This window comes from Leucopleurus acutus (genome assembly GCF_964270905.1).
Source record: "Leucopleurus acutus genome assembly, chromosome: 2".
NCBI lineage: Eukaryota > Metazoa > Chordata > Mammalia > Artiodactyla > Delphinidae > Leucopleurus > Leucopleurus acutus.
In genome coordinates, this window is record NC_139143.1 from 168066358 (window position 1) to 168127129 (window position 60772).

The following is a 60772-nucleotide window of genomic DNA, read 5'->3' on the forward strand; positions in this document are numbered from 1 at the left end:
GGGAAGTGCACACTGATGCTAGCGACTCTCTAGAGTCCTGGGGACTTGTCAGGGCATTGTGGCTTCTCAGATATAGACTCGCAGCCCCTAAAAGGCCTCCAGAACCCCTAAGGACTGGGCCCTGAGTTTGAGCATTCAGAACTGAGGGGGGCTCAGGGTGAAGCCAGAGACAGTGGAGCTTCCAGACCCTGAGGAAACCCGAATGCCACTTTCCCTGCAACCCCATCACATCTGGACCCTGACCCAAATTCCCCTTCCTCCCCCCGCCGGCCTCCTCCTAGGCCTCCTTAGCAGGCATCTAACACTCGGGACTCCATCTGCTCCTCTAGGAAAAAGCAGGGATGAGGGCCGTGGGAAGACATCAGGCAACCTAACACCAGGTAGATCAGTGGGTTGGACCCCACAGGAATATGGGTGTCCCAGCTCCCACTGGCCTCTCCCCACCTGCCCTTGGGGTAAGGATACTGGAATCATTCTCACTCCCTCTCTCTTCTCCAATTCCCAGTCCTGGTGCCCACAGTCTATTCTGCTCCAATTCCACCGCACTGCCCTGAACCAGACCCCCATCGCTACTCATCTTGATTACTCCAGCAGCCCCCTAACTGGTCTTGTGCTTCCTTCCCTGCTTGATTCCTCTAGCCCAGAATTATTCTATAAAGACCACAACCCAGCCATGTAATTCTCCTATTTAAATCTCATCAATGGCTTCTTTACATCACTCGTCCAGCCATGTGGACACCCCTGAGTTCTTCACAAAACCTTCTTCCCACCTTTCAGCACATTGTTCCTTCTGCCTGGAATAGCCTCCTCCCATCCCCCTTACCTCTCAGATCTCCACCAATTGTCACTCCTCAGAGAAGCCTCCTCTGACCACCTGTCCTTCCCCTCCCATAGCACCTGCTTGTCCCACTGTGTACTCATCTCTTCCTTGATCCCTGTTGAGTGCCTGTTTACCCCATTACACTATGGACTCACGGAGGGCAGGGGCTGTGTCATATTCATCCTAACATCCCGGGGCCTAGAATGGAAGCGTTCAGGAGTTGGTAGAATGTTTGCAGATTAGACTGGCTAGTGAATGACTGCTTGATCGGTCTACAGAGAGGCTGAGCACTGTGAGGAGAAGGAATAGCAGAGCCAGCTGCGGGATCTGGGATGGCTTCCCTAAGGAAGCGACACTGGAACTGAGATGAGAAGCAGTTACCCAGACAAGGACATGGCGGTGGGAAATATCCCTGGCACTGGGACTGGTCTGTGCCATGAGTGAATGTGGTGGTGAAGACACAGTGAAGAGGGACACATTCATGTTTTGGAAAGACAATCCTGGCTGCTCTGTGAGAATAGACCACATAAGAGATTGAGAGTAGCAGCAGGGAGATCATTCAGGAGGCTGCGGCAGCCTCCCAGGTGAACGGCGATGGGGCCTTGGACCAGGTGGTAGCGGTGGAGATGGAGAGAAGCAATTGGATTTCAGACATATCCTGGAGAGGACAGGATTTCGTAACTGCTTGAATATGAAAAGGGAGGGACAGGGAAGAGTCTAGAACCAAGCCCAGATTTCCAGTTCAGGCAACCGAGAAAACGGCCAAGCTGGGGAACATGGGAGGAAGGGCCGGTGTGGGGCATGTTTGCTGTGAGGTGAAACATCCAGGCGGACGGGGCCAGGAGATAGGTGTTGGGCAGGGAAGAGAGGCTTGGGCTGAAAGAGAGAAGTGAGTCTCTGACACAGGCGGACACCAAAGGCATGGTAACCCATGAGATCCCCTGGGACAGACTGTAGAAGGCCCAAGAACACCCATGATTAGGCAGTGAGTGAAGGATGAGAAATTTGCCATGTGGCGGCAACCACATGGTTGCAAATAAATAGCAAAGAAATCAAGAGTCCACAGTGTCCAGAAAAACAAGGGCACAAAAGTGTTTCAAATAGGAGGGAGTGTTTGTGTCAAAGTCAGCCACTGCTAAGGGGTCAAATCAGATAAAGACTCACGAGCATCCCTTGGATTTAGCAACAGGGAAGTCAGTGGTGACCTTGACGAGCTGCCCCTGTGGAATGGTGGGGGAGGAAGCCAGACTGCAGGGGTTGGGTGAGGAAGTGGAAACAACGTGTGTACACAACTCTTTCAAGAATGTTGGCTGTGAAGGGGAGCTGGAGAAGGACCTGGGGTCGAAGGAGGGCTTTCTTCTTTTTCAAACATAGGAAAGACTAGAGGCTGTTTGTTTGCTGCTGGGAAGGAGCCATCAGGGAGGGAGAACTTGGAGACAGGTAAAGGAGGAAGGAATGAGAGGAGGGAAATTCCCCAAGGAGGGAAAAGAGGAGGTGGAATCCCCAAATATAGCCACACAATTGGGAGGGGGGCAAGTCAGGGACATACAGGGCTCTGGGGCTCAGAACAGCTGCCCACTCTCCCCAGCAGCCAGTGTGAGTCACTGGGGGGAAATAGCCCAAACAGGCAGTGTGGGAAAGGGAGCGGGGCCAGCATGCTCCTCAGGATCCCCAGAGGGTGGGGGAGCAGGGCCCAGCCTGGGCTCTGAGCCCGGAACCCCATGCTCTGAGCAGGACAAGGGCACAGAGAGGTTGTCTCACCCTTTGTAAGGATGGGCAGAGTAGTAGGAAGCCTGGGTCCTACTACTGGGTTTTCTCTGCCCCTCTCTGAACCTGTTTTCCTTTCTGCAAAAAATGTAGGTTTTTAATTTTTTTTTTTTTGGTGGGAGGGTGGGGGGGGTGGGGCTGGGGGAGGTGTCAGGGACCCTTTCTAGATTCCTTCCAGAAATATATGTGTGTTTGAACTTTGCAAACAGTTTCAGGCCTCCTGAAGCTCCCACAAACTCAGTCCTGGCTTCCAGATAAGAACTCCTGAACTAGAGGTGGCTGAGAAGCCTTCTGCCTCTGATATCTAAGAGTGCCCCAGAGCAAGGGAAAGGCTCTTGTAAGGGCCATGGGGGCAGAGTTGGGAGGCTCTTAAGCCCGGGAGCAGTGAGGCCTTCTGAGGTGTGGTTTCTTCCTGAACACACCATCAGGGGTGGGTAAGCAGAAGCTGGAGGCCCCTGGGTGAAATAAGGAAGGGTTTATCCAAACGGCAGCTGACCTTCCTATCCTGGGCCCCCTCTTGCTGCCTCTGCCTGTCCTTGCCTTTCTGTCCCTGATCCTGGGGGAGGAGGGTCTCAGGGGATCCTCTAGCACTGGTGACCAACCCCCTCCCACTGAAGCAGCTGAAGACAGACCACGGACTAGACCCCGCCAGAGGGGCTGGCGCTGCCCCACCCCGCTCTGCCAGCTGACGCCTCCTGCTAAAAACAGCGGGGCCCGGGGGGACTATGGGCTTTCAGGCCTCCCCCTCCACGTCCCAGCAGGTATTAAAGAGGCCGAAGCCGGGCCAGGAGGACTGGACACTATGCTATTCACCGAGACTGCCCACTTCGCGGCGAATTTTCTTCTGTCCCGGTGAGGGGGCCCGGGGGAGGGTGTCGGCGCGATGAAGGGCCCCGGTCTGGCAGCTGGCGGGGAGGAGTCCAGATCCTTGGGAAGGCCCCGAGGGGGGCCTCCAATTCCCCTCCCCGCCCCTCCACATGGGCCAGGAGTGACCCCGACCCTCGCGCCGCCGCGTCTGACACGAGACGGCCGCCTACTCCCCGCCTGTCGTGCCTCCTGGGGTGACCGCTGCCCGTCTACCCCGCAGGCGCCCCCGGGCCACGCCCCCGCACCGCCTTGACCAGGAGTTGTGTTTCTGGGGCTGCCGGGGCCCGGCCATGCCGGCGCCCGCCGCCCACCGCAGCCTGGGCGACTACTGGCTGAGCCCGCAGCGCCGCCGCCCGCCGGGCGCCGCCTGCCGCTGGCCGGCGCGCAACCTACTGCTGCTGCCGGGTACCACCGGGCTGGCGGACTTACCCTCGGCGCGTAGGCCCAGCTGCTACGGCGCGCGCCCGCGCCTCATGTGAGCGCGCGGGGGCGGGGCGGAAGCCCTGGGAGGGAGGGGCGGTGCCTACGGCAGGGGAGGGGTCTGTGGGAAGGGGCGGATCCCCAGACTCGAGGGTCGGACAGGGGTTGGACAGGCTGGGCTTGACTGTACCTAGGAGCGGGAGGAGTGGGAGGAACTGAGTGGGAAGGGTGGGGCCTGAAGCGGCTGACCACGGAAGGGACAAGGCGAAGCGGGCGTAGACTCAGAGGGGGCGGGGAGCCTTGCCGCCGTCCTGTAGGCCCAGTTTTCCCTCCCTCCTGGTGGAAGCACCGGTGGCAGAATATTAACTACCAATATCTGGGCAAGAGGAAGACACATCTAGTTCCCCTGCGCCCGTGAGAGCCGGTGAGGGGCGGGGCCAGAAGAGGGCGCGACCTCGGAGGGGCGGGTCTAGAGGCGGGGCCTGACGGAGGTTGGGGTGGGGAAAGGGTGATACCCGGGCACGAGGTTAGTCCGCCCTGCCTTACAGGCTCGAGGACCCAGAGGGGTCGAGCCGCAGTGAGAGAGGCCCCGCGGGCCGGGCGTGGGTTTCTTCAGGGTTATTCAGCCCTGCCCTTCTCAAACCACCACAAACATTTTTTGGAAAATTGACATTCGACTATATTAAAATTTCTGTTCATCAAAGGACAACTAAAGGAGTAAAATAGAGTTCCAAAGAGGGCTCTTCAAACATAATGCCAACTTGGTGCCCCGCGCAGGGAGTGTGGGAACCAGAATAGGTCATGCCCTTGGGCACCAACTGGGTTGGTCCCAGGACAGCAGTCACCCCAGCCCCAGGCCTGATGACCAAACTGAATGACCTAAGGGAAGCGGCGTGCTTGAAGGACACTGTCCTGTGTGTGTCTGTGTGTGTTTGATATTTTGGGGCATCTCTGAATGTTTGCATCACCTCTGAGCATGGCTCTTTTTCTCTGTGTGTCTGTCTATCCCTGGTCTCTGTGTCCATTTATTTCTTCAACAAATATTTATCAAGGGCCTATTTTAGAGGGTTGTGCCAGGTTTATACTCGGAGTCATTGAGTTCACATTGGTGAAAAGAACAGTTGAAGTCCCTGTCCTCATGGCACTTACATTCTGGTTGGGAAGACAATAAAAAAGTCAGAGATATGGGGACTTCCCTGGTGGTCCAGTAGGTAAAACTCCGTGCTCCCAATGCAGGGGGCCGAGGTTCGATCCCTGGTCGGGGGACTAGATCCCACATGCATACCGCAGCTAAGAAGTCTGCATGCCGCAACTAAGAATCACGCATGCCGCAACTGGAAGATCCCACATGCCACAATGAATATCCTGCGTGCCACAACTAAGACCAGGCACAGCCAAAATAAATAAATAAATATTTTTTAAAAAAAGAAAAAAAAGAGATAAACAGTGTGCTCTGTTTGAGAAGATCGAGGTGGGCCAGGTGCTACATTATATGGAGTGGGCAAGGACTGTGTCTTGTTCACAGATCTAGAACAGTGCCTGACTCATAACTGGGGCTCACTAAAGATTGCATGAATGAATCGGTTGGCTGAGTGGTCCTGTCTGAGGAGGTAACTCTTAATCAAGGCTTGAAGGATGAGAGATCAGCCACTCCAGACCTGGGAAGAGTGTTCTGGGTGCAGGGAATAGCATGCATATGTCTCGTGGTTGGCCCTTTGCCCCTGGCTGTCTGTCCTGGAATACCCCTTTGGCTATGTCTCTGTTCCTGTCTGTTGTCTCTGTGATCTTGGGAGCCATGGGGCAGGTTTAAACGGGGCCCCTCCAGGCTCTCTGGAAGTGAGGTCACTGCTGAGCTCATTCACTCCACTGGCCCACTCTGGCCTAACCAGCCTAATCTGGACATTCGCCTGGAAGCAATCCCTCCCCTCAGCAGCCTCTGTCCCACGATCTCTGGCTCCTTCCCAGGATAGCATCCTGCAGTCTGGAAGGAAGTCCTTCGTCCTGCGTAACCACAGTCCCTGCTGGGGCAACCGCAGCCCTTTCCTCTCATTCTGCCTCATGGGCCAAGAGGAGGAGATGGGCTGGCCCTGCGGCAGCAGATCCTGCCGGGACAGAGAGCCCAGTAAAGGCCTGACAGAGTGGAGGTGACAACCCCTCTGCAGCCCCAGCGAGATGAACCTCAGAGGGAAAGAGACCATCACTCATCTTAGGAGCCTCTGCCACATCCATTATTTCATTTAATCCTTCAATATCCCTGTTTTGTTTTTTTTGTTTTTTTTTTTTTGTTTTTTTTTGCGGTACGCAGGCCTCTCACTGTTGTGGCCTCTCCTGTTGCGGAGCACAGGCTCTGGACGCTCAGGCTCAGCAGCCGTGGCTCACGGGCCCAGCTGCTCCACGACATGTGGGATCCTCCCGGACCGGGGCACGAACCCGTGTCCCCTGCATCGGCAGGTGGACTCTCAACCACTGCGCCACCAGGGAAGCCCAATATCCCTTTTTTAGATGGAAACTCAGGCAGGTCCAGTGAGGAAAACATGGCAGAACTGGGACCAGAACCCAGGTCTCTTGATAGAATAGTTATAATCCTAACAACTCATATTTATTCCACATTTACTTTCAGCCAGTTATTATGCTAACACTTCGCAGGCCTCATCACAACCCTATGAGGTGGGTACCATTGTTATTCCCATTATTCTCAGATAAGGAGACTGATCAGGGCTCAGAGCCATTAAATGACTTGCCCGAGGACACCCAGCGAGTTCGCAGCAGAGCTGCACAAGAGCCCAGACAGTCTAGGGTGCTCGGCTACACAAACTGTGCCCCAGGTCCCAGAGGAGGGTCACAGATGTCTGTTTTCCAGGGACTTGGGAAGACAGGCTTCAGGTTCATCTCCTCATGGTCCTGAGGCTAACTTGTGCCAAGCCAGGATGAGCAGGAAGATGGCCTGGAACACTGCACAGTCCTGTGTCCCCTCTCAGTGGATGAAGATTGTCCACCTTTGCCCTCTCCCCTGGTATCTCCATGTTTCTGCCCTTCACTGCCCGAATAAAGCAGCTTTCACTGCTCTCTGGCTCTCCCTACTTTGGGGGATGATGATCTCTGTTCTCCCCATCCACACACACTGAGTTAGACTGAACCCACAGGGCTGGGAGGGCCTCTGTAGCCGCCCCTGAATGTCCCACTGCACCCGTGACCACCCCCCCATGGGGTAGACTGAGTGAACCCGACTTGTTCCTCCTCCCCAGACTCTCACAGGCCATAGAAGGAGAGAGGCAGAGACATACGCCAGCTCAGTAAAGTGCCACAGAGGGTGACATTAGTTTGTTTGGGGCACAGTGACTCCTCTGGAAGATCAGGAAAGCCTTTTGGAGGGGTACCTTGAGCTGAATCTTGACAGATGGGCAGGCCCTGGGTAGACCTACAAAGGGAGTAGCAATCCAAGCAGAACTGGCAGCATGGAGAAAGGCTTGATGATTTGCAGCCTGAAATGGTATCATCAAAGCGGTCATCCTGCTGAGAGAACCATGAGACTGGCAGCCAGGAGGGCTCTGCCTAAGATGAAGCTCGCTGGGCCTGGAGCTTCAAAGACCTTGAAGGCCAGGCCAAGGGGGTGGACATTCTCCAAGAGGAAGTAGGGAGCCATGGACAGGTTTAAAGCAAGGGAGGGACATGGTCCCATCATGGCATCTCTAAGCCTAGAGCCCTCCCGGGGTCTCAGAGTCCACTCTGGTGGGCAACAAGTGGTCTCTGGCCCTCAACTAGGTCCAAGGCCCTGAGCACCTGTCCCTGTGTTCCCCTTTACTCACTCTCGCAGGTCCTACCTGGGATTGAGGCTGGGAGTGGATCCCGCTCATGCCTCCCTGCAGGGGTTCGGCAGAGGGTGCCGATGGTTAAAGGAAGGAGTCTTCGGGTGTCCACCCTGACTCATGCACTCTGTGGTCAACAGCAGCCCCCTCCCCCCTCCGTAAGACCCACTTATGACCCCTCCCCTGCCCTTTTGGGAGGGGTCTCAGTCAGATAAATAGGTGACTGCAGGGCAGCTGTCCCCACTCTGCACACCCAGCGGACCCCTAGAGCCGTCTCCCTTCCTCCTCTAGCCCATCTCCCTCCACATGGAACCTCGCCCCCATCTCTGGTGCTCTCCGCTCCCTGAATGTCTCTGCACTTCATCTCCTCTGCCCTCTGCCCTTGCCTAGTTCAGGCCGCTTTTGCCATTGTCTGGACCAGTCTGATCAACTCTTCCCTGGTTTATCTCGCCTCCAACTCTGTCCTTTCTAATCTGTGTCCTGAGCCTGTTTTTCTGTGTCTTGTAGGTCCCTGTGGGACATGCGGGGTGATCTCCAAGGGCAGCCAGAGTTCTGGAGAGACCTGGGCTGGAGATAAAGATTTCATAACAGTCAGCATATAGATTCTTTCATAAATACACATAGAAAAGGATAGAGGAGAGGGACTCCCCCGATGTTCCAGTGGTTAAGACTCCGCACTCCCAATGCAGGGGGCACAGGTTTGACCCCTGGTCAGGGAACTAAGATCCCACATGGCACGGCCGAAAAAAAAAAAAAAAAAAGGGATAGAGGAGAGAGTGACAGAGACAGACAGACACACACACACACACACACACACACACACACACACACACACACACAGGGGGATCTTCTCTTTTTCTCTCCAACACACATTTCATTCCAGACGCATAGATCCTAATGACATTCCAAAGGCACCTCAACTCAAGCTGTCCAAAGCTGACCTCTCCTTTTCCATGGTGCCCCGCTACTCCTCCCTAGGCCTTCTGTGTATGGCTTGGCACCTCCTTCCACCCATTTCCCAAGCCAGACCCTCAGGCACCATCCTCGGTCCTTCCTCCTCACTCCCGACATCCATAGTCCTTTGCTAAGACCTGTCACTTCTGCCCCTGGACCCCTCCTATACCTCTCCCCCTCCGTCTTCCTCCACCTTCAGCAGCATTTGACATGGCAGATCACGCAATCCTTCTGGAAGCCATTTCCTCCCTCAGCCTTCAGGACACCCCTGCTCCTGGTTCTCTTCCCTTCTCTGCCCACGAGCTGAATCCCCCTGCTGGCTCCCCACTCAGAGTGTCAAAGTTGGAGAGCCCCCGGCACTGCCTTCTTGAGCTGCTTCTCTCGGTGGATCCCATCCAGTCCTGTGGCTTCAAATTTGGGAGGCCGGACTTCCCTGGTGTCACAGTGGTTAAGAATCCAACTGCCAATGCAGGGGACACAGGTTAGAGCCCTGGTCCGGGAAGATCCCACATGCCGCGGAGCAGCTAAGCCCGTGTGCCACAACTACTGAGTCTGTGCTCTAGAGACTGCGAGCCACAACTACTGAGCCCATGTACCACAACTGCTGAAGCCTGTGCGCCTAGAGCCCGTGCTCTGCAACAAGAGAAACCACCACGATGAGAAGCCCACTCACTGCAACAAAGAGTAGCCCCCGCTCTCCGCAACTAGAGAAAGCCCGCGCGCAGCAACAAAGACCCAATGCAACCAAAAATAAATAAATAAATAAATTTATTTATTTAAAAAAAAATTGGAGGAGGCCTCCAAGCTCTCCTCTGAAATCCAGGCTCATAGATCGATTAACTGCCCGCCTGATGTCTCCACGGGGACCCTAATAGTCATCTCAAACTTAAGCTCCAAGGCTACACTCGCGGTCCCGAGCACTGAGGACAGAGTCTAGCTCAGGAAATGTTGGTGTTGGCTGACTCTCCCTTCTCTCTTTAGTGCAGGTTCCCCATCATCACTTGCCTGGATTATTTCAACAACCAATCTTGTTTCCCTGCTGCATAGCAGGGAAGAAGGACAAAGCTACATGAATGCAGGAAGGAGAACAGGGTATGGCTTGGGGAAAAGCCCAGAGTGCACTGTGGGGAATCAGACAGGGAGCACCTTAAATATAAGGCACAGACTTTGTGCTGATGGCAGTAGGGAGCCATGGAAAGGTTTAAAGCCAAGGGGGATATGCTTGATTCTACATTTCTGTCACTCTTTCATTCGTTCCTTCACTCATTTACTCCATCAGTCAACAGATATTTATTGAGCACCCTCTACTGGAAAGTGACCCTGAGGCAGAAAACAGCTAGAGGGGCTAGACTTGTGCAGAAAGACAAGTGAGAAAGCTGATGAAATGGCCCAGGTCCAGGTGAGAAGGGCCAGTTATGGAGGTGGAGACAGGGGATGATGAGCTGACGGGGGTGGCCTGGTGATGCAGCCCAGGTTCCGAGTGGTGGGAAACCGAGTGGTGGGAACCCTAAGCCCAAAGGTGTGGAGCAGGTGGTGGGAGAGCCATCCCTTCCTCCTGGGGAATCTGGAAATCCTCAGGAGTGGTTTAAGAGAAGAGTAGAAATTCAGCAAGTAGAGAAGTGGAGAGAGACACTGTAGGCGGAGGGAACAGCCTGTTCAAAGGCCCTGAGGTGGGAGAGGCTCAGCTCTGATGAACTAAAAAGTCAGGAGAGTTGAAGGTCAGTGGGCCAAGGAGCAAGAAGAAGGAGGTGAGGCTGGGAGCCCGATCTCTCGGAGGCACAACATGGAGCATTGAGGGCCAGTCCCTGGGAGGTAAGGCCTCCCTGTGCAGACAGATGGGAGGGAAGGAGGATGTGAGAGCCTGGGAGGGGACGGACAGACAACGTGTGCGTTGGGGGGGGGGGGTCCAGAGTATGTCTTTTCTGGGAATAGTCACCAAAAGGAGGTCCCTGGGGGACACTTCTGGGGTGTGAGAGGAAAGAAAGAAAATCCTCAGGGTTCTGGGGAGAGGCAGATTCCTTTGCCATTTAAGGAATTGACTGAGCCAAATAAATTTCCCTTCTGAACACTTCAGCACCAGCGCCACCACCCGCCCCAGAAGAAAGCTGATGGAGGGGGTGCAAGGTTATCCCAGGGTGGTCCTAGACACCTACCTCCTCTCCCTAGGGCAGGAAGGGAAGAGAAGGGAAGGGAATGGCCCTTGCCCAGCATTTCACGTAATCGCACTTAGGAACACTGTTGAATGTTCCCGCGTGCTCTGCGCCTCAAGTGCTTGGTCCTCAGGGCTTTACGTCACGGTACTAGGTCATTTGTCTCACAATAACCCTGAGGCAGTAGGTATGATCATCATTCCTATTTTACAAATGAGCAGACTGAGGCTCAGATAGGGCCTAAAGCCACACCGCTGGGATATGACGGAGCCAGCTCTTCACCACCACAGTTGCCTCCGCACAGCAGTACCTCACTGAACCCTTTGCCACAACTCAAAGTGGCGCCTGGTGTCCTCGTTTTACAGAGTGGGCGTTGCGAGGCTCAGCAAGGGGAAGGGACTTGCCCAGAGTCACAAAGCTAGAAGGTAGCTGTAGTCTGGATCCAGATCATTTGGGAGAAGAAGCTGAATGGGAGAGGTGATGCGTCAAGGTCTGAGCAGTGTGGAGAGGAAAGGGTGGGACTGGGAACTGGACTAGGAGAGAGTTTCAGTTTTCCTTTTAAAGGGACTTCCCCTAAATGGGGGGTTTTGGTTGGAAAGTTGTTAGCAGTCCACATTCCACTGGTTTGGCCACCTCTTCCCCCAAAGGCACCCAGGATCTGAAAAGAAACTGAAAGTTAGGGAAAGGGGAGGGAGGGAGGAAGGGAGAGGCTGAGAGCAGCCCAGAATAACTGGGTTGAATTTCTGGTGACCTCACTGAGCCTGGGGGAGATAGGCAGGCAAGCTGGGATTACACACCTCTTAGCTATTGGAGAAATTGAGCCCCAGAGATACAGCTCTATTAGATAGTGGCTGGGTCCTGTCCAGTTTGCACAGCCACCCGCAACACACACACACACACACACACACACACACACACAGAGAGAGAGAGAGAGAGAGAGAGAGAGAGAGAGAGAGAGAGAGAGAGAGAGAGAGAGACCAGGGGAAGAGGGAGGGAAAGGGAGAAATGAAAGGTCTGGGTGGCCTTAAATCCTGAAAGGGAATTTCCAGAATCCCTTGTCTCTGTCATGTGGTGACTGGTTGGATGGTGGGTCCCAGTGAAGGGCCCCTGAGGTGCCCCAGTATCCAGACCCAGGTTCAAGGCCCAGGACTGGCAGGAAGGCTGCACACCTGGGTCCTGCTGACAAACAAGCCAGAACCCAGCGTGCCCAGGGTGCTGGGGAGTCAAGTCCCAGGGATCCCAGCCCTGCAGCTGCCTTGCCTCTCCCTGCCGACATCCCTAACTGCTTCTCCCAAATCAGAAGCATCAGGACCCTTTGTGGAGGCCCCGGGTGAACCCAGCACGGCCACGCCCCTCTTAGTCCTGACCTCCTCCTCTTCTGCTCACATAAACACTCCGCCTCCCTGGGCTTGTGTCCTCCTCTGTAAGGGGGAACAATGATGCCACACAGCTCACCGGGTCATGAGGTAACATATGGAAAGCAGTTGGCACAGGGCTTGGTGTACAATAGGCATGTAATCAATGCTGGCAGCTATGATTATTATCACCGTTGGTCATTCCTACCTTTTTAAAAAAAAATACATTTATTTATTTTTTACTTTACTTATTTATTTTTGGCTGCATTGGGTCTTCGTTGCTGCACGCCGGCTTTCTCTAGTTGCAGCGAGCCGGGGCTTCTCATTGCAGTGGCTTCTCTTGCTGTGGAGCACAGGTTCTAGGCGCTCGGGCTTAGTAGTTGTGGCACACGGGCTCAGTAGTTGAGGTGCATGGGCTCAGTTGCTCCGCAGCATGTGGGATCTTCCCAGACCAGGACTCGAACCACTGTCCCCTGCATTGGCAGGCGGATTCTTAACCACTGCGCCACCAGGGAAGTCCCCATTCCTACCTTTTTAAAACTCTCCCGTGTGGTCAAGGATCTCACGATTCTGTCCTCTAGGGTTTTTCCTCCTCCTCCCTGCTGGCTCCCTTCCCAGGGCCCTCTCTTGCTGCTGGCCCCACCAGTGGCAGAGCTCCCACCACCCAGGGACTTCCTGGGTGACCTCATGCACTGCTTGGTTCCAGTCACCCTCTTACTAGCAGCAACCAGAGATCCAGATTTCCTGGGGTCAGTTCTGGCTGAAAACCTTCTATCTGTTATCCCTTTAAGGTCACCAGCCAGACCCTAGCCTTTGGGCCCTGGCCTTTGGCTCAGGAAACATGATCACATGTCTATGTGCTGAAGCATATAGCTGCAGACTTCCTCCTGGATGTCCCCCCCAAATATTCCCTGGGCACCTCCAACTCAGCAAGGCTAGATTCAGCAACGCCCTCCCAAGTTTGTTTTTCCTCTGATGCCCTATATCAGTCATGGATCCATTTTGGCAGGTGTCACCCAAAACAGAAATGTGGGCTACAACATCATCACTCCCATATCCCCACCCCCATCCCTGTACCAGCCAGTCCCCAAATCCTAGGATCCTGTCCCTTAAATCTTGCTCCAGACAAGGCCTCTACCTTCATCCCCACCCCACACAAACCATTTGCTGTTCCCCTTTGTGCCCTCGAAGCCCTTCCTCCATCCCCAGCGCCCCCCCCCCACCTCCCCGCACAGGCCCCTCATCTGACCCTGCTCTGGCTCTTTCTTTTCCTCATAAGGTGTTGCCAGGAAAGCCCTGAGGGCAGGGGCCCTGCGTGACTCACAGCTGACGCTCTGCCATGCAGGAGCAGAAGGAGGAACTCCAGTCTCCATGAATGTGAATCACAGACGCCAAGCTGTCACTGTGCAGATGAGTAAACTGAGGCCCAAGAGGAGAAAGGACTGGCTTACGGTTAAAGCAGGAGGCGGGGGCTTCCCTGGTGACGCAGTGGTTGACAGTCCGCCTGCCGATGCAGGGGACACGGGTTTGTGCCCCGGTCCGGGAGGATCCCACATGCCGCGGAGTGGCTGGGCCCATGAGCTATGGCCGCTGAGCCTGCACGTCCGGAGCCTGTGCTCCACGACGGGAGAGGCCACAACGGTGAGAGGCCCGCGTACCGCAAAAAAAAAAAAAGCAGGAGGCGGACCTGGGGCTGGGAACTGTGCCGTGCCAAGTCACCATTCCTGAGGCCTCCACTGGTACCTGGCCATCCCCTGGTGTCTCCTCCCCTCTCCAGGCCTTGGCATATGCTGGTCCCTCCCCTAGGAAGGCCCATCCTCCATTTCTGACAAGATACTGCCCTCACCCCTCACCTCGCATCTAACCTGATCACCACCACAGGGGCCTCAGAGGCCTCAAAGTGTCCCCACAGCCTTCTCTATGAGGCGGTGCCCTCTCCTGCCCTCCTTCAGCCCCACCCAGTGCTCTCCCGGGGTCCCATTCCCTCTGTCCATGGGGACTAGGAGCATCTCAGGACAGGACCAGCGTCTGAGCCTTTACTGGAGAACTGGGACAGATGGGGGATGTGCGAAACAGTCTAGACTCTGCAGCTTCCGCCATCCAAACTCGAGCCCCCCTGTCTTCCCCACTCCTCCTTCCCCTGCCACTCTGTCCTGGCAAAAGCTCACGTCTCAAAGGTCCTGAGCATCACGACCTGACTGGCTGAGGCACACACAGCCACTCACACAAACACAAAGTAGCCACTATCTTATGCACATAACTCATAGTTACACACCCGATCACAGCCACAGTCACCAACACAACCTCAAGGACAGACAGGCACATACCCAGAAAGACTCAGAAAGTCATCGAGAGTCACCAAGGCTCTCTCTCTCACCCTAAATACACATCGCCAAACAAAGATGCAGACTCACTCAACTACAAAAGTACACACCTGGTCACACACACACACACATACACAGAGTCACAAAGTCTCTCTCACACACAGACAGATACCGAGCAATACACAGTCACACACAGAGAAAAACAGACACACACAGTTGCACACAGGCCCCTGGAGATACAGAACAATGGGCGCATTGTCTGGGCGGGCAGCAGCTGGGGAGGAAGGAGCCGAGTGTGGATGGAGGAGGCCGTGGGGTCTGCTATACCACCCCCACTCACACCCACAGCATCCTAAGCCTCTTCCCTCTTCCAGAAGCCGGATTCGGCTGGGACCTGGATTTGCTGAGGGATTCAGCTCCCAGGTGCCCCCTCCCCAGCCTCCTTCGATGTCTGGTGGGGGACGCTTGGGCTCCCCTGTGGACCAGCCTCCCTCTGGGGCTCTGGGGACACGGATCCTTTAGTCCTGATGCTCCTCTGTCCTCCTGGAATCATCCTGGCGATTTGCCTCTCATCCCCACGGGGCAGCGCCTGGAAATCGGGAGCCTTAGCATCTGCTCCTAACCTCGGACTCCAACTCCTCCAGGACTCACACACCCTCCATCTGAGCTCTGCCAGCCGGTGCGGGCCGCGCCTGGCAGCATTGTGGGCTCCCTATTGTGGCCGAGACAGAGACGTGGGTCACAACGTCCATCCCTTAGTGGCAGTGGGTAGAGAAGTCACCGTCCTGTCAGTGAGTTGCCCTGGGGCATGGTGTCCCTTCCTCTCCCCAAAGCTAGCTCTTCTCGCCTCCCACACTAACCAGGCAGCCCCAGATCTCAACAGAGACTCCTTCCAGGACTTTCCTTACAGCCCCCAGCCCCTTTTTGCAGGTCTCTCCAAACTCTTAGCCTCAGCTACTGGTATCTGCTATGTGCCCTTGGACATGTCACTTTCCCTTTCCGAACCTCAGTGTCCTAGTCTGTAAAATGGGGGGTGCTGATGAAGCCGAGAGTATTCTGTAGTCTCAGAGTGGGGGTGGGGATGGAGGCTACAGGAGTGAGTTGGTATGTAGAAGCCACCTCAGCCCGCCCCGCCCCTCTGTTGTCAGATCTGTAGGAGTTCCTGATTTCTCAGTCCCTGGGGTGTCTCCACACCGCACAGCCTCAGGCCTCCCAGGAGGCCATACTTGTAGGAGGGAGGGAGCAAGGGAGGGACGTGCTGAGCTGTCCCGGACACAGCCTTGCTTTTGCAACACTTTGCTTCCTCCAGCCCCATCCCCTTCCTCCTGGGGGCCGAGGGCAGGCAGCCAGACACACAACCGGGGCCAGCCAGGACTCTGGGATTCCCCCTGGCCTGGGCTAGGGGGAGTGGCAGGAGACTCCAGCTGGAGAGTCTCCAGCCTCCTCCCCCCTGCCCCTGTCCCCGGGCTCCCCTACTCAGGCGGGGCTGACGGCTGGACTGGGCAGCTTGGGGGCTGTCCTGAAGGGGCCATCCATGGCTCCTCCTCCTCAGGAACTGGAGTGTTTCAAGGGTTGTTGAGCGCCCCCCCTTCGGGGAGCCCTGATGTAGGGGAGCAGATGTGAAGGGAGAGCACCGAAGTCAGACAGGTTATGTCCAGGTCTCTGAGCCTCAGGCTCCTCGGCTTTCAAATGGGGATGGAGATGCCCCTCAAGATCACGGCACCACCCCAGATGGGACTTTGTCATGGTCCAGGCTGAGAACAGGAGGGACCAAAGGTGAGCTTATCTGTGGAGGCTTAGTGTGACGGGCCACCAAGAGACTGAGAGGAGGGATGAGGCACGACCTCACCAGTCTGACCAGAGTGACCCTGCGGTGGGTCAAACCTCCCAAGCTGCCCTGGACAGGCAGGCACGTGGGCGGGACCTCGGACCGGTCTCCCGGCCTGAGGGGGCACAAAACCCAGCTGGGGCCCTGCGACTTCCATGACCATATTCTCTGGAGCATAATAACTCTGGACCAGCCGGCTGACGAGTCTGGGCATGTGAGCCCTTCGAAGAGTTCTATGGGGAGACTGACAGGGGCTGCCAATGCGGAACCAAGGCGATGGGGGCCACTCCAGGAGCTGGGGCGTCCACCTGAGAGGTGGGCGGTGAGAGGAAGGGACGACTGCTCTGTCCTCTTTCCTCTAGGAGCCCCCCTCCACCCAGCTCGCCTCTGGGCTCGCCTCTGGGCTCGCCTCAGGCACCCGCCTCTCCCCTTCCCACCCTGGACCCCACCTGCCCCCGGTAGCCGTGCGGGTTGGGGAGACCAGACCGTCAGCGTCGCCCACCGCTCAAGTGGGGCCCGCGACTTGAGCCCGCCTCCGCCCCTCGATTGGGCGCTCATTTAAATGTCCGGCCCCGCCCCGAGCTCCGGGCGCATATATATAGGCGGCTCGGTGGGCGGCGGGCGGCATTCTGGCGCGGAGCGGAGCGGCGGCGGGTGTAGCTAGCGGGTCCGGCGCGGAGCGGGGGTGCAGCTAGGTTTCCCCCCGACACCCCTCCCCCTCAGGCGCGAGCCCCACCCCTCCGCCGGCCAGGCCCACCCGACCGAACTATCCCCTGCGGCGCGAGCCCGGGGCGGCTCCGGGCGCCCCCCAGCAGAACCCCCACCATGGGCAGCCAGAGCTCCAAGGCTCCCCGGGGCGACGTGACCGCCGAGGAGGCAGCAGGCGCTTCCCCCGCTAAGGTCAACGGACAGGTGGGTGCGCTCGGCACGGCCCGACTCGTCCCCCTCCTCTCGTACCTCGCCCCCTCTAGGGCCTCGGGCCGGGGCCGCGCGCTTTGTCCGGCCCGGGACACGCGGCGCCCCCTCCCCCGCCCGGTCCCTTTGTTCTCGGCGCCGCAGCCCCCGCGGGCGAAGCAAGGGGAGGGGCGGGGAGGGGGCGCCGGCCGGGCCCCGCCGCCTTCTTTGTTCGCGGCCTCGGCCCCCGGCGCTGCCCCCTGGCCGCCCGGAGTGCCGCGCGGGGAACAAAGGCGCTGCTGGGCCGCGCCAAGGGGGCGCCCGGGGGCCGCGGGGCGGGGGCCGGAGGGGAGGGCACTCCCCCCGCAGACTCGACCTCGATAGCCCACGGCTTTTTTTAGGGAGGAGCCGCGAGGCGGGGAGAGCCTGAGGTGGGTGGGGGCCGTTTACACAAAGCAGGAGGCTGGGAAAATAGGCCGTCCAGGTGTGGGGAACAGCGCCCCGGGGTGGCTTCCCGCCCAATATCGGCTGCACGACTCGCCCGCCAGCCCGGGATCCGCGGCCGCGGGCGGCCCTGCGCGAAATAGAGAGCGCGCCCCGGGGGAGGTGGGTGGGGGCCCCGGGACCCCAGCGCCTCCTGTCGGCCGCGGCCCCTGCGCGCCTGTGCGGGGCAGGAGGGAGAGGTTTGACGGGATGCCGGCTGTGGGGTGAGGTTACAACCAGGCTCTGGGGGTGCGGCGGAATGAGTCGGGACCCCGTTGCGTGGAAGAGGTCAGAGGCGGGCTGGGGGAGGGGAGTAAGAGCCCCGGCCCTCATTGCTGTCTCCTCTGCCCTGCAGGAGAACGGCCACGTGAAAAGCAATGGAGACTTATCCCCCAAAGGTGAAGGGGAGTCGACCCCCGTGAACGGAACAGAGGAGGCAGCCGGGGCCACTGGTGATGCCATCGAGCCGGCACCCCCTAGCCAGGGCGCTGAGGCCAAGGGGGAGGTCCCCCCCAAGGAGACCCCCAAGAAGAAGAAGAAATTCTCTTTCAAGAAGCCTTTCAAATTGAGTGGCCTGTCCTTCAAGAGAAATCGGAAGGAGGGAGGGGGTGATTCGTCTGCCTCCTCACCCACAGAGGAAGAGCAGGAGCAGGGGGAGATCGGTGCCTGCAGCGAGGAAGGCACTGCCCTGGAAGGGAAGGATGCCGCCACCCCTGAGAGCCAGGAGCCCCAGGCCAAAGGGGCAGAGGCTAGCGCTGCCTCCAAGGGAGGAGACACAGAAGAGGCAGGGCCCCAGGCCGCAGAGCCATCCACTCCCTCGGGGCCGGAGAGTGGCCCTACACCAGCGAGCGAGCAGAATGAGTAGCTGGGTGGGGGCAGGTGGGTGATCTCTAAGCTGCAAAAACTGTGCTGTCCTTGTGAGGTCACTGCCTGGACCTGGTGACCTGGCTGCCTTCCTGTGCCCAGAAAGGAAGGGGCTGTTGCCCCCTAGCCACGTTCCCTCTCCTCCTCTCCCTCCTGTGGATTCTCCCATCATCCATCTGGTCTTCCTCTTAAGGCCAGTCGAAGATGGTCCCTTGCAGTTTCCCAAGTTAGGTTAGTGATGTGAAATGCTCCTGCCCCTGTCCCTGCCTCCTTCCCTGTCCCCACCTGTGCAGAAGGCAGTTGCTGGTTTTCTTCCCCAGTTCTTTTCCAAGTAGGCTTTGTTTACTCCCCAAATCCCTGAGCCAGAGGTGGGGGTGCCTACTCCCACGCCCTGAGTGTCCACCTTCCCCTGTTGTTTGTAGTCTCCTGTGCTGGGCCTAGTGGCCCCTGGGCTGGGGAGGACACTGCCCCTGTCTAGGTTTTTCTAAATGTCTTACTCAAGTTCGAACCTCCAGCTTGTGAATCAACTGTGTCTCTTTTTTGACTTGGTAAGCAAGTATTAAGCTTTGGGGTGGGGGGGAGGTATGTAATGTGAAACAACTTCTTGTTGTCTTTTTTTTTTTTTCCCTCCCATTGTTGTAAATAACTTTTAATGGCCAAACCCCAGATTTGTAATTTTTTTTTTTTCTAACTGCTAAAACCATTCTCTTCCACCTGGTTTTACTGTAACATTTGGAAAAGGAATAAATGTCGTCCCTTTAGTGGTGCTTTTTAATGAGTGGTCTTCTGGGGTAGGGTGAGAAGACTGGTCTACCTCAAACCTTGAGGGGGGACTGAGACAGGTAAGTTTGTGGGGTTCTTTTGTTTTTGAGGGGTTGCCCAGATCCTCATGGACACCAGAAGGGCAGGGAAGTGGAGTCGAAATGAACCCAGGGATACTACTAGGAGACAAGCTCAGGAGGGTGTAGAAATGTACCATTTTATTACAAAGATTCTCACAAAAATGAAAATAGTATCTCAAAAAGGAAACTAGACTACCAATCTTCATCTGCAGAATTGGGGGGAGGACAGAGAGGGCAGGCAGTGTGAGTTTCTTGGCTCACTGGGGGCCAGTGGGAAGGTATGAGAACAGAATCAATCTAAAAATGGCTGATGACAAGAGCCTGAGAACAACAGGGAGTCCCTGAAGACCCAGCCACCCCTTCTAAAATGCTCAATAAGGGCACCTTTTCAAAGCAGGCACTTCAAGATTTTGTCCTATGGCTGCTTTAAGTGTATCCCTTCCACCCAGACCTGGCATCCGTTATGGTTCAAAATTAAAGAGTTTGGGAGGGATGGGTGGCAAGGCAGCTACTAGAAAAGCTCACCTAACACGTGTGCCCTGAGCTCAGGGCCCTGTTTCCTGTCTAGTCCCTGGGGATATTTATATTTAATATATTTTTATATAAATACACAGAGAAATAGAAAATATAAAATCTGAGGGGTTGTGGGATAAAGGTGGGGAACTTGGCAAGAAGCCAGAACTGGAGAGGTCTGTTCAGGCCAACTTGACCTCCTCCTTGACCCTGTGGAGAGAGCAGAGATTGGCATGAGATAACCCACCCTAGAGGCTTTAAGGCAAAAGTGGGTACAATGACTTCCACAGGACCCCGGCTGCCCAGGTGACTGCTAAAGGCTGGGGCTTCCTAGCTCTGCCTAGAACTGCAGAGACAGACAGACTGGTCCCTGAAAGAGGCCTTTGTAAGCTGGACCAGCTGTCCTGGGCCTTCCCTCAGCGTGGTGGGACGAAGGGGCTGGTGCTCCAATGCCAGGGAGATGATAGACAGCTCCTTCCTCACCCTTTGGCTTCTTGCTTCTCCTCCTTGGTTTTCTCCTCTTCTGTGACTTCTAGAACATAAGAGTGCAGGGATGGCCAAGGGCAGCCCCTCTGGAAAGACCCATGGGATCTCCACTTTGAAACCCCTTCCCCAACACAGCTCACTGGACATACAAAAGAGAGAAAAGCCCATCCCAGGCCCTCCCAGCGAGCCCTGCGGAGGACAAACAGGTTGGACCGGTTTCCCAGCCTGCTAGAGCCTGAACCCGGTGGGTGGAGGCAGCCCCCTGGGAAACTGGGGTGAAGCACTGAGAAAAGGTCTTGGGTGGTATGTGAGAGCCATGCTCCCGACCACGGGGAGCCCAGGCATGTCCCCGGCTCTGGAGCCTGGCAGGGCTCAATCAGCCAGTGAAGATGACGAATTGAGTTTCATTCTTTTGTGGGCCCTGCCACTTCTGGGAACCAGTGAAAGGCCCAAGTAGCTAAGGAAGAGCCCTAAGGAGCTGGCAGGGCCTGAGTCAGCTCCCTCCTCCCAGTGCCCTACATAAATTCCTCCTCCAGGGCCTGGGGCTCAAGATCCAAGTCCTGGCCCAACCCAAACCCACCTTTCTTCTCTTCTGGGTCTTTCTCTTTCTCATCTTCTGTTTTGACTCTCTTGGCTTTTTTGAAGTTGGAAGAGTTCTTGCGACCGCCTTCTCCCTCCTCGTCAGAGTCGGAGAACTCTTCCTCACAGGCAATTCGTTTGTCCGAGGAACAAACTGGGAAGTAATGGAAAATATGGGTGGGAGAGCAGATTCTTTATCTCAGGGTCTGCCCAGCGCTTTCTTGCATGTTCCCCCAAAAGACACCAAGGGAAGGGGACTGGACCCTCTAAATTACCCCTACAGGCACAGGTACTTGGGTTTCTCAACAGGTGGGCAGCTTGGGGAGAATGTGGAGCCAGGAACAGTGGAGGGAAGTCAGAACTGCCTGCGGAGTAGGAAGGTGGAGGCCCCTGGGTCTCGGTCTTACTTGAAATGCGCTTGTCAGGGTCTTCTTCATCCTCATCGCCACTCTCCTCTGGAATGGCATCCTCAGGAATGGCCTGCATTTGGACCCCAGGCGCGTGGGGCAGCATTCTCAGGTTCTCAAACAGTCGCTGTCTATGGCCAATGGTAGAGAGGTGGCTGGGCTCTGGTCAGGGACCAACCAGAGCCTGGAATGTTCAATTAGGGGTGTGGGGGAGGATATACTCACTTGATCTTTTCCAGGTACTCATTAGTGTTCTGGTTAGTCATATTGGAAGGACTGATGTGAAGTTTGAAATCTGGTCCAAAGTATTCGAAGTAGTCGTTGTATGGAAGCTCTAATTGGGGCAGAGGGTGAGAGAGTTAAGAGACCTGGCCACCATGGGACCCTGAGAAAAGCATCTGTAGGTTTATCTGGACCTGTGAGCCCAACTATCAAACAGAGAAGCATGCCTCCAAGATAGGGCGAGGCTTGGGTACCTATAGGATTTCAATTTTTTTTAAAGCCATTCTCCAGTGTCCACACCAGTGGTGTGTTTGTGTGCATACGTGCACGTGTGTGTGTATGAAGCAGGCTGAAGCCCCTGGTTTAGAAAGATTTAGGCAATATTCATTGCGAGCACTCCCTCAGTCACTACTCCAGTTACCCTACAGAGTATGAATTCCAAAGCTATAGATAAGCACTGATAATTTTGTCCAGACCAGCAGCTGAGGGACAGGGGACAGGGTCAACTAAAGGACTCAGAAAAAAACTGACAGCTACGGTCTGAAAACCACAAGAGGATAGCAGGAGAATCAGACTCTGAAGAGGAGAGGTTGTAGAGCCAATGGGAAAGGGGCACGTGAGCTCCTGCACTGCCCAACCCAATCTGGCCCTGCAGCTATTACCATTAGGGATCTCTGTGTCCAGGGCCACAGCTGTTTCGTATGTCCAGCACCGGGCGACATTACGAATGGTGTAGCCACCTCCTCCCAGCATCAGCATAGGCAGGTTGAAGCTCTTCACAAATTCCACACACTTGGCGTGCCCTTTGGTGGGAGAAGGTGTGCCACGTTGCAGGAGCACCCAGCAGGACCCTGCCCTCCCGTCTCTATGCTACCTGGCCTCACCTTTGATGGTCAAATTGAAGCAACCTAACCGATCACCAGACAAGGAGTCAGAGCCACACTGTAAGACGACTGCACTGGGCTGGAACATCTCCATTACTTTGGACATGACCTGAAAGGACACAGCCTGGTCACTACCAGCCTCAAGAAAAGCTATTTGAGGTTCAGGCTGAAAAGTGTGGGTGCAGCACTTTCTTCGGCTCCTTATCACTCACTCCTACCTTTCCACTCTCCCTCAGAGAAAAGGAAGTACAAGCCTGGGCTTCTCATTTCCCCAATTTGTTCAGTTTTCCAATTTGAGAGGATCTCCAAGAGCCTTCTAGCTCTAATAAGGAGCCTAAGACAACCTCCTTATCAATTCCCTAGATCTTTCCCTTCTTTCGTTGCTCCAAGAAGCCCTTCTGATGCAGCCCTTAGCTGCATCTGCTCTATGCATTTGGTCCTGCAGACTTTGAGCCTTATACTGTGAGGAGGCACTCCACTTTTGTTTATCTCATTCTCACTAGATTCTAATGTAACTGAGGACAGAGACCATAACTTAGGCTTTTCTGTTGCCCTTACTACAAGGTACACAGTAGGCACCTGGTGTTTGCTAAACGACTACCTAACCTAACCTAACTAGGTTACTACTCTAGTAATGGTTCCTTATTGCTTACAGGTGAAGATTTAACCCCTCAGCATGGCATTCAAGGCTACCTTTGAAATACTGACCCCGACAAACATTTCCCACCACATCCTTCAACACTCCTCCCTCACATCATACTGGCCTACATACCACGTATTGGCACCTCTATGCTTCTGCTGGTGCTGTTCCCTCTGCTGAATGCCACCCCTCCCCTCCAGCCCCCGCCTCCTTCACATGGGTAACTCCTCATTTCTCAAAGTCCAGCTCAAATGTCACTACCTCTGTGAAATCATCTCTGACTACGCTTTCCCCAGCCCATGTTCATCCCTCAGAAACAGCACTGACCACATGCTGTCAGGGATGTGCTTGCCTCCCACACCACAGACTGTGAGGTCTTCAAGGGCATGGATCATGTCTTAGCTATTCTTATATCCAGCAGAGGGCCTGACCCACAGAAGGCATCAGTAAATATCTGGATGAATTTTTTTCCCCTAACTGGCCATACAGCATGCAATCCAGGGTTCAAACACATCTCATTTCCAGCCAGCCTCTCAGTGGGGAGAGATCCCGAAGTACGCTGGAGGTGTTTTGCTACCCCTCCCTTAGATCAATCCTGTTTATAGCCCAGTGGTGGATAAGCCTAAGCCACTTACCGGCTTGAAAATGGCCTCATAGGACTCGTCATCAATCCCATCTCGGAGCGGGTAGTTAACAGCATAATACTTGCCTTTGCCAGCCCCAATATCCTAATCAAGAAGCACATTAAAGTAAAACTGAAAGATGATGAAGCTAGGAGGAAGTTCAAGGATGAGGGCTGGAAGGCTAAGGAAAGAAGCAGTGGTTCTAAGAGAGATAAGCTGGGCCCATGAGGTGGGCCAGGGACAGAGCAGGTTAGCACCATTCCCCTCACTGGTGGAACAAGTCTAGCTCACGTCTCTGGACACACCACTGAGTCTGCACCCAGGCTGAGAATCATTTATGGAACCAGAGACTGAATATCCTACCACACAGCATGAGACCTCTCCCCCTGGACTGGGTTAAAGGTGGCTGGGGGCTGGACCATAGAAATAACACCCACCCCACAACAACCCTTTCCTTTCCAGAGCGCTTTACTGCTCACTCCTCTACCCACCACTCTCCTCTCTAGGGAGGTGTGGAAGGAAAGCAGAAACGGAAGAAGAATTCTTCAAAATTGTAAAGGCTCAGTTATTATAATGCTTGCCACGGCAAACAACTGAATTAGTGCCACTTTTTCACCCAAGGGCCACTGGCATGGCAAAATGGCTGGTTTCATTGTATTCATGCTCTCACAAAGCAGAACAGTTTAATGAATCAGCTTCCAGGGATTCTTATCCTGAGGTCCATGGATGGGCTTCAGTAGGAGGAGGCATCTATTAACTATTTGATAACAAATGTAAAATTTCATGTACTTATGGGGAGAGAGTACATAGCTTTCAGTCAGATGGTCAAAGGGGAGGGTAACCTAAAAACATTAAGAACCCTTGAGATGGTCCATAAAGGTCCCAATTCCTAGCCCATGGGAGAGAACCTGATGTTTCTAGCCTAAAATTCAAGCTGTCTGGGACATGTGAATAGTGTAACGCAACTCAGCTGTGGCCAGGAGGGAAGTGCGATAGTCAGGAGACCCCCATCCCTTCCAACCCTTTATGTACCATCATCCCCTTCCTCCAGAATAAGAGAGGGAAAGAGACCATGGCAGGTGTCCCAGGCTGGGGTGTGGTATTCTGAATGGCAGAAGACGCAGGAAGTGGTTTTTGGTGACATGAGATAGGAGAGTTAAGAGCTGGCAGCTGAGGATGAGCTGGTTGGCCCCTGAAGGGAGTTCTCACCCGTAGGTCCCCAGTTCCTGGGAAGTACTCTCCATATTTATGAAAGGACACAGTCATGACTCGGTCTGTGGTATAGAAGGCCTCTTCCACGCCATCGCCGTGGTGAATATCAATGTCAATATACAGCACCCTCTGGTGATACCTAGGATCAGAAGGGGGTCAGGGGGTTCTGGGGGCTCTTTGGGAGTGGGACGCGCCAAGGGCGCCAGGTCCCAGCTTACCGGGCTGGCTGCCTCCCTCAGGTATCTCTAAGCACCAGAGACGCGGAAACTGGCTGAAGGAAGGTGGAAGAGCGGCAGGGTGTCTCCAGAGGCCTGACCAAGCCGATCAAGTCCGATCTTCCTACTCTACAGCCAGGGTCAACTCCAGCCACACAGGGACACTCTGGAGGCAGGATCTGAGCAGCGCCTGCCCCTGATCTTGCCGTGGGCTCAGATCAAATCAAGACCCCGTCAAGGAGAGGATGGCCAGAGACACTCACCGAACACATCCTAGCCAGCACACTGCTAGGAAAAGCAAACTAGGGAGGCAAGCCCGGGGGAGGGGGAAATGGGAACCTGGCCTAAGGTGCTCCTCCAAGAGACAAGGCCAGGAAGGCATACTTTAGCAGTTCCAGGATGGCCAAGACGATATCATTGACGTAACAGAAGCCAGATGCCTCGGACTTCTTTGCATGGTGTAGGCCCCCAGCCCAATTCACAGCGATGTCCGTCTGCTGCTTATTAAGTTTCACGGCACTTGCTGGACGTGGGAAGAAAGAACACAAGCCTGTTATCAAGCCACTCTCTCCCTTTCCTCCAAGAAGCCAAGGGAACCCAGTGAGAGGTAGGACCTGCCTATTCAACAGCTGTATTGTACAATTCACAAGCCAGTCCTCTCCCCCTACCCTATTCCAACAGGAATAAACATGATATTGGCTACTCTAAAAAAACTGTTTTCCAAACTGAAGGTGGTAACTCACTAGTAGGCCTTAAAATTGGTTTAGTGGGTTATGATTAGTATATATATTTTTAAATGAGACAGACTAGAATAAAAATATCAGAATAATAGTAAAGGTAACCACTGTTTTGTGAAACTGGCTTCAGAGTGAGAGAGGGTGTTGTGCACGTGCATGCATAACCTGGATTGCAAGTGTAAATACTTCTAAATGTGGTTCATGGTCAAAACGTTTTGAAGAGGGGCTTCCCTGGTGGCGCAGTGGTTAAGAGTCCGCCTGCCGATGCAGGGGACGCGGGCTCATGCCCCGGTCTGGGAAGATCCCACATACCGCGGAGCGGCTGGGCCCGTGAGCCATGGCCGCTGAGCCTGCGCGTCCGGAGCCTGTGCTCCACAACGGGAGAGGCCACAGCAGTGAGAGGCCCGCGTACCCCCCCAAAAACAAACAAACAAAAAAAAACATAGAGGGAATTCCCTGGCGGTCCAGTGGTTAGGACTTCACGCTTCCACTGCCGGGGACCGGGGTTCAAGCCCTGGTCAGGGAACTAAGATCCCCCAAGCCACATGGAGTGGCCAAAAATAAATAAATTAAAAAATTAAATAAATAAAAAGATTTACTGAGTAAAAAAGTAGGCACAAAACTATACATATATATGACACATTTTTTGTAAAATACAGATGTATATATGTTATGTCCAGATATATGCACACAGAAAAAAGCATGGATGTACAAACACCAAAATGGTAACGATGGTTATCTGTGGACAGTGTGATTGTAGTCAGTTTTTTTCCCTGTGCACTTCTTTGTTTTCTGAGATTACATTAGGAGGTGGTAGCGAGGGGGGAGGAGAAAAAACAATGATCATAGAAAAATAAACATTTGTTAAAAAAGGGTAGAGTGGGACTTCCCTGGTGGTCCAGTGGGTAAGACTCCACGCTCCCAATGCAGGGGGCCCAGGTTCGATCCCCTGTTGGGGAACTAGATCTCGCATGTATGCCGTAACTAAAGATCCCGCACGCTGCAACTAAGACCCAGTGCAGCCAAAATTAATTAATTTAAAAAAAAAAAAAAAAAACTTCCTAAATTTTAAAAGAAAAAAAAAGAAAGCGTAGAGTGATCCTGGAGGTAATCTAGACATTACAAATGGAAGTGGGAGATGCGTGGGGAGTATTTCTGACCTCCAAAGGTAATTACCATACTCTTTTGTAAGACAGATGATGACACTTCCCATTTTTATAGCACTGTGCAGTTCACAAGTTACTTTTATGTACAGCATCTCAACAAGCCCATGAGGTCTGCAGAGAGTTCCTGTATATAGGATGTCTTGGTAGGAGAGGACAGCCAAGGACACCTGTCTGTACCATGTCAGATTGAACCTGGGCTGGGACTAAACCAGGACATTTTCAAGACCTAAGGTAAAAACTCACAGGACCATTTTACATGGTCACAGGTCAGCCTCACTGGGATAGTGGCCTAAAAGACAGACCTCACTAGTACAACCCAGCACAGCCTTTAAGGAGGGATGTATATTCCTTACCCACAGAGCCACCAGTAGATAGCTGACAGAACTCAAAGAGGCCATCAAATACCGGACAGTCCTCACCAACGTTAACTTGAAAAAACATAGGAAAAGGTTAGTTTCCACAATTTCCTTTAGTTTTTGTTTACATATTTATGAGCTGATGAAAAAAATGCAGAATTTGGATTCAGAAGGCTTGGGTTCTTGTCCAGGCTCTACTACTTACTGGCTGTGTGACTGGGTCCAGTCACTTAACTTTGTTGAGCTTTCGTTCATTATCTATAACTAGCAATAATGACATCCACCTTACCCAATTGTTGAGAAGATTGATAGAAATCTTATATGGGGAAGCATTTAGCAAGTAAATACTTGGAAAATGTTGGTTCATTCCTGAGGGAGAAAAATACAGCCTCTTATTCCAGCCTGGGTTTGTTCCTGGACCTCACTCCAGCTGGCCAACAAGGAAGTGAAGAACAGAGACCTATACTGTCATCCACTGGATGCTTAACAACGTGCCGGACACTATGCTCAGTGCTTTAAGTACCTGGTGTCGTTTATCCTCACACACCTGAGGTAGGGTTTGGTCCTATTTTATAAATGGAGAAACAGGCTCAAAGAGGTGAACTGTCAGTAAATGGCAGAGGCGGTATTCAAGGATTGGTCTGCCTGTCCTAAAAGCCTACGAAAATATACTCTGGCTTCTTCCCCAGTAATTTCACATACACAGTCTCATTTGATCCTAACAACCCCATAAAAGCTGGACGAGACAAATATCAACCCCACTGTGCAGAGGAACAAACAGATGTGGAGAAGTTAAGTGACTCGCCCAGGGTTATATAACCAGGCAGTGGTAGAACCAGAGTCCAGGTGTCCTGACTCCCACAGTCCAGTGCTCTTCTATTATACCAAGTGACAACTGGAGGAAAGTTATTTCAGGCCTAAGGGGTAACAGTACAAACTAACACATAATGTGGAACCACATGCAAACAATAATGCAAATAAAATGAAAAAGACAGGAAGGGAAGCACACCTGAAGGCTGCAGACTCAGAGCTACAGAGGAACCTTATGGCTCCAAGTCTGCTCTCACAGAAAAGGAAACTGCTGAGATGTCAATGATATACATAAGTTAGAGGCAGGGGTGGGGCTAAATTCTCGTTCTCTTGTCCCAGCCTTCCAATTGCATGCATTATTATCAACAGGGGTTCCCAAAGTAGAGCAAGGAGGAGGAGCCCTAGGATGAGGAGGGTAGGAGAGCCCAGCTTAGACTGTGGTGACCTCTTGAGACACAGCTGAAGCTCAAGGTTTGCAATAACCACAAGAGTTACCACCTCTGGCACTGCCCTAAACTTGGGAGGGTGCTCTGATCTGGTGCCCTGCCAAGCACAGTGCTCCGAGGAAAGGTGGCGTGTGTATGGGGGTAAGCAGTAGGTGGCTCTCTCCCCCACTTCCCAGGTAAACACTGGGAGGCTGTGTCAATAAGAACTTTGGTCCCTGAGGCCAGGCTATTTATTTATCCATCGGCAATTGATTTCCCTCTCTGGCTGCTTCCTCCTTCAGTGGGCTTGGCCTGTCTGGGTTCCCAAAGCTTTGCTTATACTCCTGTTTGAGATGTGGAGCTCCCATGACAAGAAATTGGTATTTTAGAAACGAGAAAAAATATATTCCTTCAGGCCCCAAACCAACATGTGGCTCAGATGGCCAGTCCATTATTCCCAGCTCAAGGGAGCTGTGTGATTACAGATGGAAAAGGGGTAAAATGGGAGAGCAGACCCTCACTTGGGACTAATCTGTGAGACTAGGGAGGACTTTTCTATGGGTTTTCCCTCTTCCTACTATAAATACTTCTCTCATTCTTAGGCTGGCTTTAGACTGACGGGGAGCAATACTGGGTGAGAGATGGGGGAGCAGACGTAGGTCAAGAAGGCACTAAAAAGCATATACTGCAGAAAGAGACACATGGGATTAAACACTGACTTCAGGATAGTGCTTACACCTTGGTGGTGGTGGGAATGGGGTGGAGAGGGGAGTAGAAGAGGAAGGGCATGTGATCAAAGAGAGGTGCCCAGGAGGGCTTCAACTGTACTGGCAATGTTTTCTTTCTTAGACTGGTTGTAGGGACATGTTTGATCATTGTATAATTTTTTATAGTTTTGTGTGTGTGTCTGAAATATTTTATGTGCAACATATTTTAAAATAGTCCAGAATCAGGAAACCAGAGTTCCATTCTCCATTCCACCACTATCTTGCTGTGTGACCCTGGGACAGTCATCTCACCTCCCTGGGTTTCAGTTTATACATCTACAAAATGGACAAGAATGCCTCCAAATTTTACCAGCACAAGTCCCTTTTATCGTGTTTCTACCATAAGCCTCATGTTTTGATAGACTATCTGCCAAAAATAAAAATTGCATTTATTTATGTTCCCATTTTTAATTATTAAAAATTATGTCAGAACTTCTGCTTAAGATTCTCAAATTCTCAAAGTGACCATAAAGCATTTAAATTACATCCTAGCAAGAGCAAGGAAACCAGACTTATTTGGTCTTATTACATGTATTAACTTCCTAGGTTAGGTGTTGGTAAATACTGAAAAAAACTCAGCTCTTCATCCCTGTTATTGTCCCTGTAGACACCCCTGGTTATAAAGCACTGCACTAGTGACATCTCTCTGAATCAAGTCAGTAAGGTGCCTTGAAGTACTTAGAGAACCTCATCCTTTTTTTTTTTAAATTTTTTAATTTAATTTTATTTTTTTATACAGCAGGTTCTTATCAGTTATTTACATTATACATATTAGCGTATATATGTCAATCCCAATCTCCCAATTCGTCCCACCACCACCACTCCCCCGTGCCACTTTCCCCCCTTGGTGTCCATACATTTGTTCTCTACATCTGTGTCTCTATTTCTGCCCTGCAAACCAGTTCATCTGTACCATTTTTCTAGGTTCCATATGCGTTAATATACGATATTTGTTTTTCTTTCTGACTTACTTCACTCTGTATGACAGTCTCTAGATCCATCCACGTCTCTACAAATGACCCAATTTCATTCCTTTTTATGGCTGAGTAATATTCCATTGTATATATGTACCACATCTTCTTTATCCATTCGTCTGTCGATGGGCATTTAGGTTGCTTCCATGACCTGGCTATTGCAAATAGTTCTGCAATGAACATTGGGGTGCATGTGTTTTTTTGAATTATGGTTTTATCTGGGTATATGCCCAGTAATGGGATTGCTGGGCCATCTGGTAATTCTGGTAATTCTAGAATTCTAGAAATCTGGTATTTCTATTTTTAGTTTTTTAAGGAACCTCCATACTGTTCTCCATAGTGGCTGTATCAATTTACATTCCCACCGACAGTGCAAGAGGGTTCCCTTTTCTCCACACCCTCTCCAGCATTTGTTGTTTGTAGATTTTCTGATGATGCCCATTCTAACCGGTGTGAGGTGATACCTCATTGTAGTTTTTATTTGCATTTCTCTAATAATTAGTGATGTTGAGCAGCTTTTCATGTGCTTCTTCTCTCTTCTTTGGGGAAGTGTCTATTTAGGACTTCTGCCCATTTTTGGATTGAGTTGTTTTTTTAATATTGAGCTGCATAAGTTGTTTATATATTTTGGAGATTAATCCTTTGTCCTTTGATTTGTTTACGTATGGTGTTAGGGTGTGTTCCAGTTTCATTCTTTTACATGTAGCTGTCCAGTTTTCCCAGCACCACTTATTGAAGAGACTCTCTTTTCTCCATTGTATGTTCTTGCCTCCTTTGCTATAGATCAGTTGACCATAGGTGCACGGGTTTATCTCTGGGCTTTCTATCCTGTTCCATTAATCTATATTTCTGTTCTTGTGCCAGTACCATATTGTCTTGATTACTGTAGCTTTAAGGTATAGTCTGAAGTCAGGGAGTCTGATTCCTCCAGCTCCGTTTTTTTCCCTCAAGACTGCTTTGGCTATTCAGGGTCTTTTGTGGCTCCAAACACATTTTAAGATTTTATGTTCTAGTTCTGTAAAAAATGCCACTGGTAATTTGATACAGATTGCATTGAATCTGCAGGTTGCTTTGGGTAGTATGGTCATCTTCACAATATTGATTCTTCCAATCCAAGAACATGGTATATCTCTCCATCTGTTTGTGTCATCTTTGATTTCTTTCATCAGTATCTTACAGTTTTCTGCATACAGGTCTTTTGTCTCCCTAGGTAGGTTTATTCCTAGGTATTTTATTCTTTTTGTTGCAGTGGTAAATGGGAGTGGTTCCTTGATTTCTCTTTCAGATTTTTCATCATTAGTGCATAGGAATGCAAGAAATTTCTGTGCATTAATTTTGTATCCTGCAACTTTGCCAAATTCATTGATTAGCTCTAGTAGTTTTCTGGTGGCATGTTTAGGATTCTCTATGTATAGTATCACATCATCTGCAAACAGTGACAGTTTTACTTCTTCTTTTCCAATTTGTATTCCTTTTGTTTCTATTTCTTCTCTGATTGCCGTGGCTAGGACTTCCAAAACTATGTTGAATAATAGTGGCGAGAGTGGACATCCTTGTCCTTTTCCTGATCTTAGAGGAAATGCTTTCAGTTTTTCACGATTGAGAATGATGTTTGCTGTGGGTTTGTCATATATAGCCTTTATTTTTTATTTTTTCGGTACGCGGGCCTCCCACTGCCGTGGCCCCTCCCGTCGCGGAGCACAGGTTCTGGACGCGCAGGCCCAGCGGCCATGGCCCACGGGCCCAGCCGCTCCTTGGCATGCGGGGCCCTCCCAGACCGGGGCACGAACCCGCGTCCCTCGCATCGGCAGGCGGACTCTCAACCACTGCGCCACCAGGGAAGCCCTGTATATGGCCTTTATTATGTTGACATAGGTTCCCTCTATGCCCACTTTCTGGAGAGTTTTTATCATAAACGGGTGTTGAATTTTGTCAAAAGCTTTTTCTGCATCTATTGAGATGATCATATGGTGTTTTCTTCTTCAGTTTGTTAATATGGTATATCACATTAATTGATTTGCGTATATTGAAGAATCCTTGCATCCCTGGGATAAATCCCACTTGATCGTGATGTATGATTCTTTTCATGTGCTGTTGGATTCTGTTTGCTAGCATTTTGTTGAGGATTTTGCATCTATATTCATCAGTGATATTGGCCTGTAGTTTTCTTTTTTTGTGCCATCTTTATCTGGTTTTGTTATCAGGGTGATAGTGGCTTCACAGAATGAGTTTGAGAGTGCTCCTTTCTCTGCAGTTTTTTGGAAGAGTTTGAGAAGGATGGGTGTTAGCTCTTCTCTAAATGTGTGACAGAATTCACCTGTGAAGCCATCTGGTCGTGGACTTTTGTTTGCTGGAATATATATATATTTTTTAATATGTGGTTCTTTTGTGGGTTTTTTTCTCATTTATTTTTGGCTGCGTTGGGTCTTCGTTGCTGCATGCAGGCTTTCTCTAGTTGTGGCGAGCAGGGGCTGTTCTTTGTTATGGTGCGCAGGCTTCTCATTGCAGTGGCTTCTCTTGTTGAGGAGCATGGGCTCTAGGCGCGTGGGCTTCAGCAGTTGTGGTGCACGGGCTTCATTGCTCCGCGCCATGTGAGATCTTCCCAGACCAGGGCTCGAACCTGTGTCCCCTGCATTGGCAGGCAGATTCTTAACCACTGTGCCACCAGGGAAGCTCCTGTTGGAAGATTTTAAATCACAGTTTCAATTTTATTACTTGTGATTGGTCTGTTCATATTTTCTATTTTTTCCTGGTTCAGTTTTGGAAGGTTATACCTTTCTAAGAATTTGTCCATTTCTTCCAGGTTGTCCATTTTATTGGCACAGAGCTGCTTGTAGTAGTCTCTTACGATGCTTTGTATTTCTGTGGTGTCTGCTGTAACTTCTCCTTTTTCATTTCTAATTTTATTGATTTGAGTCCTTTCCCTCTTTTTCTTGATGTGTCTGGCTAAAGGTTTATCAAGAGAGCCTCATCTTTTCTTTTTTTTAACATCTTTACAGGAGTGTACTTGCTTTACAATGTTGTGTTAGTTTCTGCTTTATAGCAAAGTGAATGAGCTATACACATACATGTATCCCCATATCTCCTCCCTCTTGCGTCTCCCTCCCATCCTCCGTATCTCACCCCTCTAGGTGGTCACAAAGCACTGAGCTGATCTCCCTGTGCTATGCAGCTGCTTCACACTAGCTACTATTTTACATTTGGTAGTGTATATATGTCATGCCACTCTCCCACTTCGTCCCAGCTTACCCTTCCCCCTCCCCACGTCCTCAAGTCCATTCTCTATGTCTGCTTCTTTATTCCTGTCCTGCCCCTAGATTCTTCAGAACCATTTTTTTTTTTTAGATTCCATATATATGTGTTAGCATACGGTATTTGTTTTTCTCTTTCTAACTTACTTCACTCTGTATGACAGACTCTAGTTCCACCCACCACACTACAAATAACTCAGTTTCGTTTCTTTTTATGGCTGAGTAATATTCCATTGTTTATATGTGCCACATCTTCTTTGTCGATGGACACTTAGGTTGCTTCCATGTCCTGGCTATTGTAAAAAGAGCTGCAGTGAACTTTGTGGTACATGACTCTTTTTGGATTATGGTTTTCTCAGGGTATATGCCCAGTAGTGGCATTGCTGGGTTGTATGGTAGTCCTATTTTTAGTTTTTTTTTTTTTCTTTTTTTCTTTTTCCCGGTACACGGGCCTCTCACTGTTGTGGCCTCTCCCATTGCAGAGCACAGGCTCCGGACATGCAGGCTCAGCGGCCATGGCTCACGGGCCCAGCCGCTCCGCGGCATGTGGGACCTTCCCGGACCGGGGCACGAACCCGCGTCTCCTGCATCGGCAGGCAGACTCTCAACCACTGCGCCACCAGGGAAGCCCTATTTTTAGTTTTTGAAGGAACCTCTATACCGTTCTCCACAGTGGTTGTATCAATTTACATTCCCACCAACAGTGCAAGAGGGTTCCCTTTTCTCCACATCCTCTCCAGCATTTATTGTTTGTAGATTTTTTGATGGTGGCCATTCTGACTGGTGTGAGGTGATACCTCATTGTAGTTCTGATTTGCATTTCTCTAATGATTAGTGATGTTGAGCATCCTTTCATGTGTTTGTTGGCAATCTGTATATCTTCTTTGGAGAAATGTCTATTTAGGTCTTCTGCCCATTTTTGGATTGGGTTGTTTGTTTTTTTGATATTGAGCTGCTTGTAAATTTTGGAGATTAATCCTTTGTCAGTTGCTTCATTTGTAAGTATTTTCTCCCATTCTGAGGGTTGTCTTCTCGTCTTGTTTATAGTTTCCTTTGCTGTGCAAAAGCTTTTAAGTTTCATTAGGTCCCATTTGTTTATTTTTGTGTTTACTTCCATTTCTCTAGGAGGTGGGTCAAAAAGGATCTTGCTGTGATTTATGTCATAGAGTGTTCTGCCTATGTTTTCTTCTAAGAGTTTTATAGTGTCTGGCCTTACATTTAGGTCTTTAATCCATTTTGAATTTATTTTTGTGTATGGTTCTAATTTCATTCTTTTACATGTAGCTGTCCAGTTTCCCCAGCACCACTTAATGAAGAGGCTGTCTTTTCTCCATTGTATATTCTTGCCTCCTTTATAAAAAAATAAGGTGACCGGGCTTCCCTGGTGGCGCAGTGGTTGAGAGTCTGCCTGTCGATGCAGGGGACGCAGGTTCGTGCCCCAGTCCGGGAATATCCCACATGCCGTGGAGCGGCTTGGCCCGTGAGCCATAGTCGCTGAACCTGTGTGTCCGGAGCCTGTGCTCTGCAACAGGAGAGGCTGCAACAGTGAGAGGCCCGCGTACCGCCAAAAAAAAAAAAAAAAGGTGAGCATATGTGTGTAGGTTTATCTCTGGGCTTTCTATCCTGTTCCATTCATCTATATTTCTGTCTTTGTGCCAGTACCATACTGTCTTGATTACTATAGCTTTGTAGTATAGTCTGAAGTCCAGGAGCCTGATTCCTCCAGCTCCGTTTTTCTTTCTCAAAATTGCTTTGGCTATTCAGGGTCTTTTGTGTTTCCATACAAAGTGTGCAATTTTTTGTTCTAGTTCTGTGAAAAATGCCATTGGTAGTTTGATAGGGATTGCATTGAATGTGTAGAGAGCCTCATCCTTTTTACCCACCTTCAATGACAAAAAAATCTCAGACCTCATTTTTCAATGCACAACTTTAGAATGCTGGTTTCAGGAAAACTGGAGCAAACTGGGAGCCAGAACCAAACCTGTGCACTCCCGAGGGCCTAATATGTCATCTGTCTTGATAGATTTGAAAATAAAAGCAATAAGTTATAACAGCAAAAGCTACTATTCACTGCTTTAAATACATTATCTTGGGCTTCCCTGGTGGCGCAGTGGTTAAGAATCCACCTGCCAATGCACAGGACACAGGTTCGAGCCCTGGTCCAGGAAGATCCCACATGCCGTGGAGCAACTAAGCCCATGCACCACAACTACTGAGCCTGCGAGCCTGCGCTCTAGAGCCCGCGAGCCACAACTACTAAGCCCGCATGCCACAACTACTGAAGCCCACACTACTAGAGCCTGTGCTCGGCAATAAGAGAAGCCACCATCACGAGAAGCCTGTACACCACAACGAAGAGTAGCCCCCGCTCACCACAACTAGAGAAATCTCTCATGCAGCAACGAAGACCAAACACAGCCAAAAATAAATAAATAAATATTTTTAAAATAAATAAATAAATACAGTATCTTACTCATCCCCCCAAACTCCATTATGAAACAGGCACTACTGTCTTCCTTTTAAAGAAGGTAAAACAAGGCTCAGAAAGGCTAGGGGACATACTCAAGAACACAGAGCTAAGTGGCAGAGCTATGGGATTCAAACTAAGACATCAAAGCTCATTCTCTTGCTTTAATACCAAGCTGCTTCTCTAATGAGAGCCCTCTCTACTGAGAGTAGAGCCTTATCGCTAGCCTAAGTAAGTTATGGAACGGCCCTAAAGCCATCTAAAGCAAAGGAATGAATCTGTCTCACCTGAGAAGGAAATAAGACCCTGTCAATTCAGACAGTAAGTACCTCACTTAGATGGGGTAGCAGCTCCTGGAGTTGTGGGTGGCAAAGAAGCTTAATGCTTCATAAAAGGTCTCTGTGGTTCTCTAATCATTACCAGTGCACAATTATTGTAACAAATAAATTTCTGCCTTGGGAATCAGACTACCTTGTGGCCAGTAGCAACAAAAAAGTGCCATAGATTTCCTGGTATTTCAAAATAAGCTGTCATAAACTATTCAAAACTTCTTCTAGACAATACTGTTACATTGTTTTATTATGAGATCTTAGGTGCTAAGGGATAATTTCTAAAATAACACAAGTGAGAAATCAGGGATGATAGTTTCTTCCCAAATTTGAACATAATTTTTCCACACAGCTAAAACTATCCCCATAATTCCTATAAGCTGAGTGTGGCTTCTGAGATGTGACCTGTTCTGAGTTTCAAGTCCCAAGGGGCAGGGGCAGAATCACCTTAACTCAAAGATTACATCACCTAGAGTCTAAGTGGCTGCTAAGTTCTTAACTAATACTCACATAGTGATAGCAGTTACAGTTGCATGGGATGACATCCAGTCCATTTTACAAAAGAAAAATCTGAGGGGAAGTGACTTGCCCCAGTCAGTTAAGAGTCAGTGCCGGGACCTATATCACCTGTCTCCCCAGCCCAGGTCAGTGCTTTTTCCATTACAACAATTACAGTTTGGTGGGGCGGGGATAATGTTGTGAACCTAACTGGACAAAGTTCAATCTATTTCTTACAATCAGGAAACAAAGAAAACCAGTCTTGAGACAAAAGAAACACTTTGGTACCCTCAGGAAGCAGGGAAAATCAGGTGTCAGCTGAATGGGGGATACAAGGGAAGGTAGGGTGAGTCTCTCCAACTTGAAGGGAGATCCAACTGGGGGCTTGACAGTAGGAAGGGAACAGAATGGACTTACATCTCTGCATCTGCTTGCTGTACTCAGACATGTTATCTGGGCGGATGGAGCGCAAGAATTTAATGTAGTCATCACTGTGGTACTTGGTCATCTCCTCAGCATTGGCTTTGTGAGGGCGCTAGAGGGCAGAGGGGAGAAAAGAGCATGTTATTCTTGACTACTGCCAGTCTTCACTCAGCACTGAGCTAGGTGCTGTACAGAATAAAAAGAAATGACTGATTAGATTCAGTCCTCAAGAAACTCACAATCTAGTTAAGCAAATAAGATTATCAAAAGAGATTCCGTATCTCAAGACCTAGATGGCATCTCAAGCTCTATTGCCTAGGCAAGTCTATATTTTTTTCCATTTTTTAATTTAAAAAATTGTTTTAAGTATTTAATTATGGTGGTAAGTCTATCTCTTGAGCCTCAATTTCCTCATTTACCAAATAGGGATAACAACATCTACTTCACAGGGAAGTGGTGAGAATTGGATGAGACTGTTAAATCTCTTTGTAAATTGTTTTACAAATCACTTTCTTTTTAATATTCAATATAACAATATATAATTATGGGCCAAATGGCTCTAAGAGTTCAAGAAGAAGGGGTGACTAGTAATAACTGAAATAGATGGGAAATCCTTTATGAATCATCATCACACCAACAATTCTGATCACATCCTCCCCATAATAACTTCCTTGACATAGTAATTTCCAGGTTATCCCAACATTCTGATTCAGCCTGTCCTCTTTTTAAAAATTCTCTTCCTCTCCTGCCTTAAAGGTGGGTCTCCTTCAAAGACAACCCTCTTCTTTTCTAATAACCAATACTTTTATAGTTTATAAAGCATTTTCAATACAGCTAACATTAATTATTTACTCTGTGCCAGTCACTGTTTTAGGCACAACCTTTTAAAGTCCATACTATTATTATCTTCACTTTGCAGTAAGGAAACTACAGCAGAGAGGGGTTAAACATAATGTGCCCAAGGTTACATGGCTAGTAAGCCGGAATAAGAAAGGTCTGGCTCCAGGGACTATTTGACTCTCATTAAATCCTCACTTAATATAATGAGAAATACTGAAATTGAAAGACTGATACTGTTTTATTAAAAAACACCCATAGAGGGCTTCCCTGGTGGTGCAGTGGTTAAGAATCCGTCTGCCAATGCTGGGGACACGGGTTTGAGCCCTGGTCCAGGAGGATCCTACGTGCCGCAGAGCAACTAAGCCCGTGCACCACTACTGAGCCTGCGCTTAGTGCCCATGAGCCACAGCTGCTGAGCCCACGTGCCACAACCACTGAAGCCTGTGAGCCCGGAGCCTGTGCTCTGTAACAAGAGAAGCCACCGCAATGAGAAGCCTGGGCACCAAAACGAAGGGTGGCCCCCGCTCGCCACTAGAGAAAGCCCATGTGCAGCAATGAATACCCAACGCAACCAAAAATAAATAAATTTAAATGAATAAATTAATAAAAAAAGACAGCTGGAGGAGCAATACTCATATCAGATAAAATAGACTTTAAAATAAAGAATGTTACAAGAGACAAGGAAGGACACTACATAATGATCAAGGGATCAATCCAAGAAGATATAACAATTATAAATATATATGCACCCAACATAGGAGCACCTCAATACAAAAGGCAACTGCTAACAGCTATAAAAGGAAATCGGGGCTTCCCTGGTGGCGCAGTGGTTGAGAGTCCGCCTGCCGATGCAGGGGACCGGGTTCGTGCCCCGGTCTGGGAAGATCCCACATGCCATGGAGCGGCTGTGCCCGTGAGCCATGGCTGCTGAGCCTGCGCGTCCTGAGCCTGTGCTCCGCAACGGGAGAGGCCACAACAGTGAGAGGCCCGCGTACTGCAAAAAAAAAAAAAAAAAAAAAAAAAGGAAATCGACAATAACACAATAATAGTGGGGGACTTTAACACCTCACTTACACCAATGGACAGATCATCCAAACAGAAAATTAATAAGGAAACAAGAGCTTTAAATGACACAATAGACCAGATAGATTTAATTGATATTTATAGGATACTGCATCTAAAAACAGCAGATTACACTTTCTTCTCAAGTGCACACGGAACATTCTCCAGGATTGATCACATCTTGGGTCACAAATCGAGTCTCAGTAAATGTAAGAAAATTGAGATCATATCAAGCATCTTTTCTGACCACAATGCTATGAGATTAGAAATCAATTAAGGGAAAAAAACATAAAAAACAAAAACAGACGGAGGCTAAACAATACATTACTAAATACCAAGAGATCACTGAAGAAATCAAAGAGGAAATCAAAAAATACCTAGAAACAAATGACAATGAAAATACAATGATCCAAAACCTATGGGATGCAGCAAAAGCAGTTCTAAGAGGGAAGTTTATAGCAATACAATCCTACCTCAAGAGATAGCAAACATCTCAAATAAAAAATCTAACCTTACGCCTAAAAGGACTAGAGAAAGAAGAACAAACAAAACCCAGTTAGCAGAAGGAAAGAAATCATAAAGATCAGAGCAGAAATAAATGAAATAGAAACAAAGAAAACAATAGCAAAGATCAATAAAACTAAAAGCTGGTTATTTCAGAAGATAAGCAAAATTGATAGACCATTAGCCAGACTCATCAAGAAAAAGAGGGAGAGGACTCATATCAATAAAATTAGAAATAAAAAAGGAAAAGTTACAACAGACACTGCAGAAATACAAAGCAACCTAAGACAGTACTACAAGCAACTCTATGACAATAAAATGGACAACTTGGAAGAAACACACAAATTCTTAGAAAGGTATAATCCTCCAAGACTGAACCAGGAAGAAACAGAAAATATAAACAGACCAATCACAAGTAATGAAATTGAAACTCTGATTAAAAGTCTTCCAACAAACAAAAGTCCAGGACCATATGGCTTCACAGGTGAATTCTGTCAAACATTTAGAGAAGAGCTAACACCCATCCTTCTCAAACTCTTCCAAAAAATTGCAGAGGAAGGAACACTCCCAAACTCATTCTATGAGGCCACCATTACCCTGATACCAAAACCAGACAAAGATAGTACAAAAAAAGAAAATTACAGACCAATATCACTGTTGAAAATAGATGCAAAAATCCTAAACAAAATACTAGCAAACAGAATCCAACAACAGATTAAAAGGATCACATACCATGATCAAGTGGGATTTATCCCAGGGATGCAAGGATTCTTCAATGTATGCCAATTAACCAATGTGATGCACCACATTAACAAACTGAAGAAGAAAAACCATATTATCAACTCAATAGATGCAGAAAAAGCTTTTGACAAATTTCAACACCCATTTATGATAAAAACTCTCCAGAAAGTGGGCATAGAGGGAACCTACCTCAACATAAAAAAGGCCATATACGACAAACCCACAGTAAACATCATTCTCAATCGTGAAAAACTGAAAGCATTTCCTCTAAGATCAGGAAAAGGATAAGGATGTCCACTCTCGCCACTATTATTCAACATAGTTTTGGAAGTCCTAGCCACGGCAATCAGAGAAGAAATAGAAACAAAAGGAATACAAATTGGAAAAGAAGAAGTAAAACTGTCACTGTTTGCAGATGACGTGATACTATACATAGAGAATCCTAAACATGCCACCAGAAAACTACTAGAGCTAATCAATGAATTTGGCAAAGCTACAGGATACAAAATTAATGCACAGAAATCTCTTGCATTCCTATGCACTAATGATGAAAAATCTGAAAGAGAAATCAAGGAACCACTCCCATTTACCACTGCAACAAAAAGAATAAAATACCTAGGAATAAACCTACCTAGGGAGACAAAAGACCTGTACGCAGAAAACTGTTAAGACACTGATGAAAGAAATCAAAGATGACAAAAACAGATGGAGAGATATACCATGTTCTTGGATTGGAAGAATCAATATTGTGAAGATGACTATACTACCCAAAGCAACCTGCAGATTCAATGCAATCTGTATCAAATTACCAGTGGCATTTTTTACAGAACTAGAACATAAAATCTTAAAATTTGTATGGAGCCACAAAAGACCCTGAATAGCCAAAGCAGTCTTGAGGGAAAAAAACGGAGCTGGAGGAATCAGACTCCCTGACTTTAGACTATACTGCAAAGCTACAGTAATCGGGGCTTCCCTGGTGGCGCAGTGGTTAAGAATCCACCTGCCATTGCAGGGGACACGGGTTCAAGCCCTGGTCTGAGAAGATTCCACATGCCGCGGAGCAACTAAGCCCGTGTGCCCCAACTACTGAGCTTGCGCTCTAGAGCCCATGAGCCACAACTACTGAGCCCACGTGCCTGGAGCCCGTGTTCCGCAACAAGAGAAGCCACTGCAATGAGAAGCCTGCGCACTGAAGCGAAGAATAGCCCCTGCTCGCCACAACTAGAGAAAGCCCATGCACAGCAACGAAGACCCAACGCAGCCAAAAATAAATAAATTTTTTAAAAAGCTACAGTAATCAAGACAATATGGTACTGGCACAAGAACAGAAATATAGATCAATGCAACAGGATAGAAACCCCAGAGATAAACCCACGCACCTATGGTCAACTAATGTATAACAAAGGAGGCAAGGATATACAATGGAGAAAAGAGAGTCTCTTCAATAAGTGGTGCTGGGAAAACTGGACAGCTACATGTAAAAGAATGAAACTAGAACACTCCCTAACACCATACGCAAAAATAAACTCAAAATGGATTAGAGACCTAAATGTAAGACTGGACACTATAAAACTCTTAGAGGAAAACACAGGAAGAACACTCTTTGACATAAATCACGGTGAGATCTTTTTTGACCCACCTCCTAGAGAAATGGAAATAAAAACAAAAATAAACAAATGGGACCTAATGAAACTTAAAAGCTTTTGCACAGCAAAGGAAACTATAAACAAGACGAAAAGACAACCCTCAGGGGGCTTCCCTGGTGGCACAGAGGTTGAGAGTCCGCCTGCCGATGCAGGGGACACGGGTTCGTGCCCCAGTCCGGGAAGATCCCACATGCTGTGGAGCGGCTAAGCCCGTGAGCCATGGCCACTGAGCCTGCGCGTCCGGAGCCTGTGCTCCACAACGCAAGAGGCCACAACAGTGAGAGGTCCGCCTACTGCAAAAGAACAAAAAAAAAACAAAAAAAAACGACAACCCTCAGAGTGGGAGAAAATATTTGCAAACAAATCAAAGGACAAAGGATTAATCTCCAAAATATATAAACAGCTCATGCAGCTCAATATTAAAAAAACAAACAACTCAATCCAAAAATGGGCAGAAGTCCTAAATAGACACTTCCCCAAAGAAGAGAGAAGAAGCACATGAAAAGCTGCTCAACATCACTAATTATTAGAGAAACGCAAATAAAAACTACAATGAGGTATCACCTCGCACCGGTTAGAATGGGCATCATCAGAAAATCTACAAACAACAAATGCTGGAAAGGGTGTGGAGAAAAGGGAATCCTCTTGCACTGTTGGTGGGAATGTAAATTGATACAGCCACTATGGAGAACAGTATGGAGGTTCTTTAAAAAACTAAAAATAGAATTACCAGATTTCTAGAATTCTAGATTTCTAGAATTACCAGAATTACCAGATGGCCCAGCAATCCCATTACTGGGCATATACCCAGATAAAACCATAATTCAAAAAAACACATGCACCCCAATGTTCATTGCAGAACTATTTGCAATAGCCAGGTCATGGAAGCAACCTAAATGCCCATCGACAGATGAATGGATAAAGAAGATGTGGTACATATATACAACGGAGTATTACTCAGCCATAAAAAGGAATGAAATTGGGTCATCTGTAGAGACGTGGATGGATCCAGAGACTGTCATACAGAGTGAAATAAGTCAGAAAGAAAAACAAGTATCGTATATTGACGCATATATGTGGAACCTAGAAAAATGGTACAGATGAACTGGTTTGCAGGGCAGAAATAGAGACACAGATGTAGAGAACAAATGTATGGACACCAAGGGGGGAAAGTGGCACGGGGGAGTGGTGGTGGTGGGACGAATTGGGAGATTGGGATTGACATATATACGCTAATATGTATAATGTAAATAACTGATAAGAACCTGCTGTATAAAGAAATAAAATTAAATTAAAAAAATACTTTATGGGTTAAACAAAAATGTTTGAGGGGTTGAATATATCTCATGAATTAATTGTACCAATCTACTGAGCACAATTTTACTAGCAATTCTCTAAGGGAATCCTCTCCCATCTTTAGGCCTTTGCATATACTACGGCCTAGAATACAGTTCTCTTCACATCCTCTATTCAATCTTTAAGTTGCAACTGAAAAGTTAATTTCCCCAGAAAGCTGTCCTTGACCCCCAGAGTCTCAGTTAAGTAACTCTCTGAAGTGCTCCGCTGAGAACCCTGTACTTCTCTTGTCATTCAAACTGCAGAGAAATTGTGCTTGCTTGCTCTACTCCGGGAGGCCAGGAGCAGGTTTATCTTTATTCTAAGAAAATAGCACAGGGGAGTTCACAGGTGGCTTAGTGGTTAGGATTCTGGGTTTTTACTGCCATGGCCCAGGTTCAATCCCTGGATGGGGAACTGAGATCCCGTGCAGCTTGTGCACAGATGCCCAGCACTTAGTAAGTACTCAATAAAAATCTGTTGTCATAATAAATTAACTCTCATTTGGATTATTTTTTGGTTTCCTAATTGGTTCCATTTATATCCAGCCTTACCCTGTTCCAATCCATCTTCCATAACGGTGTCACAGAAATCTTTGAAAAAGTCAATGCCCTCCTCTAGAACATTCAGGACAAAAGAAAAGATTCTAAAGACTAACATAGTAATCAAGGAACTTTGCAAGGTTCCTTTTCCAATCTAATTCTCCCCCTACCCTCTTTCATAATATTATACTCCAGACAAACAACTCTTCTGCAACAAGACCTACAGAGCTTCCCACCACAGTGACTGTAATCAAGCCTTCCTACTATTTGAAATTCATCCTTATCCTAAATCTCTGAAGGACAAAGCCCACCTCAAAAGCTGCCTCTTTTACAAAGTAAACGCAAATCTCACCCTAAGAACCCATCTTTATCCCAGGCCACAAAGTTCCAAGAAATATGACCTCACAATCAAAAACCACAAAACACACAAGGAAACAAAGCACCAGAGGTAAGAGCCCATAGAAACAACTAATAGCAGAATCAGATCCTCAGGGACCTTGGATATAAGTTTAAATAAAAAAGAACAGCACTGAATTTCTATACACCAGTAAGCAATTAAAAAATAAAAAATTCAGAAGATACAATTTATGATAGCATTAAAGAAATGAAGTACTTGGAAAAAAATCTAATAAAAGATGTACATCAGCTTTATAGAGAAAATTACAAAACTTTATATTGATAGCCAAAATCTCAACTGCCCATCAACAGTGGAATGGATAAATATAGTATATTCTACAATTAAATAGTACACAGCAATTAATATGAATAAGCTACAGCTACACACAAAAATGTATATTGTATAATTCCATTTATATCAAGTTCAGCAAAATTAAACTATATTATTTAGGGATGGGTAATTAGGTAATTAAATTATGATGAAGAGCAAGGAAGCATTAACAGAAAAGTCAGGATTCTAGTTACCTCTGGGGGAAGAGAAGAGGCTGTGATCAGGAAGGGACATATGTAGGTTTCTGAGGTACTGGCAATGTTCTATTTCTTGAACTAGTTTGTGTTTACGTGTATGTTTACTTTATATCAATTTGTTAAACTGCATATTTGTTTTATGCACTTTTCTGTTCATGTGTTATATTTCATAATAAAGAAGCTAAAGGAAATCTTTAGTGAGACATTTAAAAAGAACTAAATAGGGACTTCCCTCATGACACAGTGGATAAGGCTCCGCGCTCCCAGTGCAGGGGGCCTGGGTTCGATCCCTGGTCGGGGAACTAGATCCCACATGCATGCCACAACTGAGAGTTCACATGCCACAACTAAGGAGGCCACGTGCTCCAACTAAGACCCAGTGCAAATTAATTAATTAAAGACCTAAATAAATGGGAGATATACCATGTTCATGGATTCAAAGACTTAATATTCTCAAGATATCAATTTTCCCATTTTCCCTAAGCTGAAGCACAGAGTCATTGAAATTTCAACAAAAATCCTAGTAGATATATTTGTAGCACTTGATGAGTTAATTCTAAAATTTATAGAAAAGTACAAAGCGCAAGGAACAAGTCACTTTTTTTTCTTTTAAAGAACAACAAAGTGGGAGGACTTAATACTAGATACCAAGACTCCATAAAAAGCTATTATAATTAAGCCACTGTGGCAATGGCATATAGGGCAATAAACAGACCAAGTCAAGAGAACAGAGAGCCCAGAAACAGACTCAAACATAGTACCTGGCACTAAGTAGGTGCTTAATAAGTATTTGTGGAATAAATGAATAAATACGGACATTTCAGATACAAAAGTGGTGGCACTTAGCGGGAAGAAAACAGACTTTTCAACCAATCAGCTGGGACAATATGGGGGAAAAAGTTTCAGTGGATTCACTACTTCAAATCATTTTAGGGAACTCCCTGGCAGTCCAGTGGTTAGGACTCCACGCTTTCACTGCAGGTGGCACTCCTGGTTGAGGAACTAAGATCCCGCGTGCTGTGCAGTGCAGCCAAAAAAAAAGAGATACATAACAAACCATATTACAAAATCAATTCCAAATACAGTACATATCTATATGTGAAAGGGAAACCTATAAAGATTTTAAAAGACTAATATAGGATCATACTTTAAGGGTTGGGAAGGATTTATTAAGACATAAAAAGTACTTATAAAAGAAACAATAAATATGACTATGTTAAAATTAAGAATCTCGGGACTTCCCTGATGGCGCAGTGATTAAGAATCTGCCTGCCAATGCAGGGGACACAGGTTCGAGCCCTGCTCCGGGAAGATCCCACATGCCGCAGAGCAACTAGGCCTGTGCACCACAACTACTAAGCCCGCACTCTAGAGCCCGTGAGCCACAACTACTGAGCCCACGTGCCACAACCACTGAAGCCCACGGGCCTAGAGCCCAAGCTCTGCAACAAGAGTAGCAACCTCAATGAGAAGCTTGCACACCATAACGAAGGGTAACCCCCTCTCCACAACCAGAGAAAGCCCGCGCAGCAACGAAGACCCAACACAGCCAAAAATAAATAAATGAATAAATTTTTTTAAAAAATTAACAATCTCTGTTCATTAAAGATACATTAGATTGAAAAAACAAAACCAAAGTAGAAAATACTTACAGCAATATACTGACAATGAACTATATATACCAGAATATATAAAGAACTACTACAAATTGTTAAGAAAAAGAAAGTCAAACAACCCAAGAGGAAAATGGGCAAAAGACATGAAAATACATTTCACAGCAGAGGACATACAAATGGCTAATAAACATATAAACAGATGCTCAGTTTCACTGGTCACTAGCAAAATGCAAATCGAGACCATAATTACATATTGTTTTTTTTACACCCATTCGATTAGTAAAATTTAAAGTCTGATTCTAAGTGTAGGAGAGGATGTGAATCACAGTGTCTCTTATATATTGCCAGTTCATTCAACCACACTGAAAACCAACTTGGCATTTAATATGCACATATTCTACAGTCCAGCAATTCCACTCCCAGAGAAAGAGCCATAAGAAAATTTTGCCTATATGCACTAACAGACATGTACAAGAATATTCACAGTAACACTGGTCCTAACATTGAAAACCTAGATACAAATTAAGACCACAGGAGAATGGATAAATTGCAGTATATTGACATCATGAAATATTATTCAGCAGAGAAATATTAAAGAATTATAGCTACATGCAACAAGGTGGATGGATTTTAGTAGTTATAATATTGTGAGAGATAAGCAAGTCCCCAAAGACTACACGTAGCATGATACCTTTTTTAAAGAATTCAAACACAAGTAAATAAATACTATAACTTGTTTAGGCATGTACATACATGATAAACATAAAAATATGATAAGCAAGAGAATGATAAACACGAAATTTAGAAGAGTGATTGGGTTGTAGGAATATGGAAGTTCACAGCATTATTAAAATATTTAAGTAAAATGAATGAATAAACAATAAAATAACATTTTTAAAAAGAAGACCAAGCATGGACCTTCTTTAGATGCTTATAAGCCAAGGATAATGATTAACCCAATTCTGTGTATCCAAGGTCCAATTAAAAGAGAAACAAAACAATAACCAGACAATCAAAAAGAAAAATGGGCAGAAGGCTTGAATAGGAACTTCAATAGGGAAACCTGTAAAAAGATCCTCAACCTCACCAGTAACAAGTGAAACATAAACTGGCAAAAAAATTTAAATATAACAAAATCAAGTGTTGGCAAGGACTTGGAGCAACTGTAATTCTTCTACACTGGTGACAACTGGAAACCATTTTGACATTATTTAATGAGGGTGACTGTGTACCAATGTCCTGACCCAGCAATTCTACTCCTAGTACATCCCCTTCTGAAACTGTAGCATATATGCATCCAAGAAACATGCTCAAGAATGTTCACAGCAGCAGTGTTTGTAGCAGCTCAAAACTAGAAACAAACCAAATGCCCACCAATAATAATAAATAGACAACTTGTAGTATACTCTTTGAATGAAATACAGTGAAAATAAATACAGCTACATGTATCAACATGAATGACTCTTAGGAACATGTTGAGCAAAAAAGGCAAGTCACATAATAAATACTGTATGGCTCCACTTATGTAACATTCAAACATGTAAAACATGTACTATTTAAGAATACATACGGGTAGGGACTTCCCTGGTGGTCCAGCAGTTAGGACCCCACACTTCCAATGCAGGGGGCCCAGGTTTGATCCCTGGTCAGGGAACTAGATCCCGTATTACCAAATCCCACATGCCGCAACTAAAGACCCTGAGTAACGCAACTAAGACGCAGCACAGCCAAATAAGATAAATAAATATTTTAAAAAGAAAAAAAAGACTACATAATGGTAAATTTATAAAGACAAGCGAGCAAATAATAAATCCCAAGTTCACGGCAGAGGTTAACTGGGAAGAAGACAGGATCAGGGAAGGGCATACAGGAGCTTTAGCAGTCATGGAAATACTCCTTTTCTTAAACTAGGTGGTATTAATAATAATGTGGGGCTTCCCTGGTGGCGCAGTGGTTGGGAGTCCGCCTGCCAATGCAGGGGACGCGGGTTCGAGCCCTGGTCCGGGAAGATCCCACATGCCGCGGAGTAGCTAGGCCCGTGCGCCACAACTACTGAAGCCCGCGTGCCACAACTGCTGAAGCCAGTGCGCTGGAGCCCGTGCTCCGCAACGGGAGAGGCCGCTGCGGTGAGAGGCCTGTGTACCGCAATGAAGAGTGGCCCCCGCTTGTCGCAACTAGAGAGGGCCTGCGTGCAGCAGCAAAGACCCAATGCAGCCAAAAATAAATAAATAAAATAAATAAATTTATTTAAAAAAATAATAATGTGATTCTTTATATCCTACATATATTTTATAAAAATTCTTTCATATCTATTCAATATTTTATAAAAACATTAAAAAAAGAACAGAAGGCAATGAATAAGCAGACTGGGACTATACAAAATTAGCATCCAAGGCAAGGAAGAGAGCAGGATTTTTATTATGTAAATAGGAAGATGCCTGGATGAAAAGTGAAGATTTAGATTCTGGGACAGATTAATTAGACCTGTAGAGACAGAATTGGAGAAGGAACCAAAGAGGGTGAAATTGTGTGAAAAAAACTTCAACGTGTCTCCTTCAGGTACAGAAACTTTCTATGAGCAGTCTAGGGAACTTCTTTCAAGACTGACTCTCAAAAGCCATTAATTGGGCTTCCCTGGTGGCGCAGTGGTTGAGAGTCCGCCTGCCGATGCAGGGGACATGGGTTCGTGCCCCGCTCCGGGAAGATCCCACATGCCGCGGAGCGGCTGGGCCCGTGAGCCATGGCCGCTGAGCCATGGCCGCTGAGCCTGCGCGTCCGGAGCCTGTGCTCCGCAACGGGAGAGGCCACAACAGTGAGAGGCCGGCGTACCGCAAAAAAAAAAAAAAAAAGCCATTAATTTCAGGACAGACACTAAAATAAATGGCTCTTTGTGCTTTGGGAAAGGGATGCTAGAATCATAGCCCAGAGAAAGGAGAAGAAAGAAGGGATGAATGCAAAGAAATACTGCTGAGGGGAAGAGGACTAACGATTCATACTCAATAAAGAGATAGAGCCAGAGAAGGAAAAAGATCACATGAAAGAACAAGGTCTAGAGATTTCAGAAAGAGATTATACTAGGGTTTTGCTTTAGAAGTTTACAATAAGCATACCACACAGATGAAGTAATCTCCAATAATCTCTATTATCTCCTATGATAGCTACTGTTTGTTGCTTCCCAAAGAGCCATTCTTTCCCTTCCTTCTTGTTAAGAGATCTCAATTTGGTTGCCTGTACCCAGCCCCAAGAATCAAATTGCTGGTGAATGGTCTAAGGACAGCAAATGACCCAAGGAGATTTAAGGGGAAATCTGTTAGGAAGCTTCTAGGATGAGTTTTCCTCTTTAATAAAAAAATAGAGTGTGGGGTGAGGACAATGGAGAGTGATCCAAATTAGGGTTGCTGTAAACATTAAGGAAATAACAAGTAGCTCTGGCTTGGTACCTAGCAATCACCAATAAATGTTAGTTAATTTTTCTTCTCACTTAAAGATAAGATCAATTTTTTTTTTTTAATATTTTCTTGGGGGACTTCCCTAGTGGTGCAGTGGTTAAGAACCTGCCTGCCAATGCAGGGGACATGGGCTCAAGCCCTGGTCCAGGAAGATACCACATGCCGTGGAGCAACTAAGCCCATGTGCCAAAACTACTGAGTCTGCACTCTAGAGCCTCTGAGCCACAACTACTGAGCCTGTGCACCACAACTACTGAGGGCCACATACCCTAGAGCCCACGCGCCACAACTACTGAAGCCCGCATGCCCTAGGGCCTGCATGCTGCAACTACTGAAGCCCGCATGCCCTAGGGCCTGCATGCTGCAACTACTGAAGCCCGCGTGCCTAGAGCCCGTGCTCCACAATAAGAGAAGCCACTGCAATGAGAAGCCCGCACACCACAACGAAGAGTTGCCCCGGCTCGCCGCAACTAGAGAAGGCTCACGCACAGCAACGAAGACCCAACACAGCCATAAATAAATTTCAAAAATATATATAAATATAAATATATATATATATATATTTTTTTTTTCTTGGCCGTGCCGTGCGACACGTGGGATCTTAGTTCCCCGACCAGGGATAGAACCCTTGCCTCTTGCATTGGAAGCCTGGAGTCTTAACCAGTGGACCGCCAGAGACGTCCCAGGATCCATTTCTTTTTTTTTTTTAATTTATTAATTTATTATTTATTTTTGGCTGCCTTTGGTCTTTGTTTCTTCGCCCCTTGGAGGGAGGGGGGCTGGGGAGGCTACTTTACATTGCGGTTGCGCGGGCTTCTCATTGCAGTGGCTTCTCTTGTTGTGCAGCACAGGCTCTAGGCGCATGAGCTTCAGTAGTTGTGGCTTGTGGGCTCTAGAGCGCAGGCTCAGTAGTTGTGGCATATGGGATCTTCCCAGACCAGGGCTTGAACCCGTGTCCCCTGCACTGGCAGGCGGATCCTTAACCACTGTGCCACCAGGGAAGCCCAGGAGCCATTTCTTAATACCTCAATATCACTCATGGAGGTTGATATAGTCCCTGGGGTATGACAAGTACTCAACAAAAATCTGTTAAATGAAAAAGAGAGTGCTTAAGGTAACACTTGAAAATGAGTAAGATATAACTAGACAGAGTAAATAATCCTCCCAATCAGGATGGGGTGGAAAGAGGCAGAATCTGATCTGGCTGACTTGGAGAGGTTCTGAGGAGGGGAGTGGCAGGAAAGGAGGCAAGCTGAGGCCAGGTCAGCATGGTGTAGGTGTGCAACAGGAAGCGCCATAAGGCCTTGATGCTTACTATTCCACATTCAGGTAACGTCTCTTTATCTAAATGCTAGTCTGCTCCCTAGAGTTCCTGGAAACCTCTGCTACCTTTTATGTTTTTCATTCCCAGATGCTCTTCACACCTGAAAATGCTCTCTACTCCCAAGATCCGTCTGCTCCTCTATCTACCTTCCTTCCTTGCTTCCCCAGCTGCCTCCTCCAGTGGCTCTAGAGACATGACACAGCCATCTGGGACAGAGACTTATCTCCTTTCAGTCTCTGGAATGGTGAGGAAGGATACTGCTGTTGCTAGGTTACTTAAGCTGTCAGCACAGACTTTTAACAAGACTCTTATGCTCTAACTGTAAGACAACATAGGGGGCTTCCCTGGTGGCGCAGTAGTTAAGAATCCACCTGCCAATGCAGGAGACACGGGTTCGAGCCCTGGTCCGGGAAGATCCCACATGCCGCAGAGCAACTATGCCCGTGCGCCACAACTACTGAGTCCGTGCGCCACAACTACTGAAGCCCACGTGCCACAACTACTGAAGCCCACGTGCCTAGAGCCTGTGCTCTGCAACAACAGAAGCCACTGCAACAAGATGCCCACGCACTGCAACGAAGAGTAGCCCCTGCTCACCGCAACTAGAGAAAGCCCTCGCGCAGCAATGAAGACCCAATGCAGCCAAAAATAAATAAATTAATTAAAAAAAAAAAAAAAGACAACATAGGCCTCCAGCCCCTCTTTATTTTCTCATTTGGACCCTTGTGACAGCCTCCTGACTGGCCTCCCTGCTTCTAAAATGCATGCCTGTTCCTATCTCTCATTTAAAATACTTCACTTGTGGAACCTCCTTGGTGGTGCAGTGGTTAAGAATCCACCTGCCAATGCAGGAGACACGAGTTCAAGCCCTGGTCCGGGAAGGTCCCACATGCCGAAGAGCAAATAAGCTCATGCACCACAACTACTGAGCCTGCACTCTGGAGTCCGCGAGCCACAACTACTGAGCCCGTGTGCCACAACTACTGAAGCCTGCGCGCTTAGAGCCTGTGCTCTGCAACAACAGAAGCCACTGCAATGAGAAGCCTGCGCCCCACGACGAAGGGTAGCCCCCGCTCACCGCAACTAGAGAAAGCCCGTGCACAGCAACGACGACCCAACACAGCCAAAAATAAATAAATTAAATAAATAATAATAAATAAATAAAATACTTCACTTGCTCTTCACAGCTTCCAGAAGAGGTTCAGATTGGGAACCTCTGGACCAAATTTGGTCCACAGATATGGTCATGTGCTTTTGTTTGCACACATTTAAAACAAACAAACAAACTTGGGCCAATATTTTAAACTTGGGAGATTTTACATAATAATCTAGAGTTCTGGCTTCTCTTTAAAAACTGATAGATGGGGCAAAAGTCATCAGATGGAGCTGAGTCAAGATGTTAGACAGTCCACACTCTCTAGTAACTAGAGACTTGGCATCTAGTTCAACACAGTTCCAATCACTCTTTTTTTTTTTTTTTTTCTCCAGCCATTGGATTTTTTGACCCTGGTGCCACAGAGTTGCTTAGTACATCCAATCCTTGCTGACCTCTCCAGCTCTAGCTCCCCTCTCTCACACCTGTGAACTTTATACTACAATACCTGCACACTGAACTACTTATATTTTCCCCAAACACACCATATTGTTCTTACCTCTCTGCCTTTTTGTGTATGTTCTTTCCTCAGCCTAGAATGCCAGTCCCCTCCTGAACTCCAGGCTAAATTCTATTCAGTCTTTAAAACACTGCTCAGATATCACCTCTAGAGAACATTCCAAGGCTCCCTTCCACCTTCACACCTTATTATCTCTGCATCTTATACATTGTTTCATTGTTGCACTTACACACTGTACAATTTATTTGTGTACATGTTAGTCACCAGCACTAGAGTGAGCTCCTTAAAAACAGAGAATCTCTATCATTTACAGTGTCTGCCATGTAACAGTCACTCAACACATTTGATAAATGAGTAGCTGAAAAAATGAGATAATGAGTGACATATGGGGAACCAGAGCTGACGAGGTTAGGGAGGGGAGACGCTCCCAGTAACTCACATAGATTTCCATCTTTCGGTAAAGACCATAGTTAAGGAGCAAATTGTGAGTCATGCGGATTCGGTGAGGCTTCATTGGGTGGCCTTGTCCATAATAGTAATTTCCAACATCCCCTGAAGAAGAAAGAGTGACAGTTTCAGTGACACAGTTAGACATACACTTCCAGGAGAACCCATGAATATTTACAACAAATTTCTAGGCAAACTCTCTTTCTGGTTCATCCTAGACTCCAAGATTCTCTCCCACCTCAAGGAAGGGTAACTCCAAAAGAAAAAACAAACAAAAAGCAGGGGACCTTGGTGAGATGAGCATTTAAGGATGTCTGTCTAGCCCAGTTTTTTCCCCTGGAGCCTACAGGCACTAGGATAGTGTGAGGAGGTCATTCCAAATCTACTGGGGAACAGCAGCGAGTGAGGTGACTCACCTCACTGTATCTCCAAGGAATTCATTCCCACAACAGAAAAATAACCATCACTACTTAGAATTACTGTAAGTCACAGTTCACCTCTTGCACATCATGACACTTTATGGTGTCAACGTACATTCGCATTCATTTTCCTACTGGATTCTCACAAAAAAATAGGACAGGGAGTATTATTCCCAGTTTATATATAAGAAGACTAAATTCACCATCTCTTGATTCATCTATAGCAATAACCTTCTAATTGGTCCCTCTGCCTTCAATTCAAACTATCTGCCACACTGTTACCAGTTATTTTCCTAATATACAGCTTTGATAACATCACTCGCCTACTCAAAAATCCTTAATGGTTCCCCATCCCCTACAGGATAAAGAATAAAGAACAACTTCAGTAGCCTGGCATTAAAGGAGTTTCTTAATCTACTTTTCCAACTTCCTACCACCACCACCTTGCCCAGCACGCGCGTGTGCGTGCGCACGCGCACGCGCGCGCGCACACACACACTCTCTCTCTCTCTCTCTCTCTCTCTCCCTCTCCCTCTCTCTCTCTCTCTCTCCCTCTCTCCCTCTCTCCCTCCCTCCCCCTCTCTCTCTTTTTTTTTTTTTGCGGTATGCGGGCCTCTCACTGCTGTGGTCTCTCCCCTTGCCACTCCCCGACGCGCAGGCTCAGCGGCCATGGCTCACAGGCCCAGCCGCTCCGGCTCCGCGGCATGTGGGTCTTCCCCGACCGGGGCACGAACCCGTGTCCCCTGCATCGGCAGGGGGACTCTCAACCGCTGCGCCACCAGGGAAGCCCTAGCTGCCTGTTTTTTGTAAATAAGATGTTATGGCACACAACGATGCCAATTAGTTTATATATTATCTATGACTACTTTCACATTATAATGGCAGAGTTGAGTAGTTAAATACTTACTACAGAGACCCACCCATATGGTACACAAAGCCTAAAATATTTACTATCTGGCCCTTTACAGAAAGTTTGCCAATCTCTGCTATAAATGCACTAGATTATTACCAGCTTCCTGAACATGGCATTCATCTTCACACCAAAGTATCCTTTGTTCAGACTGTCCCTCTGACCTGGAATGTCATTCCTTCTCTGATGATCCTCATACTACAAAGCCCAGCTCAAGCTCCAACCATAGTCTTGATCAGAATAAATGGTCTTTTCCTCTGCATGCAATTTATATATGGCATGTAATTTTGTTTTGTATCTAAATTATTTACATATCTATTTTATGTCTACAAGACTAGCTCCTTGAAGGCAAGGACAAATATGCCCTGTATATCATAGAGGCTCAATAAAGATTCAAGGAACTGAGGTGAGACTCAGAGAAGTTATGTGCCTGCTCAAGATCACACAGCTAATGAATGATCTGGGAGTCAACCCTTCTAGCTCCGAATCCGGAATGCTAAGAACTACATTGGGTGTCCCAGGTACCTACTTCAGTTCGCACTTAATCTAAAGGGCTCTGTGAGTCTACTTGGTAGAAAGTTCCTGGAACAATATTTCAAAATCACGTGAATTGCACACCCAAAGTTCTCTCCTTGGAAGTCCATCAGGATGAGGCAGATCTTTCAGCACCAGTGAAAAAAAGGCCCCAACCTCTTAATCATTGATTTGGTAGTGCCAGAAACAGGCTTCATTCCAGGGAGCAATGCACTGTGGGGAATGCCACCAACAGCATCCAAGCCACTCCAATTCTCTTTGGCACAGACATGGCCTGGGATAATGGGAAGCTTCTAAACAGTTGGATTATTTAGGATCTCATCCTCTTCTCTCTCTTTTTAAATAAACTTTATTTTTTAGAACAATTTTAGATTTACAGAAAAATTGCAAAGAAGTACAGAATTCTTAGATACTACACTACTATTTCCCCACTACTAACATTTTACATTAGTAAAATAAAAAGTATTTGTTACAATTAATGAAGCAATATTGATACATTATCATTAACTAAAAGTCCATACTTTGTTTAGATTTCCTTAGTTTTCACCTAATGTCCTTCCATCCTCTTCTCTTAATCTTAGTGAGGCCTGTGCTCTCAACCAGAGCCACAAGCCAGAGCACAGCATGTAGTGGCATTCAAGAGGGACCATTGTCCCATACAGACAGACTTTGAGACGCAGTAGCAGGGAAGGCAGGCAGAAGAGTTTGTTCCCAGGGCTCCTCAGACAACCTTATCAGCCATGGGGGGCGGTGGGGGGGGGAGAACAGGTTCTCAAGGCATTGGCAGAGACATCCAGATGCAGACCCAATTTGTGGGCAGTCAGGAGTCACAAGGTCATTACTATGTGATATAACTGGCTTCCTGCTTACCCATATCTCTGGCCTATCAACCCAGAATCCAGCCAAGGTTTAGACCTGGGGAACTAAGATAACTTATGTAGAAAGCTAAGGGAGTACCTGAGGGTGGGGCCCAAAGATACCATTTTCCTTAACAGTTTTTAATCAGGTTGCTGAGAGACTTTAAAAAGAAATCATGCTTTTTGGGCTTCCCTGGTGGCGCAGTGGTTAAGAGTCCGTCTACAAATGCAGCGTACATGGGTTCGTGCCCCCGTCCAGGAAGATCCCACATGCCATGGAGCAGCTAGGCCCGTGAGCCATGGCCGCTGAGCCTGTGCGTCCAGAGCCTGTGCTCCGCAACAGGAGAGGCCACAACAGTGAGAGGCCCACTTATCGCAAAAAAAAAGAAAGAATGCTTTTTATATAGAATTGGCCCTCCCCATCCACTAACCCTGGCTAAGGAGGGCCTACTATACTATGCAATTTTATGTAAGGAATTTGAGCATCCTTTTGATATTTGCACTGGGGTCATGGAACCAATCCAGCTTTTTTAAACTTTTTAAAACTTTTTTAAAAAGAGCTTTTTGCACTGTTCTTATAGTTTCTCAGCTTTATAGGGGAGTGACCTGAGGCCCGGTAAGGTAAAATGACTTACCCAATACTTCAAAGCTTCTGAGTGGTAGAGACAAATCTGAGCCCCAAACTAGTGACCTCACTGCAAAACTCACAAGTAGTTTCTCAAAAAGTAAGAAATCTCCCTTCTCTAAAGACTGATGTCTTTCCACTTTTTCTCTTTTTAAACTGAGAGTGTAGAGATCACAAAACTGTGCAAACCGATAAGGCTACAGAGTCACAGACGCCAGCCTCAAATGGGCCCTCACCACTGCCCAGCAATCCTTCCAATTTTTTCTCCTGGCTCCCTCTTTCATAACAGCTATCTCTCTTCAAGTTTCCTACTCTACCAACTGCCCTCCCCCACTCTCAGGAAAAGGAATATTCTCTTACCTCATCTTGAAAACTCCCTCCACTTTCTCCCCATCATTTCCCCTTCAAACTTACCTATCTCTGAACTTTTCCTTGCCACTTAACCTCTCTGTCCCGGAGGAACTTCCCCTTGCAAGACTAGTGTCCCTACCTGTGCTCTGGTTTCCATCTCACCTGGTCTCTTCTCAGGGATCTCCATCATTACTAGCCCCTCTCTCCAATATCTGGCTATTTTCCTTAAGAATTTGCATATACTCAACTCTCAGCCACTACATCTCCCCTTTATCAACAACCCTCTCTCTCTGTCCCAACAAGCTTCCTTTAAAAGATCAGCCTAGGGACTTCTCTGGCAGTCCAATGGTTAGGACTCTGTGCTTCCACTGCAGGGGCACGGGTTCGATCCCTGGTCAGGGAACTAAGATCCCGCATGCTGTGCAGCGCTGCCAAAAATAATATATAAAAATAAAAAAAGTTCAACCTAATGTCTCCTCTTAACCCATCCATTCATTCTTCAATCTACTGCAATTCAGCTTCTGTTCCAAATCCTGCACAGGAAACAGCTGTTGCCAACACTTGGCCACTCCCTCCCTCTTTTGGCTACTGTAACCCAACACTTTTTGGTTCACTTACATCTCTGGTCATTCCCTTTGTATCTTTATTCATTTAATCAACAAGTATTTCTTGAGAAAATATGTGCCTACTATGAGCTAGGCACTGTTTTAGGGACTGAGCATACAAAGGTAGACAAAACATGATCCCTTTCCCTAAGGACCTTACTGTCTTTAAGAAGTATGAACAAGTAAATGGGCAATTCCAATACACAGTGACAAATGCTATGGCAAGAGAGTGCAGAGCATGAAGAACACTAGACTTTTTCTCAGTCCACTTCCTTAGAATTCCGCCCTGGACCCTCTTCTCTTTTCACCCTATACAACTTCTTACATGGGATGCGAGAGTGACTGCATCCTCTCCTATAAATAAAATTATCACCTGTATGTATGTATTCTGACAATCACCAAAAATCTCTATCTTCTTGTTTGTCTTCTAAACTGCAGACCTGAATGGCCAACTGCCTACTGGACACCTCTACTTGGATATCCCCCAGACATCTCAACAAATATTTCTTCAAAAAACAAAACCCGGGGCTTCCCTGGTGGCGCAGTGGTTGGGAGTCCGCCTGCCGATGCAGGGGACACGGGTTCCCGCCCCGGTCCGGGAAGATCCCACACGCCGCGGAGCGGCTGGGCCCGTGAGCCATGGCCGCTGAGCCTGTGCTTCCGGAGCCTGTGCTCCGCAACGAGAGAGGCCACAACAGTGAGAGGCCCGCGTACCGGAAAAACCAAAAATACCCGGAACTTCCCTGGTGGCGCAGCGGTTAAGAATCCGCCTGCCCATGCAGGGGACACAGGCTCGAGCCCTGGTCCGGAAAGATCCCACATGAAGCGGAGCAACCAAGCCTCTGAGCCACAACTCCTGAGCCTGCGCTCTAGAGCCCGCGAGCCACAACTACTGAGCCCGCGCCCAGAGCCCGAGCCCCGCAGCAGGAGAAGCCACCTCAGTGAGAAGCCCGTGCACCGAACGAAGAGTAGCCCCCGCTCATCGCAACTCAAGAAAGCTGGCACACAGCAACGAAGACCCAAAGCAGCCAGATAAGTAAATAAATAAATAAAACAAAACCCAAAGTTATTAACTGACCCTGCCTTCTACAAACACTCAGCATCAAACTGCCCAAACCAGAAACTTGGGATCCTTGTCTTCTTCCTTACTTCTCCATTCATGCGTTTAATTTCTGTCCCAGAGTGACAGTTCCAAGGTATAAATCTGATGATGTCACTAACCTGCATACAACTTCAATGATTCACAAGTGCCCTCAGAATAAAGTCCAACTTCCTTAGGGTGGTATGCCCAGCCCTTCATGATCTGGTCCCCATTTACTCCTCCAGCCTCATCACTTGCAACCTTTCTCTCACCCCTGCTCTCTACCTTCTAACACTGTGCCCTCAAATCTATGCCTCCACCGTTCTGCACATAGACCTGCCGTTTTTCAAACGTGCTGTCCTTTCTCTTACCTCTCAACTTGCTGTTATCTTTGCCCTGCCTGGGCCTGGCTAATAACTCCTGTTCTTCAGGTCCTAACTGAGACGGCACCTCCTTGCCTGACTCCTCAGGCTGGGCGGGTGCTTCTTCTCTGTGCTCCCAGACCACTCTGAGCTGTCCTTCCTCCCAGCCTGATAGTGGAGAGCAATTCTTTGTCATTGTCTACCTGCTCCTCCGGACTGAGAGGAAGGTGGCAAGTGCTTTGGTCTTCCCATGGCCCCAGCCCCTAAATGCTACCTAGAACAGAGGAAGCTGCTGCTCCACAGATCTCTGTTCAACGAAAAAGTTTGTTCTAACAAGTTGCATCCTTCTCCTTCCAACCTCAGGTGTTCCATTTCCCAGCAGCAACTGCAGGGCCTGCTGGGAGATGGGGAGGGATGCTGGTGACCTCTAGGTGGTGAGCTCTGATGGCCTCTCACCAGAAGAGATGAGGAAGGAAAGGGGCAGTGAGAGACCTTCGGATTCTCAGCAGTAACATGTAACCCTGCAACCTTCTCCACCAGATTCTGCCTCCCCCCTCGGACTCTGCCTCCCCTCTAGGAGGCCGCCGCAAACTCCACATCAGACTTCAGAAGTCCCCTCCAAAGTGACCTCAGGCTTCCCCAGGCGACCCTCTCAGCCTCGGACTCCTCCCTCAGCATCCCCTCTCAGCCTCGACCTCCTTCCCCTTAGCCTCCTCCCTCAGGCTCCACCTCCTTTCCTCTTAGCCTCCTCCCTCAGCCCCGACCACCTTTTTTCAAACTCCGCCCTCAGCCTCGACCTCCTTCTCTCAGCCTCCTTCTCTCAGCCTCCTCCCTCAGTCTTTCCCCAATGCCTCAGCCTCCCCCCTGAGATCTCCTCGGCTCCCTCTCCCAGATGCCGCCTAGCCCGGCCCCGCCCCCTACCCCGACGCGAGGACTGTGCTCACCGTCGTAGTAGTAACAGACTTTCCTCCTGGTGCCCTGAGTCTGCGCCATCTTGCTCGCCTCCCGTCCCTCCCGTCAGTCTGTCCGTCCACCCTCCCGCCCGCCGGCAGCTCCGCTCAGCGTCAGACCCAGCAAACAGGGGGCGGGCCTCCAGCGCGTTCCGCCCGTCCCCGCCCGGGCTCACCTATAGCCGCGCAGCCCGGGCACCGCTCCAGCCAATCAGAGGCGCCGGGACGGCCCGGAACTCGGCGGGGGGCAAGGGCAGCCCGGCGAGGCCTCGGAGGGCCCCCTGGGCCTGTACCAAGGTCCGCGACAGGGGGTGGGGCTGCCCCAGGACCGTACCATTCGTCCCGGGGGAAGAAAGACGGACTGCAAACTTCGCTGTCCCATTCGGCTTTGGGAGAGTGCTTGGAGATCAGAGACCAACTTTGTCATTTGACAAAGGCCTACGGTGGAAAGTGACTTGCGCAAGGTCACTCAGCTGAGTTTGGAGCAGGAGAAATAAATTGACAAAGGACAGGAAACTGCTGTAGGCCAAACGCTGTGCAATAGCTTTACCGACATTATCTCAGTCATCTCCATTATTCTTCACGACGGCTCTGGAGGGGGCCTTTTTATCACCATTTAACAAAGATAACGAAGTTCGGAACTTTGTGGCTTCCTCAGAGTCACACAGTAATTACGT

General features: G+C 48.3%; 2 protein-coding genes across 2 annotated transcripts; one reads left to right on the top strand and one right to left on the bottom strand.

Annotated features, from left to right (window-relative positions):
• Window positions 1-16936: 16936 nt before the first annotated feature.
• MARCKSL1 (MARCKS like 1) lies at window positions 16937-19293 on the top strand. Its single transcript, XM_082834397.1, has 2 exons — window positions 16937-17203; window positions 18024-19293. Exons 1-2 carry the CDS (start codon window positions 17117-17119, stop codon window positions 18531-18533), a joined length of 597 nt encoding a protein of 198 aa, XP_082690523.1. The 5' UTR covers window positions 16937-17116; the 3' UTR covers window positions 18534-19293.
• Window positions 19294-19415: 122 nt separating this feature from the next.
• HDAC1 (histone deacetylase 1) lies at window positions 19416-60162 on the bottom strand. Its single transcript, XM_082834396.1, has 14 exons — window positions 60090-60162; window positions 53394-53506; window positions 37353-37470; window positions 27412-27486; window positions 25540-25678; window positions 24938-25079; window positions 23741-23833; window positions 22466-22574; window positions 22244-22384; window positions 21585-21693; window positions 21360-21490; window positions 20954-21106; window positions 20371-20419; window positions 19416-20097 (listed from the first exon to the last, which is right to left on the bottom strand). Exons 1-14 carry the CDS (start codon window positions 60136-60138, stop codon window positions 20070-20072), a joined length of 1449 nt encoding a protein of 482 aa, XP_082690522.1. The 5' UTR covers window positions 60139-60162; the 3' UTR covers window positions 19416-20069.
• Window positions 60163-60772: the final 610 nt, after the last annotated feature.

Excerpts from the sequence above, each read along its gene's own strand:
- MARCKSL1 (XM_082834397.1), top strand. The coding sequence starts at position 17,117 with ATGGGCAGCCAGAGCTCCAAGGCTCCCCGGGGCGACGTGACCGCCGAG. Across the intron at positions 17,204-18,023 it reads CCGCTAAGGTCAACGGACAG|GAGAACGGCCACGTGAAAAG; the intron begins GTGGGTGCGCTC and ends TCTGCCCTGCAG.
- HDAC1 (XM_082834396.1), bottom strand. The coding sequence starts at position 60,138 with ATGGCGCAGACTCAGGGCACCAGGAGGAAAGTCTGTTACTACTACGAC. Across the intron at positions 37,471-53,393 it reads ACCGAAAGATGGAAATCTAT|CGCCCTCACAAAGCCAATGC; the intron begins GTGAGTTACTGG and ends TCTGCCCTCTAG. Across the intron at positions 20,098-20,370 it reads GAGAAGCAAGAAGCCAAAGG|GGTCAAGGAGGAGGTCAAGT; the intron begins GTGAGGAAGGAG and ends CTCTCTCCACAG.